General features: G+C 32.7%; 2 protein-coding genes across 4 annotated transcripts; both read left to right on the plus strand.

The window, feature by feature from the left end:
• Positions 1 to 2,508: 2,508 nt before the first annotated feature.
• On the plus strand, positions 2,509 to 21,881 carry LOC148619035 (serine/threonine-protein kinase SBK1-like). 2 transcript variants are annotated; one of them, XM_088578531.1, is made up of 2 exons: positions 2,509 to 3,025; positions 20,724 to 21,881. In XM_088578531.1, exon 2 carries the CDS (start codon positions 20,751 to 20,753, stop codon positions 21,789 to 21,791), a length of 1,041 nt encoding a protein of 346 aa, XP_088434657.1. In that variant the 5' UTR covers positions 2,509 to 3,025; positions 20,724 to 20,750; the 3' UTR covers positions 21,792 to 21,881. The 2 variants fall into 2 exon arrangements, with proteins under 2 accessions (XP_088434657.1, XP_088434659.1); XM_088578533.1 differs by lacking the exon at positions 2,509 to 3,025 and adding an exon at positions 16,283 to 16,434.
• A 15,102-nt stretch (positions 21,882 to 36,983) lies between these two features.
• On the plus strand, positions 36,984 to 56,062 carry LOC148619036 (N-acetyltransferase 9-like protein). 2 transcript variants are annotated; one of them, XM_088578534.1, is made up of 8 exons: positions 36,984 to 37,119; positions 39,157 to 39,241; positions 44,657 to 44,766; positions 46,051 to 46,110; positions 46,567 to 46,647; positions 47,005 to 47,064; positions 47,564 to 47,658; positions 54,881 to 55,133. In XM_088578534.1, exons 1-8 carry the CDS (start codon positions 37,107 to 37,109, stop codon positions 54,992 to 54,994), a joined length of 618 nt encoding a protein of 205 aa, XP_088434660.1. In that variant the 5' UTR covers positions 36,984 to 37,106; the 3' UTR covers positions 54,995 to 55,133. The 2 variants fall into 2 exon arrangements, with proteins under 2 accessions (XP_088434660.1, XP_088434661.1); XM_088578535.1 differs by lacking the exon at positions 36,984 to 37,119 and adding an exon at positions 38,869 to 39,000 and having other exon boundaries at positions 54,881 to 56,062.
• The last annotated feature ends 5,063 nt before the right edge of the window (positions 56,063 to 61,125 follow it).

Here is a 61,125-nt window from a genome sequence, read left to right on the forward strand (position 1 = left end):
AATACAACTTGATTTCTACCTACAACGTGTTTCTCAGCTCACATCATTATAAACTTCAGGTATGAAATGCGAATGAACATATAGTATAGCAATGTTATCAACAGATAAGTTCCGGATCCGCTTTATCATTGTACAACAATATTACGTAATCGATCAATATTGTCCTGTTTTGATCACTTTATGTCTTTTACCTTAACGATATCAATTCTTGTCTGTTACCAACCTGACACGACTTTCAATTGTAACAATTCCACCCTGACTTGATGGGAGTTCTTGGTATGTGGTAGGAGGACGTGGTTAATGATATAAACAAAAGTATCGTGATTTATCATTGCTGTTTATACGCTTCTGTTTTATTTATGGATCTCATCAAAACACAATAATGAAACTCATTGCCAGTTTTTTCCCTTTCCTCAAATATCATATTTATTTATTTGTGGGATTGGTCGCACTTTAGTTATGCTGTCAATTCCTTCCGTTTTACTGGCGGGCATACGTCAGCTTGTTTGTTGTTTCTTGTTCGTGATGTTTCTTTTGTATGGTTGGTATTTTTGTACAGGTTACACACAAGAGAGTTGACTAGTTCAAAATAATTTTCTAACTGAGATCGGAAAAGAAATAATAGCCATTTTGGAATAACAATAGGACTTTATTCTCGATTCCCCATATTGTGGTTAAAAATTTGCCATGTAATGATTGTGTTCGGCTTTTCGATTCGAATGGTCAATATTCAAATACACGCGATTGATATTAAGGAATAGTCTTTGTTTTTTTTCTGTTTTGTTTTAATTTCTTTTACGGATTTGTTCATTTGTACAAAAGTGACAATCGTATACATTGAAGTGACGATTTGGAACATTGGGTTCCATAATTTCATAATTCTAGTCAAGCAGCTTAGTGATAAGAAGTAATTAATACATATTACTAACGAACCTTGTAATTTTCCAACATACGCATTTGTATTGAATGAGTTGGGATATGGAATTTCCATTTGTGGGGACAAACAACATGTTTACCCACCCCACCAAACTCCCGCCACGCACATAATAACTCGCACCTGCGCGCACACTCACATCACGAAAGAAGTGTTACAATCACTAAGAAGCTTACTTGTTCTTACAAATTATGTTTGTTATTTAAGACATTTTCTACACTAAATTCAGGGTTATTTTATATAACAAAGACCATAGATGCGAGATTATCCATTAATCCTCATATCATGACTTACACTAAGGGATCGGTGATAAAGGAAAACTATTTACCAAAGTTTACGACAAACGTGATGACTTTTCATTCAGAACTGTCAACTTTCCTTTCATCGTTGGCAACATTCCTTCAGCAACTACGTATGTAGTTTTCATATCACATCTCATACGTTATGCCAGTGCTTGCCGTAACCATGCAGACTTTTTGTATTTTGCTAGACTTCTTACAATTAGGGTTCTGGAACAGGGTTATGTTACGACAAGAATGAAGTCGTCACTGCAGAAGTTTTATGGTCGTCATCATGAACTCGTGGATCGTTACAGTGTATCCACCTGCTACATGAAAACTGATTTGTTCAACGTGTCATAGTTTTCCTTTCTTCTTTCGTCTACCCCGGACTTTACTTTTTATGAGCAACTCGGTGGGTGTTTCTAGAAAATCAGAGGACGGTTACCCTACCGGTGCATCTGGTCAATGCTCCCAATTTTTAGTGGAGTCCGAGTTGCTCATTTACTTTTATTACTGTGTATGTAATGTTTTAGTTATTTTGTGTTCGTTGTTGTTTTCGTCTGTTTTCCATGTCTGGTCTTTGTTCCTGGATTACATTCTTTTTATTTCCGATAGAATCTTGGTTCCCTTGATTACTTGTTGACATACGCAACAAAGTTTAATTATGGTGAACTAAATGCATGGTGTAAACCATTGAAACAACATTATTTAGATTGATTACGGGAGAAAAAATAACTTTTTAAATGACTTGAACAAAATAGTTGCAAATGCAACCACCTGGCTCCTGTCGGCTAGTGAACTCCTCAACAAAATGCATAATTGGGTTCTCAGTTTATGTATTGCCTGTCATTTTTCAAACAGTATTTTTTCTCAATTCTTCGGTATTTTGAAACGGATATACACGAACATACATTTTGAGACGAATAGTTTCACACTGGTGCTTTCGTGGAAGAATACCACAGATGCATTCACAAATTAAGCATGAGACGATGGGCAAAGAAATCGGAAGTGGTTGCTGCGCAGAAAAGAATTGTACCGACAAAGTATGACACATAAATTACTCGTAAATTTAAACCTTAGTGGTCTTCAACTAATATCAAAAGTATATACATCAACACAGCAACGAATGTCATTGATACCTCATATCTGTAAATACGCCAAAACATCGATTTTGTCTCCTGGTTAATACAGTAACATTAAATGACGAAGAAGATCATTGTTGATATACAAGTGGAATAGTAGTAGAACATAATCATTTGAGCATACAAGCATGTCGTTAAATTTGTTGCATTTCTGAGTACACTTAGCTCGGGTATTTCCAGACGAAACGTTCAAATTTTATCGCTATTTTCGTTACATAACCCGTCTCCTTGTTTTTCAAAATAGTTATTTTAGGATCCAAAAATATCATTTCTCTACGGAAATGTTAGCTTATAAACTGAAGCCCACAGAGTCTTTAATCTAATTCAACAGAGATCTATATGTAGATAGCGACGACTGATAGCAGGCTAAATTAGTTGCTGCTAAGAATTCCACTATAAAATATAATTTAAGCCCAAGACGGTATTGATTTTTCTTCTACTGCTACCAGGATAATTGCAATTACATAGATGTCAAGCCATCTTGGAAAATAGAATGGTGGTTTTAATCTGATTGTCCTGAAGGTGTACAAATATATACATCCATTCTAATTGTTCTGGTGCATTGATATGTAAATGATAAGTAATAAGTTACTATCAGTGGAAGGAATTGGCAGTTATCTCCCCTACAGTTACCGGTGCTTCATCTGGCTTTACATTCCAACATACTGGTAAGTTATATTAAACTGATATTTAAGATTTCTTTTATTACAGATGGTTTCAAGCAGCTGTTTGTGTCGAAATAGGAAGGTTGAATTTTGTCAACTGCATTTGTTTTTTTTTCTCTAAAAACGGAAAACAAATTATTGGTTAGAATGAATCATTGCTTCCATATTTCCACATAATAGGTAACCATCTTTTTTTTAATCCACTCACTAGATTGAAAGATTGAAACAGCTTTTAAGTATTTCAACATTGTAAGTCCTGGAAATAGAAATATTTTCTTTCGATATATATATATATATATATATGCCCGGATTAAGATTTAGAAAAATGGAGCAGGACCTTACCAGGTGTAGGTCGAGCTATTCTTGATGGAAATCCTAGAACAGCTTCTTAAGGACTCTTTTTTTAAAAACCCTTATTTTTGAGAAGATGATTGATATCATTTAGAAAATAGTAATAATATGATTCAACTGATAAAAAGGAAGAATTGACAATTACATGAAATGATAGTTCTGACTTAATGGCAACTTTCACCTTGGTTCCCTTGATTACTCTTCCATAAAACTTGGACTCAAAGATACCTGTTTGTTCAGAGAATGTGCTGTTTGGTTTTTTTACCTACGTTTTCCTATCATATACTTGCCCAGAAAATGTCACAATTTCCTTAGAAGTGTAATGAAGGTGAAGTCTGAATGACTTCACCTTCATTACACTTCTGACTGTACTCTAATTAGAAAATCAAGGTAACAAAAAACAACTAGAGCTATGATAGTACTTGGCAACGAACGAAGAAAAATTACAAGAATTTACGTCGTGTCTCGCCCTGGGTAAAAAAATGCACTCTTCCGCCTCTGTATCTATGTCTATTCTAATTAGTTTTTGTAAGAGGTGTAAGCTACTCTGACAGAGTTTACGGTACTGCGTCATTGATATCAATTACAATGCTGCATGATCATTAAAAACACAAGGAATAGATGGTGCAGTTCCTCAGCCATTACACGCTTTTACATGTATGATAATAATATTATTGCATTGAAAACTAATTTCTTAAGCGTTAATGATGAATTGGTTTGCCAGGATACTGTATCTGTTTTATAAAGATAAAGTTTGAGTTTATTACGTTTCTTCAATAAAGGCATTAGAACTATCTCAATGTGCCTTACCCTATTAAAAACTACACTGTTTAGAGAATAATAATTTAAATAGCATTACAGAATGGTCTTGAATATTTAATGGCGGAGATCGCGAATTTTTCCTCAGCAGTTTGGGAACATTTATCCCTTAACGTAACTTGCTCAGTGGGTCGAATATTCCATACTTTAGTCTTTACAAGTCATGGTGTACCTATAATAAAATAATTCTATTTTAATTTTTCCTTTGTGTGACTTAAATATTGTGCCTTTGGAGCTTCTAAATGATGCAAAAAATATAATATCAGTAGGTATTATGACACTAATATAGATGCGGTTGGCATATGATGTCACGGAAGGTCTCAAATGATGGTGTCAAGCATTACTGCTCTGTTTTCTTCTTGTAATTTTAAAGTCCCTTCTTCTTGGTACATATTATAGTTACCGTCGACGTGTACTATCCGTTTCATATTACCTTCCATTGCCCTCAAATTTCAATAAGCTTGATTTGTATTCTCGAAATGTCAAAATATCATTTTCTGGCCAACAAAATAAATAGTTTGTGGTTTTTCAATTAACCGTACATTTCGAAACATGTGTACAGGAAATAATGTGTATTTTCCAAGAAAATGCGATTTGTTTTAATGTGCTAAATAATGATTTCTGTTCTGTACATTTGTAGTTAATTTTTTTTATGTATAATGACCTCCGTTTTTTTAACTCTCCGCAATGACTTTTGATCATTTTAAGACTATCTAAAGTTGCGTCTCGAAACTTTCTCTTAGTTCTTTACTAACAAAAATGGAAATGGTCTACGTTCAAAGAGCTCCGAGAACACGACTTAGCTAGGACTAACGTCTTATAAGATAGTCTTAGAACTAACGTCTTATAAGATAGTCTTAGGACACGATCTTGTCCTAAGATAACTTAGAGAACAGTGATGATATATTGAGGTATACATTATTCTGCAAAATTTGCCATCTTAAAAGGCACAATTTTATTGTGTAACCTGTTTTGTTTATTGTGTCGACAATTATAATCGAAATACAACTGAAATAATCGAGCGAAACAATAACTCTGAGGCTGGGTCACTATAAGCGGTAAATGCAAATTTTGAACTCGAAAGATTAAAAAACCCCAAAAAGTAAATAGCACCATTTGATCCTTGAATTGGCAGTTAAGGATATAATTGACCTTCATGGTATCTCTTTCGTAGTATGATAATTGATAAATATTCCTTTAAAAGAAAAGAAATTTTTCTTGCACTTTTTAAGACCAAAGGTTCTAGGCATTAATATCATGATCAGATGAAGTAAGGAGGAAGAACTGCTTGAATTAGCTGTAATATGTACTTAATGGGTATGGTCGTGGAAATATTATATCAAATAACCTTTTCTTTGGATTCTAAAATTATCAGATTAATGATACATTTACTCGGTATTTGTGGGCCGACTGGGCTGGGTAAAAAAGGTAAAGGTATGATCAGGGATGTCATATATAATGCATCATAAGCCACAAAACCCAGAATGATATTTTAACTATATAGCATTATTGTATATAATGATACATTGGTATCACTGGCTGCTTTTGTATAGGACTAATGTTCGTCAGAAAACTAATTATCGTAGTCTAAATTAACCAAAAGTACTTTTATCAAAAAGCAAAAACAAAAGAATTAGCAAATTTAACATAGTTAGATCGGCTTTCAATTATAACCAGGTATATCTACTATTATATCATTCTAATTGACGCACTACGTCAGCAGGATTGTTGGTGTGTGGGCAGGTGTTTAACGCAAAGTAATCGGAAAAGACCAGGATTTCAATTGCTTTGCGACAGTCTTCTGATATGACAATTGACTTCCAATTTGTTATTCATCTTGACTGTGTAGAGCCATACAAAAGAAACTTGTCTCAAAACACGTTCACTTGTTACGTATAAATTTAATCTAAGAAATATAGTTATTTTACCTATAGCTTCCCTGATCTTCATTACCCCAAGATATAAACTTCTTTGTGGTATTTTATCAGTGAAGCACGCAAATATCACAATAATGTATACATAAAATTGCTTGTAAAATATGATACTGTGAAACTGTTTTTTCATTTAAAAAATACACCATAACTTAATATTGTAAATACCTTTTCTGTAACTGTCAATACCTGTACTAAGAACAATGTACAGTATATTCGAAGCCTATTGGCAGCGCATGTGTCTAGTTAAGAACGTACATGTAACTGTCAGAACTTTTTGTCGAGCTATACTTACTTATTAGTACCCGTCTCAAGTGGTATACAGCATACAGCTTATGTCTAAATTAAGTCATACAAATACTCTTCGTCTGACAGTCTGTTTAAGCACCCGGGTAAACCCGTTCCTTCGGTACTTATCGTAAATAGGATTATAAACAAGTTAAAAATAGATCTGAGGTGACTTAACAGTATTTTTTTTATATTCGATTAAATATGAAAAGTATGAATTAATGGGCTGCATCATCTCTCAGTTTAAAGGTAAATGTCAAACTTTCAATAGTTAGATATATGATGTAATTTGATAAGACACATGTGCAATAATTCTTGTGTGTTCGGACATTACACTAATTGAAGAAGTGGTGTTGCTTTTACAGCGGTTGAATTATAATTAAGTGGTCGTATAATTCTGTTGATGTTATTGTCAATACAAAACATGTTCGCTGATAAGTAAGGGAAAATTTTAAACCTGAGAAACTTCTTTTAGTCCATATCATTTAACGAAACATATATAATCTAAAATTAAAATTATTTTCGATTAATTTCACGAATATCCTAAATGTGTAATACATGTGTTTATAAGTATGTTTATGATTGGTGTTTTTTTTTTCGAATTACAATATATCAAACTGACCTGCATGTGTTGCATGGTCTATTTTAATTCACGCGGAGATTTCTATAAAAAATACCTTTACCCATAATTCAAGTTTGCTTATCGTGTTATAGTTATCTATTCACTTTCGGGAGGACGTATACCATTGGTATGTAGATTGAAATGTACGACAATGGCGGATCCAAACTTTATAAAAAGGAAAGGGTCCGATCCAGAAATTTCTAAATGAGTGTTTAAAGGCTATCATTTGTTCCACGACTTGCACAAAATTTTCCAGCGAAAAGACGACTCCAACTCACGAACTCCCTTTTCTGAATCAAGCTGGTACGGATCAAAATAAGTTACAAAAAAAAAATACATTAAACATGTAACTTTTTGTTAATGTTTGTGGTATTTAGCCCATAGGTAGTATTTTAGTGCTGCGGACAGCTAAGGATTTTTCTAACTTTAATGGGGCTACGACTATATCATATGTCAATGGAAAGATAAATCAATGTAGTTTTTGAATATCATTCTTTTCTAACTGAAAAGTTGTAAAGTTTTCTGTATTTTGCATTAATTAGAGGAGGGGTCAAAGATCAATCGACCCCAATACAATACATGTAAGTGATTTAAGTGAAAACGTTCATTGTAGGTATCGGAAAACAAATAACATGTGAAAATCACATGTATAGAATTTCAAAAAATGTGAAAAAGAACTTTTTTCGACAAAAGTTGACAATTTGATCACGGAACAAAAAATGTCTCTAAAATTGGTTGCATTGTAATGCATTTTCAATGATTAAGGGATAGTAAGACACCATAGAATATTACAGTATATATCTAAATATTCTTCATTGAATAACAAATAAAATAAACACAACATTCTCGATTCGATCTGCAACATGGGCTTTGCAAAATGAGTTTGAAGTTGCAAATTTTCGCATACTTAAACTACTAATTGTACTAAAATTGTATAACACGGAATCATTTCCGAACAATTTGTCTAGTTTCCGGACTGTTTTAGGCTAAAAACCACTAATTCCACTTTCCATAGGCTTCTATGCTAATTTCACAATATTCAATGGCTTCTCTGGACTTTACCTTAACTTTAACCTGCAGAGGACTATATATCAGCATGATTCTACATATGTCAGCTCACAATCCTCAGAATGGCATGTGGGGTTAGCAGACTTGCAGTGCAGTACTGGTCACCGGAAGTGAAGGGTCTATAAATAGCATGGGAAATCCCAGTGTTTTCACAAGATAGGGGTATATTTAAAAATCATTATGGAGATTAGGCTTCACATCACAAGAAGCAAAATGCACCTATAAAATGTACAGAAATGTTTTTCCTTTCAGAAACTGTTTAAATTTTTTAAATAAGATGAGAACTTTTTTCACAGCACTATGAGGAACAGGGGTAATTTCTACGTAGGACTATTTTTGCGTACGTTCCAAATGCTCATTGGTTGAATTGGTGGTCTGTAACCTATTTATGAACAGACACATGTAAAGTATCGAGTCTACCTTACGTTTTGGTGAGAAGACTTAATGTTTTGAGATTTATTTTTGTACATACAAAATTCATACATATTCTTTTTGTTGCAATTGTCTTTATATGCTTGGACTTCAAATAAAACGTTAAAGATTTAATCATGAATCAGGAATTCTCAAACAAAAAATGCGACTCGTGGGTTCATGATAAGGCTGGATTTCATCATAAATTTGACAATACAAAAACTGTGAACTTTGAACTTTGAACTTTGCATGGAAGCATATGCAAACATGTATATGCATGTTGTCACAATATTTATGCCTTATGATGTTTAGCTATGCGCCAGGCTTGTAAAGCAGTATCCTCTTCAGTGGCGGATCCACATTGTGAAAAGAAGGGTACCAGCCGGGGGTCCTCAAAAAAGGGTATGTGTGCTAGTATTTATTACCGATTTTTTTCAATTTTACACATGAAAATGATAAATTTTCCAATAAGAAGAGGAGTGCGAATCCCATGCACCCCTCTGGATCCGCCGCTGTTCTGAACGGATTATACTAAACGAGTTGATAAAAACAAACCAGATTCCTTGTAAAAATTCTAATGCAAAATGAAGAAAGAAGTTCAGACGCAATAAAAACTGTTAAGATTTTTTTTTACCTCTCAAGAAGACTCCAGTTTTAGTAGCCGTATGAATAGGACACAATGGTAACATAGTTGTTATAGAATATTAGTTCAAAGGAAACATCATTGTCCAGGCCAGGGGCGGATCCAGAATATTCAAAAAAGAGAAGGGCTCTGATTAAGACGTTTAAAACAGGGGATGTAATCTATCGTTTGCTATATCTACTGTCTATAACTTGTTATAAACTTACCTTTTTTTGCGGCGTGAACATACATATACAAAGCAGTTGTAGCAGATTACTTTCAAGCAATACCAGAGTTTCCCCCTTCGTTTAAATCGGAATGACATCATTTAAATAAGAACAGATCGACGGGAGCTTAAGGAAAAACAGAGAAAAGGCGTTAAAATTAATGTCTTACCAATGAACCTGGTCCAAACACCCCGTTTTTTTTATCAAGCCTGGCTTGCTAATTAATTCTTTAAATTTATATATGTTAATCTTATGACTATTTTTGTGTTTTTGGTGCTTTGTCTTGACTATGAATATAATGTTCTTCATTCCAATTTCCTCAAAACGAACATTGTTGATCGCTCGATTATTAGATAAGAGGAAAAAATATGTCAAACTTTTTTTCTATCTGCTTAAAAAGCACTTAAAAATATTTATCATGTCAAAAAATAAGTTACTTTGGATGATATTCAGGCTTTTCTGTTGTACCAATAGTTCGGAAACAGAACAGGTTGTCCGGAAAGTGATTTCGAATTTTACAATTTTAGTATGTTTGTTTGTTGGGGTTTAACGTCCGAGCAGCAATATTTCAGCTATATTCAGACGATGAACATGAAATGGATGATAAAATGAACATGAAATGAAAAAAAAAAAAAAAAGAATGGGTCAAAAGGATAATAGGGTCGACAAATTTTGATTGCCACTGGAAAGGGGGGGAATGGGTAAGGTCGGGCAATTTAGCCTCCTGTGGCGGAGCGCAAAGGTTCCTACTCCTATCGAATACCACAGCAGGGTTCTTTAACGTGCGAGGAACGTGGCATCTTTCCCAACACGGTGCACCACTATGGTTTGCGGTCAGGTTTTCCGTATCATAGCCTGACAACCCCAGCATGTAACACGCCAGGGGTACCCCATCCCACCACCCGGGGCACACATGGGCAGAGCGCCTAGCCCCCGGCTAGGTTTCTGAGCACTATTTAGTCGCCTTATACGACAAGCTTAGCGCTGCTGCAGGCCTATTCTTTTAACACCCGGACTTGCACGGCGCCAATTTTAATATGATTAGTAGTTAAGATATGTGAAAATTTGTAACTTCAAACGCATTTTGTAAAGCTCATGTTGCAGATCGAACCTAGAACGTTGTGTGTATTTTATTTGTCATTCAGTAAAGAATATTTAAATATACATTGTAATATTCTACGGTATCGTACTATCTCTTAATCATTAAAAATGCACTAAAATGCCACCATTTTTAGGGGCAATTTATTTTTGCTCTGCGATTAAATAGTGAACTTTTGTCGGAAAAATGTACTTTTTCACATTTATGAAATTTTATACATATGACCTTTACATACTACTTATTTCCTAATACCTACAATAAATGATTTCAGTTAAATTATTTATGAAAGTGTATTGGGGTCAATTGATCTTTGACCCCTCCCCTAATTAGTCTGAATTACAGACTTTTTGACGTTTTTGATAAGTCCAGTTTAAAAGGCACCACTGATATGAAGCTAAGCGGAGGATGTTCATAATGAAATAGAAATTATTCTTTTCAACACGAAGGGGATACATTATACAAATACATTTTGTGTATACATGTACTATTTAAGTGTTCACTTTGGGCATATGCAGCGTATATACATTCAATGAACTTTGAATTTTCGGACTGTGCCATATAGACCTGCAAAACGTCCCTTCATTGTGTTGCACCTATAAGACAGTTAGCACGTTTTTTTTCAATATATGTCTTTGTTTGGTACTGAATTTTCACATTTAATAACTTAAAGCTAACTATTCTGTATTTTATTTCGCTATGATTCTTGTGTTCAGACATGTAACGTTTAACTATTATTTCGAAGTCATTAGTCTTTCCATCACAATAGAAACATAGAATTCATTTCTATCCTGCAAAATAATGACTATGCAACGAACGCGATGCTTTTTCCTTCCGTATTGCCAACTTTCCTTTCATCTGTGGCAACATCCCTTCAACACCTACGCATGGAATTTTCATATCACAATTCATACGTTATTTCACAACTACCATATTACCGTAACTTCGCAGATTATTTGTATTGCGCTGGACCTTACAATAAGGCTCCTGGTACATGATTATGTTGCTACAAGATTGAAGTCATCACTACAGAAGTTTTATGGTCGTCATCATGTGCTCGTGGATCGATACGGTGTATTCATTTGCACCATGAAAACTGACTTGTTCAACGTGTCTTAGTTTTCCTTTTCCTCTTTAGTCTACCTCGGAATTGACCTTGTATGAGCAACTCGGCGGGTGTTTCTAGAAATACAGAGGACGCTTACCCTACCGGTGCACCCGGTCCATGCTACAAGTTTTTAGTGGAGTTAGAGTTGCTCATTTGCTTCTGTTACTTTGTACGTATCATTTTGGTTATTTTATGTTCTTTGTTGTGTTTTTCTGTTTTCCATATCTGGTCTTTGTCCCTGGATTACATTCTTTTAATTTCCCTTAGAATCCAAGTTCCCTTGATTACTCTTTGAAATATCACACTTAAGTTTGAAAATTAATATTTTGAGAACCAGAAATGGTAGAGACTTGGGAACTTCATCAATAATCTTCGGTCCATATGACCTTCCATTTGCAAGCAAGGTCAAAAGTCACACGGCTAAAAAGCATTCTCACTACAAATTTCTGACCTTGATATTAAGAAAATTATAAGAGATTAGTGCATACATGCAGCGTATAAAATTACCCTCTCGACGAGCTCTTCATTTTGTTTACATCAGTCCTACCGTCTGTTCAAAAGTAATGACAATTAATTTTTTTCACATGATCAGGTTTGTGAACTTGAAATGATTGTATGACCTTTACCTTGGAGGTTTTTTTTTTCAAGATCAAGTGATCCTAAGGTATATGGTGGTAGTCCCATGTCTCCACAACTTCAGTTCTGGAGTTTATTATTGCATCATATTATAATTATTCATTGTGCCCAAAATGTGCTCTAAAATTGGCCAAATTTCTTTCAAGGTGTTGTGAATGTTCTTCAAATTATCACACAGTTATCAGATTTGAGAAACATTGTCTTATTCCGAATCTATTGAAGTTTTAGTATTTAATCGCGGGGTATAGATTTCAAAATCCACAACAGATACACAAATGATCTTTACAAAGAATGAAAGATCTGCTCAAGTACAATTGTTTGACACAATACCGAGGACCAATATCTAAAAAAAGTCAACAATAACTTGAAATTTTCATATTTTTAAATGATTTTGTGTACTCTATCAATACCTATTCATAGATATGATTTTGCTTTATTTTTAACTTCGTCGAGGATGAATATTTGATATATCATTTTGAAGGTCTGAATGAGAACGTTTCAAAATTGAAAGTTTGAACCCCGATATTTCATACATGGGTGAAAGGTAAGGTCTATAAATGCAGAAAACGATAGTTACTTGAACATGAGGTTTTGAATATCAAATGGAAGGTTTATGTCCCAAACATCCATGTTTTAAAACTGGAAAATGGGTTGGGCGGGGTCATTGATTGCACAATATATATCAAGGTTGTCGCATATCAAATGAAAAATCGTATTTGAATATGAATTCTGTTTTAATGCCAAAAAATCTGATTTGGGTTAATACGTGCAAAATGTTCAAGTTCATAGAAAGCAGGGTTTGTGGTATATTAAATTAAACGTCATCATGTGTACATTACTTTATAATTATTATGAAAACATCAACTGCATTTGACCAAAGTCACTAAGTGCAAAAAGGAAAAAAGTTGATGTGAAAATTAGTTTGTTATTTATCAATCAAATGGTCTTAATGTGCACTTAATAAAGAAAAAGCTTTTAAGGGAAAGACCTTTCAATTGTTGTACAAGCAATTGACATGTTAGTTTTATTTTAGATTTTAGTCAGTGGCAGATATATGCAACAAGTTCCAGTTTTAATTCTAGAATTTTGTCGTTATTAGTTCTATTCCATGGGACGACTGTAAACGTCCTGAATGACATTTTTTATTATTATTTCCATTTGTGATTAGTAAGGAAAGTGAAAGGAAAGTAATATAAATGGCAATATAACGTAATGTATATCAAATGTGACAATTTTTTTCCAGAATTTAATAGCGCTTGAAGTTACCTTTAATGTTATTTCACCATTGAAATAATAACACTGTGAACAGCAATGCGAAGATTCGGCATGAAAGGTGTAACATTCTGAGTATATCAGTATTGTATTTGTTCCGGACCCAAAATAAATCCGTTGATCATAGACTATACAACTTCATGTTCAGTGTACCCTTTGTTTTTTTTATTTTATTTTAGTTTTGTTTTTTTTATGTTTTGATTTATTTTGTTTTGTTTTGTTTTGTTTTTATTTGTTTTGCTTTGTTTATTTTTTTTTTATAATTGGTGTAATCCAAAGGCAAACCACGATTAAACCCAATTTTGTACTATCTGTCGAGATATGTCTTCTGTGTCATTGGTTTCCTTTCGCGGTATAATTTGACTGGGAAATTTTGTCTTAAAACATTATCTTAAAAGAACAGAGCTATTTTTTGGAAATAATTTTGAATTGTTAAATTGCTTTTATGATCGTGTGTATTTTTTATTCATTAGGTTGCTATATTGTAAATTGTGTTTTGTCTAAAAATATAATAGTCATATGATGCGGTTAAACCTAGTCCTATTGTTATATCAAACAATTGATAGGTTTGGCTTCATTTCATTGACTAAGAATTGCATTTCCGATTTCAGAAATGTTCGAAAGAAAGTGTTTGTTCAGCACGAATATGTCATATTTCCGTACAATTTGGTAGCAAGTTCTATTTTTGATAAATGAAAGTATTTAGGCGGAGGAAGTGATTTATTACCATAGATATCGTCTAGAAGCAATATAAGTGAAGATAATAACGGATGGAGAATCTTATTTTCAGCACAAGATAAACAAAGTCGTTTTCTTTGATTTTCCGTTTTGGTTGTCTGAAGCCATATATGTCATAACTTAAATCATTATGTATCAGTCTTGTTACATATCAGACAGGGGATGAGCTAAAAGGGAAAACATATATATGTATATAACCAAGTCTAAACTACATCCCTACTTTAGAAGCGATGCGAAGTTGCATATTTTCGATGCAAATTTGGTCGCTCCCTCAGCGTTATTCGAACCCCTTCTCTTCTCTGACATCTACGGCAACACCGTACTAAGTCCAAAACGCTCTAGACCACTGGGCCAACTAGGCTATAAAATATAGCTTTCGTTAACCGAGTGATACTACCTCGTAAGTAAATCTAGAGCGTGAACATTAACACATGATGTAACTGAATAGATGATGGTATCGAGTAAGACAATATAGGATCTGTACCAGTATACAAATACAGCCACATATATATATATATATATATAACCTGAGTTCGATTTTGTGACAAAAGGCAAAAAATGTTCCAAATGATTACAAAAAGTAATTTTTAAATGGTGGTGAGAATTCTTAGTTAGTCATGAAAGATTATAACATTGTCAACAAGAGAAATGATAATGCTGACTAATTTGTGCTCCTGTTGTGCAAAAATATGCCCAATACAAAGGAGGTTCAAAATGACATAATGTACCAATCATAAAAAAAATATTTTAAGTTTGGCTTATTTTTTTTTAATTATGAGAGAAGTAGCAAACAAACAAACAAACAGACGCGAAATGTACGAACTGGTTAACCTATCTTTGTATTATCCACTAATACCGTCAATAATTATCATTAAAAAAAGTTATGCCTGAACATTAAGCAGGTGGATAGAAATGCTTATAAGAGCGATGAATAAGTGTTCGATAATGTTATTTGCAGGTTGGTTTTATCTCGATTGGTTTGATGGCGTTTCTAAACTAAAACTCAGCATGCCTTTAACACATTTATGGACTTATTTTTTATGTCTCATTCTAATTTAGGAATGTGACATCATTGATTCCATTTTATTGTTAGTGATAAAAAGTCTGCAAAATATTAGTGATTTTGATTAATGAAATATCAATCAGCCAATGTCATTCCTTAAAGATGATTTTGTGCATAACTAAGGTAGTAATATTGAAATTCCACAAGTATTTACCCAGACATAGAAGCAATGTAAAAAAACAGACACTTGAAACACGCCTTTTTTTTAAAAAAAAAAAAATTGTTATTAATGGTGACATTTTGTTGTTTTGAAAACCTCAACTCATCACATTTTGATCTACTGCAAGTAAGATGTATTATAACCATTGACTTTTATCATTTTTACTCAGTCAAAGTTAAAATCTAAATTAAAATATATACTACCTATTTGTTTCTTCTGGGTATAAAGTCAAATATTTGGAGGCAGAAACCATTCTTCATTAAAAAAAAGTTTAATAATACTTTTAAATAGTATTAGGATGATGTTAACAAAAACGATTGATTTTAAGATCATTTCCTCCAGTGCTTATCATGCTTTTTTAACAGTTGCACCATCCCCTATTGGAAAAAAAAGTATTGCATGTTTGACTTAAAGAACGTTTGTATTGAAGAATTTTGCAAATAGTTTGTTATTAAATTCACTGCAGATATGTTTTCTCTTCGAGTGATGGGATAGCTCTTTTATACAATAATCATTTGTAATTCTCACATTATTCATTGCAATCTTCTGCAATATAACATGAAAAGATTCCATCCTTTATCGTTATTAGCTTTAATTAAATGTCAGATTAGAATTCTAATCATTTTATCATTATTTTCAGTCCTAATAACGATTTTCGGGTAAAAGATAAAATAATTCCCTTCAATCTCTGCACATGATATAACATAAACCAAATTAACACTCTGACATTTAAAGAAAAATCTTTCATCCATTTTTCAATAATTTCTTCTCACAAACACAAGCTGCCGTATTGTAACATCAGGTTTAACATAAAGTATTTTTTCTAATAAACCTATTAGCCCATACAGAATATAACAATATGCAATCGACTTTCTATCGTATCAATGTTAAAGTAGGCCGTCGTCGTCCGCATCATGGCCAGGAAGTTATTGCTCGTGGTAATAATCTACCTTCATTAGGACTACATCTCGTACCATTTTCAGCTTAAATTACTCTGCAGGTATGTTATTGTTTGATATGAATCGAGTTGACGAGCATTTGATTATCAGCATGCTAGTGACAATTTAGTAGATATTTTACTTTTTTAACGTCAAATTAGTATCATTCCCGAATGATTTTATATGATTCGTAACAAGCCTTCTGGTTGCCTGATTCTTTTCGATCGAACCTGGTTATTTTGTATAACCTATTTTGGTACTGTGACGTTATTAACGTCGATTGACTCCCACTCTACGAGTTGAATTTTCCAAAACAAAATAATTTAATTTGTTGTGAAACAAGCTTCCTGGTTGATTTTCTTATATTTTATATAAACAAGCTTGGTAATATGACGTCATTAACGCCGATTGGTCCGCACTTTCAGTTAACATTTAAAAAGGTGAACGAGTAGCTACATGTATACATGACGCCAAGTGTTGGTATTAATTTTCAGAGATTCTGACGATATCGTGCAATGTTGTATCAAGGTGTTTATAAAAAAAAAGCAAAAAAACGTTACTTTAATATATATTTCTAATTTCAGTAAGAATCAAACAGTGAATTTAGAAAATTTCAACCACTTTGACTACATATTATTGTACTACTAGTACTTGAATCATGATAACATTATACTTATGACTAGATTTATGTTCATTTAAGTTATTTGAAACTGCTAAATGGAATGTGGTTTTAGTTGTTGTAAAGTTGGTGAATTGACAGAACTATAATGCCAATGACACTGCTTCCAATTAACATTAAAAAGGATCAATGTTTCAACTATTACATGTATACATAACATAAAAACAATAATCACCAAAATGATTGACACATTGTTAAACTGCTTATGAAGAAGGAATATTATCGGTTCCTTGTAGTAATATGTCATCAATTGACAAGTAGGATGAATATTGCCTTATACAGTCAGCTTCTCTATTACTAAAATCACTTCATTAGTAGAACTGATGCGGTGAACAGGTTGATTGAAATATTTCTTTGATAACCATGTTAGGATAATTGCTCGAAGTGGCGTAGTTAGTATTTGGTTTTATCATTATTTATTTCACGATATAATTTGAATATTCTAGTATATATAGAAGGTAAGGTTCTTTACATTTTAATGTGAAAACTATCATCATTTAATTCATAATTCTTATTTGTCACTTAATAAGTTAAAGTGTATGCTGTTGTGTTGAATTCTGATCAAATCAATCCTACATTACTAATGATATAAACATAGTATGAATTGTTTTTACCTTAAACATAAAACTTGAAAATTGACTTAAAATATTGTTTCTTTTACACCTTGGCTTGTAACATAGTAAAATTGTTTAGAATAAAAACAATACCGAGGACATTTGACAAAAAAATGTGAATACATCTTTGAGTTGTTCATATAAAGTTCTGTCGTTTAGCGTTGCTAGACGGGTTTCATGTTTCCATATATTATTATTTCAAATTCTTAAGTAAAACAAGTATATTGCAATATTGCATTACTGCCTGCTAGCCCTTTAGAAATAGCCTATTTAATAATATCTTGTAAGATAATGCAGAATATTAAGTGAATTTAACTGCCACCTCCGGCTTAGTTACATTGTAAAGAAATGTAAGAGAAATCTTTAAAAAGGGGAAGATGAAGTTGCAATAAATAGAAGATTTCTTTGAAGCAAAAATAAAAATGGAACGCATTGAATATGCACCAAAAACAAATGTTCCTTAGAGAGCTTAGAGATTTCTTTTTAATACCAGACCATTTTTGTTCTGTTTTACGTTTCCTGATCCATCCTTAAGTCTTGGTATATTGTACAGCAACTAACTAGTCTTTTCTCTAGTATCAATATTTTGTGCGCATTTTTTTCTATGGACTTTATTTTCTTGATATACGCTAACAATAGTCTAATTAATGACACTATGAATATATTTTTTTTAAAACGGACAAGAATCCCGGCACGATTTATTTGTATTTTTATATTTTCATAAAAAATCTGTATAGGGACTTTTGAACACTGCAATATCTACACACAGAAAGATGCGTAATGGGATGTAATGATTTGCATCACGTAAAACCGATTATGAAGGCAAATTATCGGTTCTAGGAGTAATTGGTAGTCAACAGTGGACTAATATAGGATGGAACTTGCGTTATACAGTTATCTTTACTGGCTAAGTTCTCATTAGTAATTCTGGAGCTTCAAGCAACTTCCTCTGGAATATTACTATATATGGCATTTTTATTTCTCAATTATTCTTCATTTACGTAAAGAGTTTATGTAGTGTTGACAGAATGGAAACACATGTGGGATCATTTTAATGTGCATAAAAAGCGGGAAAAGGGTAAAGGATTCTTTTATGTAAAAAATCAAATATGGTCGGCCGCAAGGTTTCATAATACATTCGTTTACATAGCACAGCTATACCTTAGGTGACCTCATGGTTTTGATGACAGAACTCCACAAAATACAAAACTTGGTTTGACATAACTTCCTTAATTGTAAATCATATATACTCTTTCGTTTTGTTTTGTTTTGTCTTTTGTTTCTATTTTTATTTTTGTTTATGTTTAAATCGTACATCAGAAAACAATTGGATTACTATTACCATTACTATACTACTAGTTGTACATTAATGATATGAATTAAAGTTTTGCACTTAGGGACGGAGTTATGGGTGATGTCTCGACATAGGGGAAACGTCCTATAACACACGCTGTACTTAAATAATCACTTCTTTACTACAAACGGGAGGCATGTTATGACACGCTGTGATTCAAATAACCACTTCTTGACTACAAACGGGAGACATGTTATGACACGCTGTGATTCAAACAATCACTTCTTGATTACAAACGGGAGACGTCCTATGACACACGCTGTCCTTCAAATAATCACGCATGTTTTAAAATATCTACAAATATAGGACGTCCTTGTGAACTAAGTACAGTACAGCTTCGAATAGTTGATATATTTTGATAAGGTTATCAATAAGTTTCCGTTAACAAATGAATGTTGATATTTGTAAAGACTATAGACTGTAATACGCAATCTGTCCAATCTTTGCAGTCGAATAAAACAGTACCAGAGGTACAATAATATTGATACTTTATTACGTCATCCAAAATCATGTCAGATGTAAGGGCTTCATTATGATATAACTTGGAATAAAGTAGAAATAAGAATCAGAATAAATAAAATGTTAACGAAAACAGCATGTGTAGAGTGGAGAACTATAAGATGTAAAAATCATTACTTGATGCTTTTCTGATATTATAGTTATTTTGTACTATTTGTTAATTACAAATCTGCACAATACACGTGAGGCTGCAAATAATAGTACAAGATCATTTTATAGTTAGCTAATTCTATTTGTATAGTACTGATAATTTTGATTTTTTTGTTTTGTTAATTTAGGATAGATATGACCTCAAGGGTATACATCCATATTGAAAAGTAAACAAACACTGAGTTTGTCTACCATGGCATTTACTACTTGTTGCATGTTATCTTTCTTCATTAGAATTCTCATAAGATATAGCTACAAGCTCAATTGTTTACATAACCGCTGCACAAGATAGCTATGAAGAAATCATAACACTAGTTACAAAATAGAAAAAAAACCCAGATATTTTTGGAAAAGATAAATCGGTCGAAGTAAATAGTAGAATAGAGCTAGCGATTTCAGATAAGATTCATCATGTGGCCATTATATTCTATGGATTTATTGATTGTGGTGCAGTAATTACGGATCAGTGCGAGTCTTTATTGACGTCAGTGTGGTTAGCATCAACTCATTTTGTAATTGCGTCATAAATACAGTTCAATGTCAAAAGCTTGATTTAAAAAAATTACCTCAGCGTTGTTTGATCATGTAGTTTGCATTTTTGCCCAGATTTATCTGGACATTACAGGTCAATCAAAAATGAAGTACTAGTTTATTTAAAACAAGGACACGAAAATTCCAATGAGTCACTGTTTGCATATTTCGCCAAAAATACAGATGCTGATAGGCTTCTTTTATTTTTTTACATCAATTAAAATATATTTTGTCTTTGTCTTTTCCATTTTCTTTGAGATGTTGACATGGGGAAAACGGCATTGAATGATCTAAGTTGACCGACCTTAGTATGGTATTGATCGTTATAATAAAAAAACGTTAATATTTATAATGATGAAAATTTCCTTTCAATCTACCTACGCGATTACGTGCATAGGTGTAATACTTTTCTGTGATTGTAATAAAAGCCCCACTGTTTGCAATATTCGTGTAATGGTTCATTCATTTACCATTTGTGTAAGACTTTCTTTATTAATTTTCCAGATGTGAAGCAGTCTGGTAAAGAGCAAAATGAGTAACACTCCAAACATTCCCAAATCTCCGAGACTGAGTACACCAGACAACCTACTACAGTTGTGTCTACGAGACCACTACGATATTCTTCGAGAACTTGGCAGAGGAACATACGGTAAAGTTGTTTTGGCGAAGTGTAGGGAGACTGGAACTAATATCGCACTTAAAATCCTACCAAAATCACATGTTAAATTAAAAGAGTTCCAGCGGGAATTTAATCTCAGTTACTTTCTTTCGCCACACTCCAGTATTGTGGACACATACAATGTCGCATTTGAAACAAGAGTTTCCTACGTCTTCGTCCAAGAATTTGCGCCATTTGGTGATTTATTTGATCTCATAACGCCGCAAGAAGGAATGACAGAAAAAGACTGTAAGGCTGTGATGAAACAAATATCGTCAGCATTAGACTTCATGCACAGCAAACAACTAGTCCACAGAGACGTCAAGCCAGAAAATATCCTTGTGTTTGAAAAAGACTTCAGCAAAGTTAAACTGATGGATTTTGGTATGTCCCGGAAGGAAGGAACTATAGTTAGGAAGGTAAATGGTTCCATTCCATATACTCCTCCTGAAATTTGCGAGGCTGTCCGAAATGAAAGTATTAGTGTTTCCTCTTCCGGTGACATGTTTGCTTTAGGAGTGCTACTATTTTGTATGTTGACTGGTAATTTTCCATGGGAAAATGCCGATATCAGTGATATATATTATAATGAATTTATTCAATGGCAACGACGAAAAACGACAAAGATTCCTTCCCAGTGGCGCAAATTTACTCCTCGCTTAATGAGGTTCTTTCGGAAATCCCTAGATGCTAAACCAGAACGTCGTTGTGAGGTGAAAGATATTGGAAAATATATCAATGATAACTGGCTAAGACATACAAAAACATCCAATGATAGTGACTTTGACGAAGACGTCACGGACAGTGATCACATGGATAAATTGACAAATATTCTCCAAGACCATGGGATTGACACGAAAGTAGACAAACGACTGAGAGAAAGAAGAATTTCGGAATGGTTGTTGGCATTGTAAAACTCCTATCCCATCCTTCACCAAAGAGCTTTCATCTATAAATTATATATTCATACATATTCGAAAGTAATAAAATGTCATTATCTGAAAGGAACATTCTTTAAAAAACATAATATGATTTGAATAGATATACACAGTCATTACATAATTAGCAAAATTCCTGTAAAGTCTAGGGACGACTGCGAAGCATTATCAACAGAAAAGAGGAACTCTGAAAAGTACACCAAAAACTCACAGAAACTTATCAGCATCTCACAACATCTAAAGGTGTATAATCATTGTTAAGTTTACATCACAAACCTAGCTAATGAAGCATTTTCTTCGAATACGACAACATTTGGATAAAAATTCTAAAGCCAAGAAGTTTGATGAAAAAAAAATTAGAAAGACAAAATACCATATAAAAAACTTCAAATGAAAATAAAACTCGTCTCAGTCGATACTATCGAACATCAATTTGTAACACATTTACAAACAAAAATAACAAAAATGAACATGTTCCAAAATAAAGTCTTCGAACATATGAATTGGCCGATTTGACTTTAATTTTCATGAGTTGACAAGTATCATGTTTCATATTTTGTCCAGTAACAATGCCATACACATAACTGAATTGAAATCGTGCACTTGTTTGGTTGGGAAAGAGTAATCTAGTAAAACAAGATTATAGCAGAAATCAAAAGAATGTAATCCAGTGACAAAGACCAGACACGGAAAACAAAGACAACAAAGAACATAAAGAAACAAAAAAATGTGACAAAAGTGTAATTGTTTGTAAGAATCGGTTAGCAATTGCTTATGAACGAATTTGTCTTGTATGATTTAGTGCTTGCTTGGTACACATGTTCTAATAAATTACAACGCAATTGCCATGGAAACCACTAAGAATGAAATTCATTACGGGTTATAAAGTTAGATGTTAAAATGAATTCAAAGACAAACAATGTCAGTAATAGAATTAGAAAGAGTGAGTGAATAACAAAATATGATCTTGAGGACCGACGAACGCCTACAGATTTAACAAATGTGCGGAGTTAAATGTTTTGCTTATTTAACATAACCAATTGATTGTCATATTAATTATATAGATTTTCTCCATAACTTACTGCTATTTTTAACATACGTTTTACATTTTGAGATCAGCGGATTGATATTCGTGTTGTGGAGTTTGCCCGAGAAGTAAAGGGTAGGAGGAACCATAATTCGAGCAGAAATCAAAAGAATATCATCCAAGGAAAAATACCAGACAGGGAATTTTTATACACACAACAAAGAACATGAAATAACCTTAATAAAACGTACAAAGAAATAAAATTGTAAAATCACGAAATTATACCGACTTTATTTTACAGTGTGAATTATCAAAATTTTTTACACAATCAACATTCGATAAATTACTGCTATCTTTTTGTAAATGGTATACAACTACTTTATGAGATTGATGTGTATTACGTGTTGAATTAAAACAACTTAATCTATTTTTTTCATTATTCCAAATGTTTTTTTACGTGTTGGTGAAGCTACAAGTTTCTTAATTTGCTGTTCATAAACTATGTGATTCGTTTCTACGACTTCGAGATAATTGTGTTTGGCATTCTGAAATACGAAACTGCATTCTAAAAATTGGCCCACTTTTACAGTGGCTGGAGAAAGACAAAAATTGTAAAGATGGTGATGGTGACATGTGACAGTTCAACCCTTTGCAAAATTGATTTTAGCATGCTATTTTCTAATCGCTTTTTTCTTAGATAGCAGAAAATTTTAACGCATTCATTCACTTTTCATCATTATTTTTGGGGTCTTTGGCTTAGTGGCTAAAGGCTCTACATCAAACCTTGCAGTATATATTCTTACTTTCTTATTGACCACAAAATAACTTCGACTAAATAGTATTTCGACTATTATTACATCGAAAATTTCAGATACTTGTTTTATAATTGAAAAAAAATCCTTTTTGAAGATGATCAGTGATTTAATTAAGTTGAAGTCTATCTGTCTACTTGTTAAACTTTGCTTCAATAAACAAAAATAACATAAAAATAGGATAATATTACCACAAAATCATTTACTATGTTAGTCCTCAGCGTTGAAAAAGACAAAATACGGACATTTTTTTTTCAAGTGAAGCCTGGACCTTCTCTTTGGTTCCTCATAAAAATTACTTACACTCAAATACCAGTAGAGTCACTGTCAGCTCGTTTGAACTGGTTCCCTTTATTAATGGGTCTAGACAAATACAGACATTCATCTCCGACTTGGTGGAACTAATTGATATAAAATTTACCACGGTGGTGTTTTTTCTATTAGGACAGAAACGAGTTAGACTTCCAGTCGAATGGTTCATAGTGAAAAAAAAATTATCAATAATTTCCATTATTGGGAAGAATTGTATCTCCTATAATTAATTTTGAGAAGATGGATTTTATTCATTGGAATCTATTGACCTACTGAATGTCTTTCTGAAGATTTATGTTCTGTTTTTATTTTCAACTTCCTCATTACTTTTCTATTTACGTTATTAAATTTCCTCTAATTAACTTATAAACGAAGAAATAAGGACTCCTAGATAGTAATGTTTCGAAATGATATATCCCCATAAAAGCACCGAAATTGTTTCTTGATTCTGGTTAACTGCATATCTTTTGTATGGTGTATTTTCGATGCCTTGTTGGGTAAAGGATAAGTTGCCAGACAAGCCAAAACGAGCTTTATTTACTCCTTTTGAACATTTGATAGAAAGCACGATAAATAAATTATAGGACCAAAAAAAAGGGGGTTCACCAGGCTTCCAATTCTAGCTACGAATTTCATGCAATTTTGCACTATTATAACTATGGATAATTGAATAATTCATCAATAACAATTCATGTACATAACAAAAACATTCTACTAGAGAGTACAAGAACAATCGATTATGAATGGTTAAGATTATGAACAAAAAGAAAAAAAGAAAAGTTTTGCATTTGTATTTTACAGAGATTTTGACTGTTGATCGTAGAAGTCTAGCTAACATTCTAGACTACTTTTTAAATCAAGTGTAAACAGAGAATTATTAATACAACTTTATGAAGTTATCACAAAGAGCAAACACAAGTAACATTTAATCGGAGGTGGCTTTGTTTGCAACTTTTTCCTTCATATTTATTAGGCTGCCTGTTTTAATATTTTTATATATTTACTGCCCTAGAGAAACTAAAAGAAAGAGACAAATGCATGTAATACACAGTCTCTTGACCTTAGATATTGCATCATTTATTGGTTAACAAAGTATTCTACTGGGCTTCACAATAGTTCTTGGAATTAGTTAATGTAGTTTGGCTGTGGATGTCAGCGCACTGTATACTGGAGAATATATCTCTTTGGCATGTTCAATTTGTTTCCATGGTAAACTTCGGAAGACTTATCAAAAATAACCAAAACGGATCATTATACCGACTCTGTCAATCGTGAAATATCTTGACTCTAAAGTCTCTAGCTAGCCGATTAATGTTTAGAGATATTAGTGCCATTTTTTCTGTCTAAAGCTAATTAGATAACCATGTAAATCATGGTGAAATATACTATTCTTGCTTGCATCTTTGTACAAAAAGTACTTTTAAGTAATGTGTAAGATATTCATTTATGCTATAATGTCTAATGACTTCGGGTTAATAATATCTCAAAACATGGTTTAACTTTGACATGGGCAAGTGTAGACAAAAACTAATCTTGATTATTTTCATATATCACGAGAGCACTACAGAGGTGACATAAATTTACATAGATGTAATGTTCAAATGTTGAAATAATAATACATGATTATCCTTTTTTTTTTATATTTCACATTATATCTGAAAGTTTAAACAACAAATGTTGTAGCTTTGTTGGTTTTAGGTTAAACAGCGTTACAAATATTTAACACTGAGTTGGAAACGTACTGAAATGCTACAAAACAACTAAATTTTCTTTTCTAAATATTCATTAAAATAACCTGCAAACCTCAATATTAAAAATATTAAAAAAATAATTCTGAATTTTACCGATTCCCAATGAGTGATTTTATGCAAGAGACTTCATAACAACCGGACAGTGGCTATGTTTCCCGCAATTGTATATTATTCACATATGATTTCTACAGTTACTGTAGTAACAGATTTTCTTATAATCAAGTCTTTAATTCAAATACTGCTCCTCTCTCGATAGTAAAATTGTGATTTTAACCAGCTCGCTAAATTCTTGATTTAAAAAAAAATCAAATTTTACTTATATCACTCAGTGGATAAATAATTTTAACCTGTCCTTATTGAAACTGAATCTATAAATGACCTAAGATTTAGCTGCTATTTTTGCTTTCCTTTTGCCACTTTAGCCGGCTGGAACGTTTTCAGCAGAATGCAGGAAGAAATGTAAATTTAATTATTGCCTTTCTTTATGTATACTGTTTGACATTTACTTTGTTCTAAACAAGGCCATTTTTATTTCATCTAATCAGTGCCTGTCGAAGATTGAGTTTCTTTCAACAACAAAATCAACTATCGACAAAGACATGAATACAATATTCGTTCGTTCTTTGAATATTAATGATAGGACATATTTCTTAAAATGGAAGTCCCTGATAGTTGTAACACTCAATGCATGAACAAATGGTAAAAAGCATAAAAGTATTTTAATGTAGTCTTTGAATACACGTATCTTGAATAATATATCAAAAGTTGTCGTATTCTTGGTAATTAAGTTCATTATTTATCATTATTTTCTAAGTACTTACAATAAAGAATAATTCGAAAATGAAATGAAAGTCCTTTCAAAAGTACGTACAAGTGTCATTTGAAAATTATAATTTAGCTGACTTCAAAACAAACGAACCATGACTTTGATAACAAACAATAAAGAATAGAACGTTTTCCGAAACTCAATATCAGTCTTCTTTAAATAACCAAGAACTTGGTAGCTTGACATTGACTGAAAATTGCTGTATGTGGCAGTATTTTAAGGGCTGTAGTTTTTGTATCCCTTGCAGTGGTATATCATGTGAAGACAAACGGGTTGCTACTCTGAATGAAAAAGGTTACATTAGTCTGAGAATGCCTGCATTAATTTCTACGGTGTTATGACGCAAAATACGTATAGTGCAGAGTGCAGAAAGGAGCTCAATTGGCTTTTGTAGGATGAAGATAGACGCGCTATAGTACATAATGTGAAAAAGTCAAAAGATCACACCCATACTACTAACTTTTTCTTGATCCAAATATAGAACAACATGAATTGTTTTATTCTTTAAATGAAGTTACATAGATTTGCCACTAAGCAAAATAGATTTAATTATGCCAAGGAACACACATGCATACCAATTTTTTGGCGGAAATATTCAAAGCTGTTCAATCTACGGGAAATTTAAACTTGTTGAAAGGCAAAAGTTGTGTTGACTCGATCAAGAATTGTGGAAGTTATAAAATATAAAGCAATAGATAATTGTTCCAATTAATATTGACTTTAATAAGGGTCTTCGGTCGGTCAATTTGGGATGTCCTCAAAGGCCACAAATTAAAGGCATCTCTTACAAATACTGACTGGAATTAAATTGGTTATCTTATCTAAAAAACATCTTTATATAAAGTAATAAAACAACATTTGTTTGTGGCGCCAATTCATTTTACAGAAAGTAGTAAAATAAGGCGAGACATTATTATTTGGATGACAGGGATAGTAACGAACAATGATGACATTTTAAGTTGCGTATGACTACGCCTTACGGAAACTGAATATTTCTTAGTTTAGGTTACAGACCACCAATTCAACCAATGAGCATTTGGAACGTACGCAAAAATAGTCCTACGCAGAAATTACCCCTGTTCCTCATAGTGCTGTGAAAAAAGTTCTCATCTTATTTAAAAAATTTAAACAGTTTCTGAAAGGAAAACATTTCTGTACATTTTATAGGTGCATTTTGCTTCTTGTGATGTGAAGCCTAATCTCTATAATGATTTTTAAATATACCCCTATCTTGTGAAAACACTGGGATTTCCCATGCTATTTATAGACCCTTCACTTCCGATGACCAGTACTGCACTGCAAGTCTGCTAACCCCACATGCCATTCTGAGGATTGTGAGCTGACATATGTAGAATCATGCTGATATATAGTCCTCTGCAGGTTAAAGTTAAGGTAAAGTCCAGAGAAGCCATTGAATATTGTGAAATTAGCATAGAAGCCTATGGAAAGTGGAATTAGTGGTTTTTAGCCTTAAGCTGAAGCCATGGCAAAATGAAAAGTTTCTTGAAATAGCTTTAAACTACTTGAAGATCTTGTTAACTTTGCCATGAGAGGAATACACTACAAAAATCCTTCAAAATGTGCATTTTTTTAAGTTATAGGTCCAAATTATGGAAAATTTGTCTTTTTGGCTGATTTTTATGTCCTATCTTGTAAAAAGTGTAGAAAATTTACTAAAAATATCAAATATTAAACTTTGAGGGCTATATTTACCTAAATATGGTGGTAATAAGCACTTGAAATCAAGTTTTGTGTAGATTTGAGCAAAAATTAGGTTAGAAATGAGGAAAAACTCACTTTCATTACTGCGGTTAAGGCCATATAAGCATTCCCCTATGGCAACATGGAAAATCCATTATTGAGTACTTTTTTTGCTTTAGGTGCCCTTTACTGGTCATGTTTTAATGTGAAAACACTGTATTTACAAATTTAAAGCCAAATATATCACCTTTTGTGAAAATTTAAAGATTTAGGATTTTTGACATGTGATCAAGAAAAAGGGGGAGGCATGTCAGAAATAAATTTTTAAAAATAGACCAATTTCTCAGAAAATGATTACTTTTAAAACTATTTCTTCATTAATATTGTTAAAAAACAAGTTGTGATTGATATTTTTTATTTGAAAAGTCAGAAAAAGTTCTTTGCAAATATTTAATGCATTTAAGTATGGTAGAATATTGTCACTTTTTTGCTCGCACAACTTGGTTACCCTATATTTAAAAATCAAATATTTAAAAAAGTGCTTGTCACATTTCACTGAAACTTTGCAAATGCATTCAGTATGTGTGTAGGAAGATACCTGTATAGTTATTTATTTTTTGTAAGACAAAAAGTGACTGTTTAGGTTACAGACCACCAATTCAACCAATGAGCATTTGGAACGTACGCAAAAATAGTCCTACGCAGAAATTACCCCTGTTCCTCATAGTGCTGTGAAAAAAGTTCTCATCTTATTTAAAAAATTTAAACAGTTTCTGAAAGGAAAAACATTTCTGTACATTTTATAGGTGCATTTTGCTTCTTGTGATGTGAAGCCTAATCTCTATAATGATTTTTAAATATACTCCTATCTTGTGAAAACACTGGGATTTCCCATGCTATTTATAGACCCTTCACTTCCGATGACCAGTACTGCACTGCAAGTCTGCTAACCCCACATGCCATTCTGAGGATTGTGAGCTGACATATGTAGAATCATGCTGATATATAGTCCTCTGCAGGTTAAAGTTAAGGTAAAGTCCAGAGAAGCCATTGAATATTGTGAAATTAGCATAGAAGCCTATGGAAAGTGGAATTAGTGGTTTTTAGCCTTTATGTCATACACAAGCCGGTACTGCTTTTAATCCATTTACCAGAAGCTTAACTAGGTCATTGATTACGTTATACAGAAGACATTCCGCGCCAAACGACTTCCCAAGAAACTCAAATAACATTAAAGTAAGTTCATTTCGAAGTCAAATATTTGATCTGTTCGAATTTCAAAGCAATAAAGTACAAAATATAAATGTGTTACGTAATTATAACATGTGTTGACAATAAAGTATTTATTTTTCGTCTTCACTGCATAAATGTCATCTATTTTTTTTCGTCGAACATGCGTTAGGAAAATTGATAATAGTTATGTAAGTGTGCGTCGGTTATTTCAGTCGATTATTGAACTCCAGAAATAGCGCTTCTTAATCATGGTAAAAAAGGACATAAACAACGAAAAATAGATTTAAAGAGTAATTTTACTGTACCATTTATTCGTGCTTGGGAAAGACCAGTGTGTTGGGTGTTACAGCTTTCAGGGACTTCCATTTAAAAATTATGTATTCATCAATATTCACCGAACGAGAATGATTAATAAGTAGTGAATATGCAATGTGGATGATGAACTGAACAGTGAAATGAAGGAACGCCAGCAAATCGGTATTACACATTGTGTTTTGGCATAACTCAAAGTGACACTGGCGTTATATGCACGTACGCATGTATAACATAAATGAAAAGAAGCTGACCTTGTGCTCAAAGATGTACTTCGATTTTTTTTCTTTGATTTGTTAACTCTTTTTTAGCCAGAACTATTGCACCGCTAGTATTCCTTTAATTACATGAATGATTCATGCTCAATCTGAAATTGGTCTTTTATTGGGGTAGAATTGAGTTCATGGCTGGATATTTTCAAAACATATAACGGCTATAATGTTATTTCTTGATATAGTAGACAGGAAAAAATCGTTTAATAACGGTAAAATTTATTTTAGCAGAGACATCATGGATCATGGCAAGGTATTACACGCAATTTCGTACATCGTTTCAATTTGTGTCAAGTCTGAAATGTACTCAGTTTTGATTTGAAAACAGGTAAATATCTTGTCAAAGATTCATACTAAGGTCAGAGCTCATTTGGGCCAAAACAAAATAGAGGACGATGAGCAGCTAGATATGTTTATTGTACATACCAAACACGACAAGGTGCTATGTTCATGGGAGGCTCGGTGAACTTTGAATGGACCTACGTCCGAACCGTGCATAGATTTATATTTAACGTGAACATTACCGTTTGCTTAGTCCATGAGTTAGTGTACATTGATTTCTTCTTGTCTCTGTGTACAAGATGATTAACGAAGATTGGACTCTATTGTTCTCAGTAAAGTACATTATTTGATATCTGAATATCTCATAAATCGAATCAGAAATAGTGGAGTAATTATATAAAAGCTGTAAGTTGAGCCTTTTATGTTGATTTCTGAAAAGATCACTTCTTGGGAAAATTACATAACGACGGAAAGTCCTTACCCAGACGATCATATCACTTTTTAATCGTATTATATTTGCCTTATAGCTTTTGATTGGTTTCGTGATATTTCATCTCCACAAGATGTCACATAATGCTTCAAAGTTAAAGTCAATGCTATAGGGTCAGATCTTGATTGAAATGCTAAAGGTGAAGTGTTAAGAGCATTTCATTTTAGTATTGTATGAAAAACAATCAGAAGCCAAACAGATAATGTAATGTCTTTGAGTCTAAAATTGCTGCATTGAAAATAGTTTAACCAAAGGTTTGATATGTTAGATAGACATCCAAAAATGTCCAAATACATAGATTTATTGACTAACAATAGGATATTAGTTGAATTATGATGAAAACTGTCAATACAAATGTCAACTACGCTAATACGACAAATAACCGTTTAATATCCGTATTGGTTTGGTGTTGGCCATTTCATATTGGACTAGGTAAGGTGACACACTGGACTAATCAATCTCACAGAGTTCATATCCACTTTGAATACCCTGAACATCAATCATATTCTGCTTGAATGTCTTCAAAAAATTTCTTTTATCAGTTTCTTTTTTTTAAATAGTGACGTTGGCACACGTCGTTTGTGCATAATATATGAACCAATCGTTTTGTTTTTTATTTGTTCTGTTTTTTATTGTTTTATTTTGAATTTTTGTGTTTTTTTGTTTTTTGTTTTTTTATTTTGTTTTTTTTATTTTTTATTTATTTATTTATTTTTTTTTTGGGGGGGGGGGGTTTGTGTGTGTTGTGTTGTTTTGTTTTGTTTTTTAATTTGACACGTTCTAATTCTTCCAAACTAGTTACGATCGGATACCTGATGTCACTACATGGGAGTTAATATGGCTAGTGATTATTTTTTTATGTGACGTCTTGTTTATATACATTGAAATGTTATCTACTTTAATCCGTTCACATTCTGGCCATATTTTGGGATTTTGACAAATTTGAAATATCCCACCACTGCTGACGTTCCGGTATTTTTTGCCGATATTTATCTCCACTTTTATCAAAGCAACAGATTTTCCATACTCTCCTATATTCTCAGGTCTACCGCGTAAATATGGTTATTATAAATATCTAGGATTTTGATAGCTAGGAACACGTCTTTACAAATCCCATTTACCGTGGTGTTGCTAGGCCATATACCTGGGTGTAACTAACCATTTTCACGCACTGTTTTGCACTGCTGTTAAAGTAGGAGTGTTTATCGCCCGCTATATGCACATTAACTTTATTTACGTCATGTAGTTATGAAGGCAGGAACAGAGAAATGTGGCGCTAAAATCAGAATTGTACAATTCCAAAGACACAACTCTTAAAACCTTATATTTTCTGGATTGGTAGGGCTCTACTCTTAACAAAACGACTCAAATAGACCCTTTTGTGGTAAGTTGGTGAGCATGCTCAATATACACTTCCGCGAGGTAGAGCTTGGGTAGAACAAACGAATTTTTCTCGCGGAAGTGTATATTGAACATGCTCTACGCATGCTCATCGACTATCCCAACGTTAGCACAAAAACGTCTATATTCGTAACATTATTAAAACAATACCGATGAAGACGATACTTTTATGTCGCGTCACTTGTGCACTCTGTGTGTAAAATAGACAATTGGGCTAATATCGTGAATGAATTCGATACATTTTCAGCATATATACCATGTACAGCCTTCGGCTACGCCTCATAGTGTACTCAAGTAAAAAAATATCAATATCTACTGATACGTAAGAATTAAAAGCAATGATTAAAGTTACCATGTGCTCTGAGACTAATTTCAGTTACATAAATGTGAGTTTGGAAACCGAATGAAATTACTGACTGTGTCATATTTCAAAAGTGATAGAAGCAAATTCGAACCGTGGAAGCATGTGATATCACACAAAGCTAAAAGAAGAACGGTTTGATGTTTGATGTTTGCAAAATACGTCTTTCTGAAATATGAATTTATCTTCTATTTCACATACAATAATTAAACCAGATTTAAATTACAAAGCTTTAATTTCATGTGAAGCTTTTCATTTAATTTTCATGTGAAATTCTTACATGTTTGATAACAATAACCATTGTCGCAAAAGAGTTTGTTTAATTTTCCTATGCTGTCGACAGTTGTTTATAGTTCTCTATTTGCAGACGATGAATTTAATATTTCAATTGTATAAAATATTTTATCTTCAAATGAATACTACAGTTAACGAAAAGGGTGATTGCAAACCTGAGATCAGTAACGCCTTTGGATCTTTTTAGGTCACCTGGTCCAGAAGGCCATGTGAGCTATTGCCATCACTTGGTGTCCGTTGTCGTAGTCGTTGTTAACAATTTTTCAAAACTCTTTCTCCTCTGAAACTAATAGACCAATCCGGACAAAACTTGGTATGAGTGTTCCTTAAGGTATTCTGCGTAGATTTTTGATCCGTCGAAAAATATAGCGCTGTTACTAATGATAGAGCATACGGATTCGGCAGATTTGTGTGGCATATATCTAAAAAACCCGTTAGGTTTGACCAAATTTTGACAAAGGTTAAAAATGTTCAACCATGTTGGAGTTATTGCCCTTTTCGACGTTTTTTTATCGCTATTTTTTTACGTTATTATTTCTTTACACCTTTCTCTTCTCTGAATCTACTGGACCAAAATGAACCAAACTTGGTAAAAATGTTCCTAAGGGTATTATGCATAGATTATGTGTGGGAATTTTGATCCGACGAAAAACATGGCCGCCGTTACTAAAAATATAAAAGGGGGTTTCAGTCAGATTTTTTTCGCATATATCTCAAAAAACCATTAGGTTTAGACAAAATTCTGATAACAGGCAATTTTATGCGGACATCATGATGGGAGCTATATTTGGTCAAATTCGTGTTAATCTGGTAAGCAATGTATGAGTTATTGCCATTTTTTCCACGTATTTTTTCTTAAGGTTATCTCTTCCAAAAACCCTCTCCTCTGACACTATTGGACCAATTAGAAGCAAACTTGGTAGGGAAGCTCCTTGAGATGTTCTGCATAGAAATGAATGATGTGGAAATTTTTGATCTATCGAAAAACATGACTGCCAATACTAAAAAAAAATAGATCATAGCGGTCAGACAGAAGTTTTTCGCGTATATCTTCAACCCTGTTAGGTTTAGCCAAATTCTAACATTGTAGTAAAAAATGTTCAGCATGATGAGATTTTCTTTGACATTACTTTAAAAAAAATTTCTTCTCAGAAATTAAAGGACGGAATTTAATAAAAATTGATATAACTGTTCCTTAGGTATGAGCATTATGATTTTTTTGTCCAAGAAAAAACATGGCTGCTTTTACGAATGTTGCTTATAGAGTCAGCTGAGCCATTCGGGCTCTTTAGAGGATCTAGTTTACTATGTGTTGTAAAAAGATTAAATATATAAAATAAAAATATAGAATTGTCAGTATGAATAGAAGTATATGACCATTAATGTCGACCTTTAAACTTCACTGGATTTATTTTACTTCTATCGGTCTTGCTTGGCTTTACAGTGGACAGGCAGTGTTTCATTTTATAATAATTTATGTTCTAGATTCTTTTCGTAATGCTGATAATGGCTAACTTAGTCGGATAACGAATACAAAAGAAAAATATAAACATTGACAACAAGAACTTCAGCAAAAACTTATAGACCAGGTGCGTCGGTTTGGTATGCGTCCTCTAGCTCCATGGCGGAGATGCAACAGATAAGTGCTTGATCGTTTCCTTCCATTACCAATTATAGTATTTTCATTGTAAACATGAAGAGCAAAAATCTGAAATGTTTGTTTATCAAGTGACTTTTATAAATATTTTAATGATCAAAAGAAAATCAGTAAAACATTGTAGACATTGTACTCAGGAAGAGTTAAGTACTGTTCGGTTAGAACCCATGCATATGAATCTACTTTCTACGAACAATGTTATATAAGTTGCAAGCTAACGTGATTCATATTGAAATTAAAAATATATATATAACTGTAGATATTCACTTGTGTAAGTGGCTTTTGTCAACAGCAAAATACGTTTACATAACCGAGAAAAAACTGACTAGAAAGAATTGACATATTATCCATTAAAAAGACATTTGATAGACAATGCTTGACACTTTGAGCTCCAATTGATAAATTGAGCTTAGAGAATGCGTAGAGATAAATCCACGTTTGCCGCAATGTGCTTCTCCTCATGGCATTGACAATGATCATAGCAAATCAGTCATCAATCATATCATTAACTGTCAATATCAAGAAATAAGTTATGCCACTACAACAACAACAGGACGATATAGAAATCACGTATCTATGGACACCGTACTTTAAAAAAATGTTATTTCGTTTCGTACATATTTGAAAAATACATTTTAAAGAAAGTGTAATTGACTTCTTTAGAAAAAGATTTCTAATATTTCAATACACAGGTTAAGACTTAAAACTTGAGAAGACGTGGAACACAGTTTGAAATACTAACTGTCATTACTTAATAGTCACTGTCGTTACTCAACAATCACTGTCGTTACTTATTCCCATTGTCGTTACTCAACAATTATTGTCGTTACTATACCTATTGTCGTTACTCAACACTCACTGCCGTTACTTATACCCATTGTCGTTACTCAACAGTCACTGTCGTTACTAATACCCACTGTCGCTAGTCAATACTCACTGTCGTTTACTCAATAATCACTGTAGATACTCAATACTCACTGTCGTTACTAACATCCAATGTCATTACTCAATACTCACTGCCGTTTACGCAATACTCACTGTCGTTAAGTCAGTGATTCCTGCCAATTAGTCAATAATCCACCGTCTACGTTTTCCTCTCGCTTTCGAACAACTTTATAGCATTTTCTATTTTGCAGTGTATTCCTTTAAATAAAAATTGAATGTTTTTATAAGTGGTTTTGTGGTTGTAACTACATATCATTTCCCTACATGTGTGGGTGAACGATGCCTTCACGCATCACTTTTAGGGTTAATTATGGAATAAGGTGATTAAATGTTTTAATCAAGACATTATGATACCAATTCATAAGGAAATATTCATTCAGGAGAACGACGGGTCATGCATTGACAAAAGTTTAATAAGCTGACTATTAGCATAGTCTCCGAATTTATTACTTTCAGAATTTTTATCTTATGAAAAAGAAAGGTTGATGTGTTTGTAAAATTATCATCATTTGGTTTCATTAGTTAAGAACAGAACGTATGACAAACCAATTTTTGTCATGGTCAAATCCCCCATGTCTGCATATTTATGACTGGAATATTTTCAATAAAATGTCAAATGGAAATTTGTTCATAGGAAAGGGAACAGATATGGAGAAACGCAATAAATGCACCATTGTATAATAACGTAAATCGTATAAAAATTGTAAATACTTACAGAGATCAAAAAAGGTCTTCAAAAAGTGTAAACACACCTTAAATTAAGCTCTGAAAGACGCCTGATAGGACGAGACTTGGGCTGATTCTTCTAAATTTTTTTTATAGAATATGAAACAAATAAAAGAACTGATAAATAACATTTCCCGGAAATACAGTAAACGCAAATGAAAACAAAATTCACATTGTTGAATTTTAAGTACTTCTTTGTCTAAGAATCAGGCAAGATATGTATAAGGTGTGGCACATGAAGAAAAAAAACGCAGAGATTTTGTGGCATTACTTAAGTACTTATATCTCATGACCTCCAGAAAAAAAAATCAAAATCATCAAAGAGTGTGTATAGTTTGCCTTTTTAATATATTGATAGATCAAATTTAGTTGAAATGCACTAATGGTAAATGGCGGAAAATTTTTCCAATATCTTTTCCCTCTATAAGAAGTAAAAAATATTTATGTCATAGATGCTTTAGGATATATTGAAATAGCTTTACGGTTATTTTCTTGGTGTATTTAATGTATTTAAGGCATTAAATACCAGATTGAGAAAAAAAGATGTGCCACCCACTGCTTGATTCTTACACAGAATGGTACTTAACTAACAGAGAGTTATTTAATTTCTTATTGCATAAATATATTCTTAAGAGAATGTACTTAGATATCTTTACGTTCAGAAACGGTGTTATCATGACAACTGATTACTTTTGGTTATATCTCATTATAAAGCCATTCTGTCGGAATAAATGTCAGCTCAAGGAATTTATTTGTCATTAGGTTTGATGGAGGTGCAGGAAGATGAAGATCTTGGTTACCCGCGGAATGACCCTTGATTAGATGCATGGTGTTGGCGGTTGAGAAAATGAAAGTGGGTGACTGGATGGCATCAATCTTGAAGTAGTTCATGATCAGTTTGGGTGAGCATAAAGCGTATTACAATTGTAAAGCTGAATGAATGAGCTTATATCCTAGAATATTAGTAAAGCCGAATGGATGAGCTTATATCATAGGATAGTAGTAAATCCGATGAATGAGCTTATCTTTTGATAGCATATCAAAGCTCTTTAAACTATTTTGTGCAACACATAGTTTTATGTCTTCAAAAATATGAAGTCAAAACCCTGACTTGGGAGGATGTCCTTGACTTGATCTTGATGACGTATGATCCACACGCAAAGGCTCTTGTTAAATAACTCTAATAATAAATTTGAAACAGATAGCACTTCCCGGATATCCGGTACACCCCTCATTTCGTTCATTATAAAGATAAGATAACGTAGCTTCGAGAATATAATTTGACCGTTTTTGTGGATATAAACCACAAAAATCACCAAACATCTTTCGTAACGCAACTTGTTAACTAATTAAACCACGATATGGGTGACGCTGACGAACAGCTGCCTGTTCCTATACTTGGTGTAATTTCCGTTTTCGTGCTAAGAATATATGCTCAATTCTTTGCACTCACATGTGGTATTTGTGTAATACATGCAATCATGATCGACTAAGGGATCTCTAAACGTCCTTGGCTATTATTTCTTCATGAAAATCATTTATGTACTTTATAGAACTATCACAGTAGCATGCAACGTTTTAAAAATATGGATGAAATGTACCCTCCCTCCCGCGGTATCCTATCTCATCATGTCGTAATCCAGTGTTCGAAAGAGAAGTTATTCTAATGCCGAAGATTTGTTGTTTCAATACCTTAGTCGACAGCTTTTCATGAAAATCATGTCTGCACTTTTAAAAGTGAAACCTTATATAACGAACGCAGTAGCAATTTAAAATATGGATGAAATGTATGTACCACCGCCGTACTCTCACTCAAAGTTATAAAGCAATATTCGGAAGGGAGCTTGCGCAAGTAAAGGGGGGTATAAAAGGCGTCTTCAATATTTTTGTTTTAATTGCGTTTCAATACATTATTAATTAGTTGAACACGATTTCAATGCGAATAATTTATCTTTTAGAATAGTTGACAAGTTTTCAACGACACGATTTCAATGCGAACAATTTACCTTCAAGAGTAGTTGACAAGTTTTCAATGTTATACATCTGTGTACTATTTACAACACATTAACCAACATTTTTTTCTATTAAATGAAAAGTTGTGATCCCGCAATACCCTTGTCCATCTCAGTTGGAAGCGATTAAAACAATTCTGCGAAGGGGTTATTTAAGTTTAACCTCTGTGTAGATATCTATTATTGAAGTTGAATATTTATATCAATAAATTTTAATTTGATGAGAATCCTGCCAATTATTCGCGGATTATTCAGCGTAAACGGACCCAAATAAACTAAGCAGAAATTGAATACATTCATTAACTATACTTTGGTATTATATCTTCTTATATTTCGTATGATGTACGGTACGATTGAGAGAGAGAGAGAGAGAGAGAGAGAGAGAGAGAGAGAGAGAGAGAGAGAGAGAGAGAGAGAGAGAATCCGAATTTGGTCATCGGTTAAACCACAATAGTGAAGAAATGTAGGTTTTTCAATGCTAATTTTCCGGAAACAGTTATTTACAGGGAAATCAACATTTTCCCCCAAAAATTGGAAAGTGTTTTTTGTTCACGAATATTGTTTTTGTTTTTTTTTTACAAATATTTTTTATCCCCTCCACACCCCACACCTAACCCTGAAATATTCCGGAGATTTTATCACAGATAATCGGGACTGACTCATAAATTACTTTGTCAAAAGTGAAAGTAGCATGTTGCCATAAATAAATATTATAAAAAAATGGTGAATTTCCTTGGATAGTTCAACTTTCTCTGAGATATTTATATAAAGGTATGATTAGTACTTCGTTCTGTAATGAAATTGTTCAGAGGTTATTGTTCACGTTTTTTGAACTTAGCATTGATAACATCTTCAATATTTTGTTCTACTGTTCAAAATCAAATGCATATGGAATAAATATAAAAAAATATACATTTTCTGTTACAGATTTTACGATGAAAAAGAACCAGAATGTATTAATTAAAGGAAAGAAAGTAATTCTTGTACCATATGAGAAACATCATGTGCAAAAGTAAGTCCTATGGCTATGTTTGAGAATATATGTCATATTGAACAGATGAAAGAAAACTAACTCTAGCTTAAAAATTTAATTTGCCAGATGAAATAATATCTGGTTGAAACTTTGTGCCGTGGATAGCAGATTTTTTCCAGAAGATTTCAAATGACCTTAAAAAACTTACCAATGCTTGGATTCATAATAAGACTATAGGTTTTATGAAAAAGCTAGTTACAGATAATTCTAAATGCACATTGTAACAATATTATTTGATACTATTTATACAGTTGCGATCACTTCAAAACTCTCTTAAATTCTGTCATAATCTGTCAGGAAAACTGTTCTACGACAGTAGATAGAACAAAAATCCTGACGGTCTGACAATGGCTGTCCTGGGTCAGGACATAGCTATCTATAACGCAGGTGATAGGGTGATATAATTACTGATTGTCAGGCTGGCTTCAGACCTAAGTCCAGGACGCAAACTCTGGAGCATTGGTCTCTTCCATCCCGGCACTACTTTTGCCATTCCAGAAAGATACGGAACTGGAGCTGCTTTGGAGTTTGTCCAGGACTGATTATTAGGCTGGCTTCCAAACCTAAGTCTAGGACGTACTGATTGTTAGGCTGTCTTCAGACCTAAGTCCAGGACATGCTGATATTCAGGCTGGCTTCAGACCTAAGTCTAGGACGACATACCACATGTTTGTTCTAAAATGCTTGATAGATAAATATATTCATGGAAAGGGCAGTAAATTTTATGCATGTTTCATTGATTTACAGCGAGCTTTTGACACTGTGGTACATCCTTATGAAAATGTTAAAGTAAGAAATGGGAGGAAACTTCTATTAACTAATTAAAAATATCTTTACGCTTAGTAATCTAAGAGTTAAGGTCAATGGAAAATTAGGCAAGAACTTTAGTTCATACATTGGAGTTAGAGAAGGGGATGTTTTGAGCCTTTCCCTATTCAACTTTTTTATAAATCACTTGCCAAAGAGTTTTTAAAACTCCTGATAGCAGGATGAATGTTTAATGAATGCAGATGATGTCATATATTCTGTAATTCTGCCAGAGGGTTCCAAAGCCGCCTTAAGAATCTTGAATCATGCTGTGTTACATTGTGCTTAAATTTAAGTATAAAAAAGACTATAGTACCAAAATTTGATAAGAGTGGAGGACATATTAAAGAACCCTTTTACTACAAATATGAACAAGTAGAAAATGTGCCTAAATATAAATATGTGGGAACTATTTTCTAAGCTAGTGGTTCATTCACATGTGCATAAGAGCTACTTAAAACATCTTTAAAAGCATCTTATAAACTAAACAGATGCCCGTCTGATACAGAGGCTAAAATCAAAACACACATTTATTTGACTGCACTATAAAACCTATCATTTTATATTAGCCAGAAATTTTCGGCATGTTCAAAACTAAATCAGCAGCCTGTAAAAGATATGACTTGTAATAAATATTTTTAAGAAAATTTATGGAAACAATGTAGCTGACAAAATTAATTTAAAATTATGTAAGTGCATCTTGGGTGTCGACAGTAAGAGTTCAAATATTGTTGTGCAATCTGAGATGGGCAGGCTTAATATTGTGTCATTATTGCAAGTGTTATTTACATAGAATGTATCACTGTAGTTCAGATTTTAAAAAAAGATGCATTCATGTGTTGTAAGAATATGCATGAAAGTAATATTCAAACTTGGTACTTCTCTGTAATTTTTTTATTAGAGAAATTAGAGCTATCAGAATCTTGTCTGAAGGGCTTTTCAATTTATAAACTAAAAGGACTGATGATGCAAAAGGTGAATATACTCTTCAATGTAGCATGGTATACTACATGTAAAAAGGACAACATTACTGGAAAATTAGATACTTATTTCTCATTCAAAAATATTTTCCAGAAAGAAAAATACTTAAATTTTAGAAAATTTTCGGCTGAGAAAAATAATCTGTAAATTTCGTAATGGCTCACACAATCTAAGAGCGGAAACAGAAAGGCATAAAAATAAACCTTTGGAAAGGAATTTGAGAATATGCAATTTCTGAGCACAAAATGACATTGAAAATGAAGTTTATTTCTGAACAAAATGTCCTTTTTACAAGAATATACGTTCATATTTATATTCATTGGTCAATTGCCATGGTTAAAATTAAAAAAAAAAAATAGAAGAAAACTTCAAATTTTTGTGACTGATGGCTTATTAAGATACTGTTGTACTAGTAATTGACAAATTTGCAAGTTTTAACAAAAGAATTGATAAAACTTAGGAGAGATAATGATAATTGACGATTTCATTTGCTTGCTTGAAAAACAAAAAATAAAGAAAAAAAGATATTTTTTTGTGTAATAACATTTCTAGGAGGGATAGTATTGTAAAGTATACATGTAAATTATTTTAAAGCAATTTCTTTCAATTGCACATATCTTAAAACCATAATAGATAAAATTAATATGAAATTGGTTACAGTACATAAACAGATGACCTAATGAATAAACATAGTCTTGTATTTTGTTTTCAAAAGTTACTGGAGATATATCCCTTGAAATATCATACTTAACTTTTGAAAACTTATATTGTGAGAACCGGAAGTCATAGAGACATTGAACCTTCACCTATGATCTTTTGTCCATTTTACCTTTCATTTGCATCCATGATCAAAGGTCAAAGAGTGCTAAAAAGCTTTCTAACTGCAAATTTCATGCCTTGACATTAAGAAAACAACAAGTACATACATGCAACGTATGAAATAATCCTCTCGGTAATCTCTACAGTCCAACCGTCTGTTCAAAAGTTATGACAGTTAAATTGTTTCACATGGTCAGGCTTGTAACCTTGAGATAATCGTATGACCTTGACCCCGTAAGTTTTTTTCAAGTTCAAGCGATCCTAAGGTGTATGGTGGTAGTCCCATGTCTCTACGACTTCCGGTTCTGGAGTTCGTTACTGCGTCATGTTTTAATTATTCATTGTGCCCAAAATGAACTCTGAAATTGGCCAAATTTTTAGTCAGCATGTTGTATATGTTCTGAAAATTATTATACAGTTTTCAGATTTGACGTATCTTGTCTTCTTTTTGATCTATTGAAATTTTAGTAATTAGGAGCGGTGGTATATATATATATATTTCAAAATCCACTAAGACACCCAAATAATCTGTACACAGAATGAAGATCTGCTCTAGTACATTGCTTAACACAACAGCAAGGACCAATATAAAAACAATGAAACTACAACTACTTGAAATTTTCAATTTACAATAATTTAATTTCAGATGCAACACTCTTTCTGAATGGATAAAAAATGTGTCCATCATCTCACAGACCAATTTTTTTTGTTATTTCTTAAATTTGATACTAAATTTGAATTAAAGGGAATGACTGTTATATTTTTTAGGTTTATTTGAAGTAACCTCAATGCCTTCACCTGTTACGCAGGTGATTTTAAAATAGTGTGCATCACTTGATTGAGGTTATTTCCGCATAGACCGAAAATATATAACAGGTCATTCCTTCAACAGTTTTGTATATTTCTTCTGTACCTAGAATTAGAATTGATATTGCATCATTTTTTCAACTTCGTCGAAGGGGGTCATATGATACATTGCTTTGAAGGTCTCAATGAACACATTTCAAAAATCAATGTTTCAAGCCCGATATTTCATATATTCGAAGGGTAGGCTCAGTAAATACAAATATTAAAAAAGTTTTGTTGATGTTTTGTCCCCCGAAAATAGGTTGGATGGGATCAATGAGTGCAGACACTAAAATGTTTTATATTGTTAGGTTGTCATATATGAAAGGTCGTAACATATACATCACAAATATCAATTTCGTTGAAAATGATAAAGTTCATATAAAGTAGAGTTGTTGCATATCAAACGTAGGTCATCAACTGTACATTACAGAACTCGTTATGAAAACCTGGACAATTGCAGTTGACAAGGTCACCAAGTGCAAAAAGGAAATTGTCGTTAAGAATAGCTTGTTTTTTTTTATCAAACAAACTGTTGTAACTTGTACATTACAAGGAGAAAACTTCCAAGGGAAAACCTATCAGTTGTTTTACAAACAATTGACATTCTAGTTGTATTTTTTTTTCTACCCGAGAGGTTCATGATTGATGAATAAAACTATCTTAACTGGTCTTATTTTATATCATCAAAATAGGTTTAATTACTTGAAGCATTGTTTTTCAAATTGTAACGCTTTATGCATTCAAAAAAATGTTTGATTCTTAGATTGTGCTGGTTTATCAAAGTACATCCTGCTTTAGACTACTGTTTTACATTTGGTACCCACCTCAGCGAAAACTTACAGTAATATATTGTACAGCTCTTTACTTACAATTGCAAGTACTAATGATTTAGGAAAGGTGTTAAACTTGCTTGCAACCTTCTTCTTGACGCTGGGCTTCTGGAAAGAGCAATTATTGAAATCATACTAACTGTTGCCTATTATAACGAATTACTGAATTATAATTTACATAAAAAGCTTTGATGAATGGTAGCATTCCATAAAGACCCCATGAAAAGTTGTAGTTCACTCAGAACAAATTTCAGATTTTTGTTGTTATGTCAATTCAATCAATCATAAAAAAACCTTTTAAGACTAAGATTAAAACACGTGTGTTTCCACTAACGTGCTATTAAATGTATATATGCAAAACGTTTTATTTTTTAAAAAAGTTTTTGAGCGGTTTATTTTACAGGCTTTATTTGTGCTTGTCAAAAAATGGCAAGAAAACATTAGGGTAGGCACACATAATAAATTTCAGTAGGATTTGCGAAACACAGGTTATATGTTTTTTGGCCTAATGGCTCTTTGTAACTTATAAATATTCTGAAGTCACTCATAAAAGTGGTTAGTTTTTCAGGATTCACGGACTCTTATAAAATTGTGTCATACATATAGATTCATTAGAGTAATATGTTTGTGAAGATACATCCATTGTATATCATCATGTATGTGTATTGACTTAATGCTGTAGTCTCCACATCCCTCACGACTATTGTTCATTTTTTAGCTTAGTTGGTATAGCCCACTTACAGTGCCAAGTGTCCCTGGTTAGAGTCCCAGCTAATACACTTGTAGTCCTATAACACAAGACTTCATTAACATTTTAAATTTGGATATTCATATGTGGAACATGAATTTTGCATATAAACATCTAAATATAAAATGTTGGCCAACTCCTTGCAAATCTTATGCTACAGGTCTACTAGTATTATTTGTTGTTAATTTTGTCCAGTGCATTTTGCTATGTTGTTATCTATTTAAATTCAGTTTTCTTTTTAAATAGAAAATAATAATTTTTAAATCTTGAAATGATTCACCATTTATAAGCTGACATTGCAGTAGTGTTTTAATGAAATTATTGGAAATGCAGAATTTATATTATTATTATTTATGATAGGTATAATGATTGGATGCAGAGTAAGGAGTTACAGGAACTTACAGCATCAGAACCACTGACTTTAGAACAAGAATATGAAATGCAGAGAAGCTGGAGGGAAGATGAGAAAAGTACTTTTTATGATAAATTGTCATTAGCACAAAAGAAGATAGAATCCGATGGGATATCATATGAAATTAAATGCAAACAAGCTGTATTTTTTCTCTTTTTCTTGTTGCCTTGGCAATGATTAAGACATTTTTCTATTGAATTTATATTTCTTTTGAAAACATTTTAATTGTTTAAAAGCAATTATAGGTTGACAAATGTGAATGTGAGAATATGTGAAATGTTAAAAGCAGAATGAAATACATTGAATCAAATTATTTTGTGGAAACATATTTTCATGTTTTATGATATAGATTTAATTTTCCTGTTGTTTATTTTTATATCTCCGCAAATGAAGTTTGGGGGTTTCACCCTATCTGTCCGTCTGATTGTCCAAACTATTATCTTAGAAGCTTGTAGCATTGATATGAAACTGTCTGGCATTTGTGTTTGGACAAACATTGACGGCTTTTACACTTAGGTGTTTTTTTTTCTGCAAAACTTGGTCTTAAGCGTTGTCCGCAACTCCTCAACAACTTGCAGGTTTGTTATGAAATCTAATGGGTGTAAGATTACCATATAAGGATTTGTATGTTGTCAGGAATTTATGTTCGGGCATAAATTGTAGAAGTGATGGCTTTTTGAACTGAGGCATTTTTTAGTAGAACTTGGTCTGTTGTCTACAACTCAACAACTTGCAGGATTGTTATGAAACCTAATAAGGTGATAAATTACATATTTGGATGTACATATTGTCAGAATTTATGTAAATTTGCAGTTATATACTATTGACTGAAATGGCAGCAAACTTATATGTCAAAAGTGCTTAGTTTATCCCCCATAAAAATTGTGTCCAATATGAATCGTATGTCCACATTAATCATCAAATGTACATGGTTCAAGAGGCTGATATGGGCAACACTCCGTTTAACATGTAGTCCTCAATGAACGGACATACTTGTGGCGATCTGCTTTTGCAAATTTATTTTCTTGCTCTTTAGATTAGCAAATAAAAGTTCTTTTACATTAATTGTTTGAGTACTGTAACATGGTGTATACTTATAATAAGTTTGTTGTTCTGAGTTTAAAGTAAGACGAAGCCTTAATCTTGATTAAGACCAGCACTGGTTGCTAAATGAACTCTCCTTTTTTCAAACAATGGATAATTGAATGACTAACTGGAATTGACTGTCAGATACTGCAAATGTGTCTGATTTTAATCGGACTGATGATAATTCAAATAGTAATGGTTTTATTCCTAACTTAGCTTTCAGATTATGATCATATAATTTAACGTTTTTTTACAGAATGCACATTCATAGTCATAGAGAAAACAAAGCAAGAAATATTAGAGAGAAATGAAATAGGTAGGCTCAAATATATTAGATGGATCTTCGTCTAGTAAGAACCTTTTTTTAATTTTTTTTTAAGATCTGGGTCTCCATTAGAGACAGTACAATACTTACAGTAGTGTTTTACTGCAGAAGAAGTATTAATAATGTGTCAACAAGCATAAATCGCCATAGCGACTTTCTGCTCTGAGTTTATATAATGGTCTGATATTTATCGTGTTTTTATCAACAGTGATATTGACACTAAGCAAAATGTATATTTTAAAGTATACAAGGGCCAACTTCCATCATTTTTGTTTCTGTTTATTTTCATTACTGCAAAAAAAATGTATTGGGTTGTAATCACAATGATCAAAATTTACAGGGTACTTATATTTTCAGTTCTTCCACTTAAAGTTGTTAGTGGCAGATCCAGAAATTCTGAAATGGGGGAGTGCAATCATGTGATTTCCGGTTTTGTTTCTTTTTCAGAACTTATGATAGGTGATGTTAATATTTTTTTTAATGATGAAGAATATGAACACTCGGGTGAAATTGAGATAATGATAGCAGGTAAAATGATTTTCTGAAAGTTAATACATTCCATTCTAATTAAACCACAAAAGATTTAAAAATAAACATACAGCTATCTAGAAGCACATATACACACACGTATATATGTTATATGTTAAAGCAAACTTGTATAATTAGGAATTATATATATAATCATAAGAACAACGTTTATGTTTTCTTATTATACACATTTACTGTAAAATAATAATTTTAATTTGACTTGAATATAAGAGAAATCAGTTTCTAAATGTCACCCCTCTGAAAATAAAGAAAATTTCATTGGTAGAGATAGCAAGGTGCTTTTTGATGTTGAAAAAAAATCCAAACATATTAACAAGTATTTAAATGTGTTTACAGAGCCAAGTGCCAGAGGTAAAGGATTTGGCAAGGAGGCTCTGCTTTTGATGATAAGATATGGTAAAAAAATTTTTTTACTCTTCTTAAATTTCAACTGTAGAAATCTTGATGCTTTTTGAAGGAAATTTAGAATTTATTGTGAGTAAAGAAAAATGTTTCTGAAGACTAAATTTTGACATTGTTAGTTTAAAAGGCTTCTAGTTTTTTTTTCTCAATTTCCAGTTTGTTTTAAAGTTTCTGCCTCAAATGTATCCTGTTGGAGACCACATAGGACTAATGTTTTGAATGTACACTAGTAGCTCTGATTCCCTTAAATATTTTGCAGAAGGGGAGTCGTTACATGGAATTTATGGGAAAAAGAACAAGCCAGTGAATAAAAGTTTACTTGCACAGAATTTTTAATAAGTACATTTTCCAAAGTATCCTAACAGTTAGCTACAACTTATAAGGCAGTTTTTTTCTAATATTGTTTATGCTTATAAGATGAACTAGAAGTATGAAACATGGATGATATATAATGAAAATAAGTGATTGGAAAGAATGATCATTCCTCCTACAGGTGTGGAGGTACTTGGAATGACAAGGTTTACTGCAAAAATTGGAATGGAAAATGCACCCAGTCTAAGAATGTTTGGAAAAATAGGATTTCAAGAGGTAATTTCGACAATAAGGGTTGAATAGTTTGCAATGTGTTATACACTAGAATTGAAGTTTAGTAGCTATTTTAAAATGGTTTGAAAAGGTGCTTTTTAATTATTAAAGAGTTTTCTTGATTTAACTGGTTAGTTATGTCCATTATTTGCTAAAAGTACATAGTAACATTTTAATACACATTTTAAATATACAACATTAAAAAAATGTATCACGCATTATTTTTACATTTAAGTTGGATGATACCTTTTAGTTTATAGATTTTCTTAATTGTTTTTCGTAAAATGACGCTGAATGAACATACTGTAAAATTTTATGATAAAAATATCGGTCATCGAACTTAATTTTGAGATGATTTTAGGCGTGTTTTTTTTACAACTTTTCATATATATTCTGTAGGGAATTTTCATAATTTCACTTACTATTAAAAAAAACTGCTAGATGAAAACTTAAAATTGTACAAAGAACACTTGCAGGTATCTGTCATTATTTTATATTTCAAAAAGAAAATTTGGGATCACCAAACTCTTTCTTGTAGTATTAAAAAATCAAAACTTTCCATTACATTGCTATAGAATATTTTCCCAACAATTATCTCCCCTTTGAAATGGGGTTTATGACAATTAATGAGTAATTTTACCATAGGTTTATGCAAAAAATCTAAAGACAATTGTTTGCATCATTTTGAACGCTATTTTCTCATAAAATTATAAGTACTTCTGTATGATTTTCCAAGGTGACAGAAAAGTACAAAGTAAGAATACATGCATTTGACAGAAACATATTATAACATAGCAACTAAATGGTAGCATAAAAAAACTGATTGTTTAAAGAACGTAGACCAGGTAAACTGGTAGATTTAGGACATTATTCTCCTGTAACAGCACCCAACAAAGTTCTGATGTCATATTTGATACTTAATGTTAGTTTTGAACTATTACGAGTGATACAAGTTCTTACTAGTTTTGAAGTTTTCAAACCATATGCTATTACTGTATAATTCTAAAATGGGACTTGAAACATCCAGATCTTTTCAATACTAATAAAAATATTTATGCCAGCGCAACTTAAAGTAAACGTGGGGCATATAAATTTAGCCCTCTCCATCCAGATATGGGACGCATGTTTTGTCTGGCTATCTCTTTCTATATTTTAAGCTACCGCTTTGAAATTATGCAGCTTGATGAAAGAGGGGAAAGCAAAAGAATTTTTAGCTCACCTTGCCAAAGGTCACGTGAGCTAATCCCATCACTTGGCGTCCGTCGTCCTCGTTGTCGTCGTTAACAATTTTTCAAAACTCTGAAACAGCTTGACTAATTAGAACCAAACTTGGTATGAATGTTTCTTGGTTCCTATAGTAGTTTTTCGCATATATCTCCAGAAATTTTCACTGTACCCTGAAGGCCTTGGTTTGAGCTATTTCTACCCCAAATTTAGGGTTTATAATTACATATGGGTTGTCATTTTGTATTTTAAGTGGAAATTTTCATTTAAAAGATGATTATAGCAAACAAGTGAAATGCATATCTGCACTTATGTACAAGGAAGGTTCTCCGCTAATGAAGAGGAGATAGCCTAGTAGGAGAATGCCTCTAAAATGGTTATGAATTGTCCAATGTTGATAAATTTGGTATGATATTACTCGTAAGAAGGTAAGCTTTCAAGAAATAACTAGAAAATTACAATATTTAATATTGCATTCTGCTTGAGTCAGCACTCCACAGTTTAGTTTAGTTTCGCACTTTTGGCTAGTTATGGGAAATGACATTAATGGAAACCAGTGGTTGCTATAGTGATTAAAAATGAAGAATCTATTGTTGATAAAACATTTTCAGAAAAAGGAGACTTTTCAAAGTATTTTGCAATGTTTTATATATTTTCAATGTTGAAGGGGCTTTTTTCAATGACAATTTGACTTCATTGTGAAAGTGAAAGTAAGTCAATTGTTTTTACCGTGCTAAATTTAATAAGTGGATTACAAAGTGAAATAGCTCAAAATCTAACCGGCGATGCCCATATGAGGAAGGGGTTTTCGAAGGAAGAAGTTTGGACAGTTTCAGGGCATGAAATAAAAATTTAAGATATTTTGCGGGAAATTTGATATTTTTAAACTTGATTTTATGAACTTTTTTGCAAATTTTCGCATATTTTTGTATGGTTTCTATGGTAATCCTATTTGCTGTAGGTAATTTTTTTCCAGAAAAAATTTTCACTGCACCCTGAAGGCCTTGGTTTGAGCTATTCCTAGATATATAGATTTACATATTGACAATTTTTTAAAGTAATAAATGTTACAAAGCGTCAGATTACAAGACCAAAATTAGGCCGTTCTACAATATTGTGGAGTGCTGGCTTATCCGTTGAAGAGCATGGCCACCATTACTAAAACAGAACATAGCGGCCAGACTGTGTTTTTCGCATATATCTCCAAAACCGTTAGGGTTAGCATAATTATTTTACTTGTTGAAATGACCCTTATTGTGAGGCCTTCAAAAGTTTTCAGGGATCAAAGTTGTCAGGCGACTTCTGTAAGAGTTATTGCCCTTGAATGATGAAAAATGACTTTTTTTTACAGTTTCCAGCCAATATCTTGAAAACTATAATAGATAGAAATAAAATTTCAATTGCTGAAATGATCCTTTAGATAATCCTACTAAAGTCTATGAAGTCAAAATTGTTGGACAACTTGTTAAATTTATTGCTCTTGAAAGATAAACTTTAACCAGGTGAGCGATTCAGGCTCCAAGGAGCCTCTTGCTAAGCTATTGCTTTGAAATTATGCAGGTTGTTGAAAGACGTGATGCAAAAGGATTTTTAGCTCACCTGGCCGGAGGTCATGTGAGCTATTGCCATCATTTGGCGTCCGTCGTCGTCGTTAACGATTTTTCAAAACTCTTCTTCTATAACACATTTTAACCTATTGGAACCAAACTTGGTATGAATGTTCCTTGGGGTATCCTGCATAGAACTGTTGCGAGAATTTTCGATTTGTCAAAAACATGGCCGCTGTTACTAACAATAGGACATAGGGGTCAGGCAGTAGTTTTTCGCATATATCTCCAAAACCGTTAGGTTTAGCCAAATCCTGACGAGGCAGTGGTCAGCGTGACGAGATCTACCTTTGGTCAAATTTTAATATGTTAAGCCATGTTGGAGTTATTGCCCTTTTTCGACGATTTTTGCTATTTTGAATGTTATTTCTTTCAAATATCTTCTCCTCTGACACCACTTTATCAATTGGAACCAAACTTGGTATGAATGTTCATTGGGGTATCTTGCATAGAACTAATTTGGGGATTTTCGATCCGTCTAAAAATATGGCCGTCATTACTAAAAATAGAACATAGGGGACAGACAATAGTTTTTCGCATATATCTCCAAAACCGTTAGGTTTAGCTGAACTCTATCAGTTGCTGAAATGATCCTTATTATATGGCCTTTAAAAGTCTTTCGGGGTCAAAGTTCTCAGGCTACTCCTTGTAAGAGTTATTGCCCTTGAAGGATGAAAAATGACGGTGTTTTTTACAGTTCCCAGCCAGTATCATGTAAACTATAATAGATAGAAACTTTCAATTGCTGAAATGATCCTTATGCTAAGTCCTACCAAAGTCTTCTTGAATCAAAATTGTTGTGTTTGGCAACTCCTTGTTAAATGTATGCCCTTAAAAGACAAACTTTAACAAGGTGAGCGATTCAGGCTCCTTGGAGATTCTTGTTATTTTCGTAAAATACTACTTAAATAAGTAATAGCTGGATTTACCTATTTCCATGTATAGGCCAAAGGGATACAAAACATTTTTTTGTTTGTTCTTTTCTTGTATATCAATTCATTTCCTTTATTAGTTTAATTTTGATAAAGGAATTGGATAAGCTATGTATAAGAGGATAAGTGACGGGGAGCTCCATTATTGTTTTTAGACAAACAACGAATTACTCTCAATTGCAATACTACGGATTCTCTGGTATAGCAGGGCATGCTTACCCTTCTGGAGCACCCGATGTCACCTCCAGTTTTTGTGGGAGCTCATATTGCTAGTACTTTAGTTTTTTGTGTTATGTCTTGTTCCTTCAGTTTTTATAATTTTGACGTATTTGATTACCATATTGTTCACGTTTTGGTATATTTTCTTGCCGATATACAATACACATGTATGTCGGAATGTATCTTTCATGTCCCCCAGTTTCTGAATTAGTAATTTCTTCCACTACCGTTTGTCAACAAAGGTATAGATATAATTAATTTTGCTTACATTATCATTCAGAAAAAAATGTCACTCCCCAAGTTCACCGTTTACAAAGACAAATCCATACTGATTATTTTATATTCATATACTTCACCTACTGCATCCAAAACTTTCAACTATAATAGGGTATTACAGGACCGCGATATTGAGGAATTCATTTAAATATGGTCATCTGGCGACTTCATAACGGGAGATTTAAATATCATAGAAAATGAATCTCCGTAAGTTAAATGTTAGTGTTCCAATGTACCATGAACCACGCCCAATCAATTAGAACTATAACTCTAAATTCGTACCGAAGCTCTGGAAGACTGTGCAAGTATGGACAAAACGAGAACAAGGAGATATTAACTCGCTGTCAGAGTGGGTCAAAGCTGTTAATTCCGTAATTTTAAAATGTATGAAAAATTTTAAGTAGGTCAATGAGAGTCAATGCTACATTAGTTTTTAAAGATTGCAAGGTAGCCAAAACATTACCTATACTATACATGACAAATATACTGTCGTATTGAAATTTTATAAGCAAGTCGGCAGGTGTTTGTAGAAATGCAGAGGTCGCTTACCCTTTCGGTGGAGTCCGAGTTGCTCATTTGCTTTTGTTTCTTTGTACGTGTTATTTTGGTTATTTCATTTTCTTTCTTGTGTGTGTGTTTTCCCTGTCTGGTCTTTATCCTTGGATTATATTCCTATAATTTCTGCTGGAATTCCCTTGATTACTCTAACTACTATTTTTTTCTAGTTGGTAAGATGAACAGTTTCTTACTTAGACAAGTCTTTGAAAACATTGACTAACTTGAGATGTGGAAGAGTAATTAAGGGAACCAAGGTTCTAGCGGAAATCAAAAGAATGTAATCCAGGGACAAATGACCAGACATTGAAAACAGGCACACACAACAAAGAACATAAAGTAACTAAAATAATACGTGAAAGTTACAAAAGTAATTGAGCAACTCGGACTCCACTAAAACCTGGGAGCATGGACCAGATGCACAAGTAGGGTAAGCGTCCTCTCCTTTTCTAGAAACACCCGCCGAGTTGTTCATAGGAAGTCAAGTCCAGGGTAGACGAAAGAGGAAAGGATTACTATGACACGTTGAACAAATCAGTTTTCACGATGCATATGGATACACCATAACGATTCAGGAGTTCATGATGACGACCATAAAACTTCTGTAGTGATGACTTCAATCTTGTAGTAACATAACCCTGTTCCAGAAGCCTACTTGTAAGAAGTCTAGCGCGATACAAAAAGACTGCGTAGTTACGGCAAGCTCTGACATTACGTATGACTTGTGATATGAAAACTCCATACGCAGGTGCTGAAGGGGTGTTGCCATAGATGAAAGGAAAGTTGACAATTCTGAATGAAAAGTCATCACGTTTGTCGTAAAGTTTGGTCAATACATTTCTAAGTGTAAGTCAGGATATGAGGCTGACTTCACAGTGACTAGTATCCTTTATCTCAAGTTCATTGGTGGTAGATGCGATGTATCAAATCCCCGAAATTAGGATTGTTTAAAGATAATTCATCATCTATATAGCGGAAACTGAGATTAAAGGATCTAGCTAAACGATATTCTTTCTTTCGGACCAGATCAGCTATGTAGTGTAGTCAGCCGCAAAAGAGTGACTGAATAGGTCGCCAAGTAGATGAGCACAATTTGTTCGCATTGGAATGCTGACAGTTTATTGAAACAAATACTTTGTCGATCAAAAATTCCAGCATTTTGAAAACATCTTTTGTATATTTGAAAGATGATTTGGAATTCTTTCCCACAAAGTATGAGGAATCTCTAAAAAGAGTAAATTTAAGAAGTGAGAACTAATAGTTATCATTTGATCATTCGACCTCATCCATTATACTTTTGTAAATTTTAATCCCCAATTTGTTTTCAAACGGTCGTTATGTGTTAAGGATACCAGTAATCGAAAATGAGTGTCCTATAAAAAAAAAATTATTGTAAGGGAAATTTGTCATGTTTTGACTCAATATTTTTGAAACAATGGTAAAAATTATTACGCATACATAGGACTTCACCCGCGAAAATATTTTGTCACACCTCTTCAGACCGCGAAAGACGTTTGACCTTCAAAATCGCAAAAAGTTAGCCACGCGAAAATAACCCGCTATACGGTATATATTTGTGCGATTTCATATGATCATTTCCTTGTTTCCACTCCTTTTCCCAACTAGACAGGTTTCCTTATTCTTCACCTATTGTCCAGTCCTTGGAATTTCCTTATTTCCCTTCCTTTCCAACCAGACAGTCTCCTTGTACTTATTCTTCATTCTTTTGCCCGACAAGACAGTTGCCTAATTCTTTTTTCTTTTGCCCAACAAGACAGTTCCCTTATTCTTCATTCTATTTTCAGTCCTGGGAATTTCCTTATATCCAGTCATCTACCCAACCAGGAAGATTCCTTGTACTTCATTCGTTTTGAATTCGGGAGAATTTCCTTATTTCCTCTACCCAACTAGACAGTGACCTTAATCTTTATTCTTTTGCTCAACCAGACATCTTCCTTATTCTTCATTTTTTTGCCTAACCAGACACTTTCCCTATTCCTCATTCTTTTTCCCAACCAGATAGTATCATTATTCTTTACTCTTTTGCCCAAACCAGACAGCTTCCTTATTTGTCATTCTTTTGCTCAACCAGACAGCTTCCCTATTCTTCATTGCTTTGGCAACCAGACAGTTTCTTTATTCCTCATTCCTTTGCCAAACCAGACAGCTTCCTTATTCTTCATTCTTTTACCAAAACAGACAATTTCATTAGTACACATTCTTTGCCCTACCAGGCTGTCCTGTGGACATTCTTTCCTTTGTCTTACCATGCATTTCATTACTTTGAATTAGATGCTAGTAACAACGAAGTGTTTACAAGAAACTAAACTGAGATGAAACAATATCTGATTAGTGATTATTTGGAGCTGTTTTACAAATGAAGACGTGCCTGATCTTACTCTTTTTTTTCAGATTTCAAGGAGTGACGTTTTCAAGGAAATCACATTTGAAGTGACTGTTAATGATAGTTTTAGGAGTATGTTAAATATTTCAACAGAGGTTTTTGAAGTACACAAATATAGGTGATGACGTTTTTTTTATCCTGATTTTACCGTACTTACTGCCAAACCAGGAATCTGAAATCAAATGAAAGTATGTGAAATGGCAAAATAAAATAGCATGATAAGTCTGTCATTGCTGCCCTCACTTTGATATTTGATAAACATCGAGGAACCTATCAGGTTGTGAACGTTGTCTCTTGTCTTATTGGTCATTTGAGTAAATTTGATATAAGCCGCATTATGTATGAAATTACCAGAACATTCCACTTTTGTTCTGCATTTGTAATTAAGATAGTTGTAAAAGTTTTTTTTTATAAATTTAATATCTTCAGAATTTGATGTTTGAAAATCGACAGGGATATTTTTAGTTCTACAAACGAGGAATTACTAGTTTCATTTACAAGACAATTTAGACGTCTACCTGTACTTGAAGTAACTGTTGTAATCTCACGTAAGTAACAAATGCGTTAATATCGTTACTATTTTTACCATCAATGAGCTTCCTTAGGCCTTTTTTACCTCTTGTCTGTTCAGACAAGATTCTCGATTTTCATTGAATTAATTATCTTTGTTTTTAATCCATATACAACTGTATCAGAGAACTGATCATTCGAAAGGTGATGTGTTTTTTAAGCATGTCATTGCCTTTATGCATAAGGTTGTTTTTTAAAACAGTTGATTTTTGTTGGTGATCAGAGTTATTCCTCTTTTTGTGTATGTCCTGTGTTATTAGTCCCTTCAAAATCTTCGTTTAAGTTTTACATCTTCTGTTCTTTTGAAGACTTTTTTTGAATCTTCATCTTTTTTCTTTATTAAAGTCCTTTTGTAGTTAAATGTTTTTGCTTTTGTTCTTCATCATTGATCCAAATATAGAAAATGTTTAAGGTGTTGCGTTTTTAGTTACATCTTTGATCCCTATTACTTTATTGTTTTTTTATTTTTTAGGGTTTTTTTAGGGGGGAGGGGGTTTCACAAAACAATTGGTCTTTGTATAAATACGAAAATATCAATCATTTAGATGTTTTTGGTATTTTATATCTTTGGTCCCTATAAAGATGGTATTTAGTATTCTGTATCTTAGTTCCCTATAAAGGTTGTGATGGGGATTCTAGACAATTGATCCTGGTAATGGTTGTTTTGGTTGTCTATATCATTGGCCCCCATTAAGGTTGTTTTTGGTTTTCCATATCACTTGTCCCCATTAAGGTTATTTTTTTGTTTTTGGTTTTCCATATCACTTGTCCCCATTAAGGTTATTTTTTGTTTTTGGTTTTTCATATCATTTGTCCCCAATAAGGTTATTTTTTGTTTTTGGTTTTCCATATCACTTGTCCCCATTAAGGTTATTTTTTGTTTTTGGTTTTTCATATCATTTGTCCCCAATAAGGTTATTTTTTGTTTTTGGTTTTCCATATCACTTGTCCCCATTAAGGTTATTTTTTGTTTTTGGTTTTCCATATCACTTGTCCCTATTAAGGTTGTTTTTTTGTTTTTGGTTTTTCATATCATTTGTCCCCATTAAGGTTGTTTTTTGTTTTTGGTTTTTCATATCATTTGTCCCCATTAGGGTTGTTTTTTGTTTTTGGTTTTTCATATCATTTGTTCCTAAAAATGTTTAAGTCGTCTACGTCATTGGTCTCTATAAACGGTTTTGTTTTGGGGGGAAGGGGTTGTCTATTTGGTTTGTTTTTTGTTTGGATGTTTGTTTTTTTTTAATTTTTTTTTTTGCTGGCTTTTTGTCTGTGTTATAGATCTTTGGTCCCTTTAATGGCATTTTATGTTTTTCCAGTTACTACAACCGTGAATTTCACAACCAATTATAAAACTCAAGTATAGAAAACACTGCGCAGGCCAATTTAAGATGTTTCATTTTACCCCTGAAAAAAAATGTATTATTCGTGGTGTTCATACAGTATTCAAGGTATAAAAATTGGAATTTTTAGCAGTTCTTCTCGAACAAAATTCCACCGTATTTCAAAGACAAATCCTTTCTAAACTATTATGGATGCTGCGGAGGTCTATTAAAAAAGATTAACACGAGAACAAGAAGTATGTGTCTGTTGTTTTCCCTGTCTTGTTTTTATCTTTGGAATAAATTCTTTTGATTATCGCTCGAATCTTGATTCCCTTGTTTATTTTTACATCATTTATTGTAACATGAGGTTACATATTATGAACTTTATCATAAATGCTACAGATGTGTTCATTATACTACAGTGAAGTACTAACCAACCATTCGTATCAGCCCTTTATGCTCTAATGAGATTTACGTATGTGAATGTCACACAAGTTGAAATTATGCTTGAAGGCCCTTTGATCTTTGAGGCACCTTTTTTATTTTATTTTCCAAATTGCTATTAATTGACAAATTAAGTGTCAAAAACCTATTTTATTGAAAAAGCAACAGTGAATATGTTATAACTTTCATTTTACAAACACTAAATGCAATATATTTAACTAAGAGTTATTCCTCTTTCGCTGTTCGTTTGAAAAAAGACTGAAGTAAATTTCCAGGAGGAAAATAATGGTATGTTGAATAAAATGTGGCAAGAATGATATATAAAGATTACACATTAATGGAACAAATACAAACATATCCCTGGTTTTCCTGAACCCTACCAATGTCCATTAATGATCATAATTTTAACCGATTTTCAAACCATGGTTATATTATTCTTCTAACATGTTATACCTCTACATTTCAAAGGAGAAAAATTCCTATGGAACAACATGAAAACTATTCAAGCAATGTTTTATAGTTCGTGATAATATGTAAAACATTTACAATGCTAAAAAAATATAATGTGGACTTTTGATTAACGATACTTGGTATGCTGAAAAGACAGTTAAAAATTCCTATTTATAATACCGTATATCTACTTCATACTGTGTACGTCATTTGAACTTTGTCTTTATTCTCTTTTTTTCTTCTTTTCATAGCGTACAACGGTTGGGACAGTGGTTTATTAATTAATTTATCTTCATTACTAGAGGTTACAACAGGGGCAAAATGGGAAGCATTTGAAAACAAATAGGGGCTATTACAATTTGACATCAGTACGTACACATATGAAACACATAGATGAAAACTGACATTTTGTTTAGAATAAATGAAAATCAGATATTAATTTGATGGATGTTATGAAGATCTAAAGGTCGGATATTGCGACTTCTGTGTTTGCTTCCCTATACCATTTGACTTGATACGTTTAATTGTATTAGTTTGTTCATGTAAATCAAACCAGTTTTCATGGTTCGTATGGGTACACCGTAACGATCCAAGAGTTCATGATGACGTAAAACTTCTTAAGTGATGACTTCAATCTTGTAGCAACATAACTCTGTTCCAGAAGCCTAATTATAAGAAGTATAGCGTACTTACAAACACAACAAATAACATAAAAAAAACCAAAATAATGAATACAAAGTAATAAAAGTAAGGGAGCAACTCGGTCTCCACTAAGATTGATTCTTATCTTGTCTTATGTTGATTACATTAATGGATTATTGTCACTGCACAATTATACAAGAATTAATATTGTATACTGTAATAATACTATACAAATGCACATTACTAAAGCTTTTATAAAATTTGATATCCTTGTTACCCCTAGGACTATAGACATCAATGGGAATTTTTCTATTACTTTATCTTTTCCAATCTATTGTGAAACATGAATAACAGTCAGAATAAAGTTAATAACCAATTTATAGTAATAATTCTTAGCCTATTATAATATAACCAGAAATTAATAATGTGTACATCTTATTGCTGTAACACTATCACTTATTAACAGTTTTAAAAAATTACAATTTTTTTTATTTTCATTCATTTTTGATGTGGGTGAACGATCACATGTTCAGCTTTCTCATTGTTTTCATTGTTTACATAATATTAAAAAGGATTAATGCCCTTACTTATATACAATTCACATGTAGCTCATTCCAGAATTCACTGAGCTTTTGTCATGTGCCCGTCTTTAATCTTGAGACGATTAGATCTTTCAAAAACTAAAACTTTCTAGTATATTGGTCTTTTATAAATTAATTTAACGTCAATAAAATTATCATGTTGTTCGTATCACCCTTGAAATGTTTAATTTGACAATTTTGTGCCGTTCAACCATTCATATTGAAAGCCAACACAGCAACAAAAAGTGTCTTCCTCTTTAAAAGTGATCGAAATGACCAGGCGTATAAAAACAGGTTATTGACTCATTAATAGGTGTAATGAAATTAAACGCAATCAACACATTTCGATGTTTGTTTGTTTGTTTGTTTTTTTTGGGGGGTGTAAACCATTAGATAAACAAAAAAAAAATACTCGATGAAATGATCTACGTTATGAACCCCAGAGGTTTACGTGAGGTTTAAGGTTTATGACCTTTACATCCCAAAAATGATGTTTGTCGTATTTATAGCCTCTCTCTGAAATCCTATAAGAGAAAGCGTCTTTCAACTGTTGACAGAACCCTATGCTTAGGCTCCAATGATCTTCTAGTCCAATGTTGTAAAAGGGCTACTAGAGTCATTACCCCTGAACTTCAAAACATGCAACACTGTCGTTTAGGGTTTGTGTTATTGTTACCTCCAACGTAAAAGAAAACGTTAACAAATGATGAACTACTCCTCAAAAAACGTTAACAAATGCTGAATTACTCCTCAAAAATAGTTATCAAGTATAATGCCCCTTTTAGAACATTCTCATTAGTATTCAGGGGCATGTGTAACAAAGGTATCTTAAAGATTAAGATTTGTCGTAAGGTCTTAGGATAAATCGCTTTCTTAAGTTTGTTTATCGGAGATGTCGAAGGTTAAGACATCTTATTAGTAGTCGTATGATCATTTTATTATAATGCGAGAAGTTAGGATTTCTTAAGTAAACAAACTTGGATACTGCCGTAATGATACCACAGGGGATGTCGTATTCTAAATATTAGAAGATACCGAAAATTAATTGTCCCCTCCCGCAAGACGGCGGAGGAATATGGTAATGATCTGTGTGTCAGTGCCTCGTCTGTGCCTCCGACGTTCATGGACGCAACTCCTCTGTAAACACTGTTCAATTTTGTATAATTTAATTGCTGAAGTAACACGCTTTTTGTCTATCATCTTGTAATATGACTGTGACGTCATCAACCATATTTAATGATTTACACCTTGAATTTTGATATTAAAATTTAATTATAAGAAACGGCTGTTCTTTTTTTTCAGTCTATTTGAAATAACCTCAATGGCAATGGTGCATACTTGAAATAATCTTCTTATTCCTTAAAGGTTTGTTAGATACAATCTATGTAGTTGATCATACACACCGCTATTTTGTTTGTGACAATTTTATTTGAGTTATTGAACTTTGACCGTTTTCGGTACATTAAATTTATTAAAGCAACTCCTCTGTAACCACGTGACGGATTTTGTTCCAATTCTGGTCGATTGTTAGATACATTATGTATTTGATAATACCAAACACATCATTTTGTTTCGGACAATTTTATGGGACTTATTGGATTGACCGTTTTTTGTACATTGCTGCAATAGGAAGATTTTATGAAGATAACACCTCTGTAACTGCTGGACGGATTTCTTTCAAATTTTGTAGCATTGTTAGATATATTATGTAGTTGATCATATCACACCGCCATGTATGTCTATTTTGTAATTTAATTTAATTAAAGCATCATAATTATGTAGTTATGCACATCATATTAAAATTTCCGTCCAATGATTGTTTTGTGGGACTTCTTCCCTATGATTTGTCCAACAAAATATGAAATTCTTGGGAATAGTGGCAAACCTGATTTTGAAGACATTACACCTTGGTTTTATAATTTAATATTTTAATTCTTACTTTCTTCTGCGTCGGGGAACATATGGCTACGCGAAGCGTATCTTGTAGATGACGTATTATCTTTAAACAATCCTAATTTCGGGGATTTGATACATCGCATCTACCTAAAAGAATTTGAGATAAAGGATACTACAGACACTGTGAAGTCAGCCTCATATCTTGACCTACACTTAGAAATCGATGATAAAGGAAAACTATTGACCAAACTTTACGACAAACGGGATGACTTTTCATTCAGAATTGTCAACTTTCCTTCCATCTGCGGCAACATCCCTTCGGCTCCTGCGTATGGAGTGTTCATATCA

The sequence above is a fragment of the Perna viridis genome, chromosome 4 (genome assembly GCF_037379345.1).
Source record: "Perna viridis isolate PV_CMFRI_1.1 ecotype Kerala chromosome 4, ASM3737934v1, whole genome shotgun sequence".
In the NCBI taxonomy this organism is placed as follows: domain Eukaryota; kingdom Metazoa; phylum Mollusca; class Bivalvia; order Mytilida; family Mytilidae; genus Perna; species Perna viridis.

What these genes read in the sequence shown, in the direction of transcription:
- LOC148619035 (XM_088578531.1), top strand. Translation starts at nt 20,751, where the DNA reads ATGAGTAACACTCCAAACATTCCCAAATCTCCGAGACTGAGTACACCA.
- LOC148619036 (XM_088578534.1), top strand. An exon ending in AATTGAGATAATGATAGCAG is followed by an intron (nt 46,648 to 47,004) that starts GTAAAATGATTT and finishes ATGTGTTTACAG; the next exon opens with AGCCAAGTGCCAGAGGTAAA. An exon ending in GCTTTTGATGATAAGATATG is followed by an intron (nt 47,065 to 47,563) that starts GTAAAAAAATTT and finishes TTCCTCCTACAG; the next exon opens with GTGTGGAGGTACTTGGAATG.